This window comes from Hibiscus syriacus, unplaced genomic scaffold (genome assembly GCF_006381635.1).
Source record: "Hibiscus syriacus cultivar Baekdansim isolate YM2019G1 unplaced genomic scaffold, ASM638163v2 tig00110828_pilon, whole genome shotgun sequence".
NCBI classification, from domain to species: Eukaryota; Viridiplantae; Streptophyta; class Magnoliopsida; order Malvales; family Malvaceae; genus Hibiscus; species Hibiscus syriacus.
Window position 1 is genome coordinate 1,274,546 of NW_024062880.1, and position 60,948 is coordinate 1,335,493.

At 33.9% G+C, this 60,948-nt stretch overlaps 7 protein-coding genes, 3 non-coding genes and 4 pseudogenes across 11 annotated transcripts; 5 read left to right on the plus strand and 9 right to left on the minus strand.

The window, feature by feature from the left end:
* Positions 1–11,750: 11,750 nt before the first annotated feature.
* On the minus strand, positions 11,751–12,432 carry LOC120142377 (late embryogenesis abundant protein D-7-like). 2 transcript variants are annotated; one of them, XM_039157082.1, is made up of 2 exons: positions 12,303–12,432; positions 11,751–12,099 (listed from the first exon to the last, which is right to left on the minus strand). In XM_039157082.1, exons 1-2 carry the CDS (start codon positions 12,354–12,356, stop codon positions 11,773–11,775), a joined length of 381 nt encoding a protein of 126 aa, XP_039013013.1. In that variant the 5' UTR covers positions 12,357–12,432; the 3' UTR covers positions 11,751–11,772. The 2 variants fall into 2 exon arrangements, with proteins under 2 accessions (XP_039013013.1, XP_039013014.1); XM_039157083.1 differs by having other exon boundaries at positions 11,751–12,096; positions 12,303–12,422.
* Positions 12,433–16,511: 4,079 nt separating this feature from the next.
* LOC120142326 lies at positions 16,512–17,610 on the plus strand (annotated as a pseudogene).
* A 1,355-nt stretch (positions 17,611–18,965) lies between these two features.
* LOC120142444 lies at positions 18,966–19,058 on the minus strand. Its single transcript, XR_005517853.1, has one exon. It is a non-coding gene; the product is annotated as a small nucleolar RNA snoR27 (small nucleolar RNA).
* Positions 19,059–19,135: 77 nt separating this feature from the next.
* LOC120142440 lies at positions 19,136–19,234 on the minus strand. The gene has a single exon (XR_005517849.1). It is a non-coding gene; the product is annotated as a small nucleolar RNA snoR27 (small nucleolar RNA).
* Positions 19,235–19,282: 48 nt separating this feature from the next.
* Positions 19,283–19,373, minus strand: LOC120142443. Its single transcript, XR_005517852.1, has one exon. It is a non-coding gene; the product is annotated as a small nucleolar RNA snoR26 (small nucleolar RNA).
* Positions 19,374–20,524: 1,151 nt separating this feature from the next.
* Positions 20,525–34,839, plus strand: LOC120142391 (heme-binding-like protein At3g10130, chloroplastic). The gene is made up of 2 exons (XM_039157097.1): positions 20,525–21,333; positions 34,831–34,839. Exon 1 carries the CDS (start codon positions 20,686–20,688, stop codon positions 21,283–21,285), a length of 600 nt encoding a protein of 199 aa, XP_039013028.1. The 5' UTR covers positions 20,525–20,685; the 3' UTR covers positions 21,286–21,333; positions 34,831–34,839.
* On the plus strand, positions 24,901–25,329 carry LOC120142392 (bifunctional riboflavin kinase/FMN phosphatase-like). The gene is made up of 2 exons (XM_039157098.1): positions 24,901–25,017; positions 25,118–25,329. Exons 1-2 carry the CDS (start codon positions 24,925–24,927, stop codon positions 25,265–25,267), a joined length of 243 nt encoding a protein of 80 aa, XP_039013029.1. The 5' UTR covers positions 24,901–24,924; the 3' UTR covers positions 25,268–25,329.
* Positions 25,688–27,258, minus strand: LOC120142390 (reticulon-like protein B12). Its single transcript, XM_039157096.1, has 4 exons — positions 27,049–27,258; positions 26,643–26,823; positions 26,144–26,355; positions 25,688–26,027 (listed from the first exon to the last, which is right to left on the minus strand). Exons 1-4 carry the CDS (start codon positions 27,113–27,115, stop codon positions 25,858–25,860), a joined length of 630 nt encoding a protein of 209 aa, XP_039013027.1. The 5' UTR covers positions 27,116–27,258; the 3' UTR covers positions 25,688–25,857.
* On the minus strand, positions 28,198–31,024 carry LOC120142388 (ataxin-3 homolog). The gene is made up of 2 exons (XM_039157095.1): positions 30,651–31,024; positions 28,198–28,932 (listed from the first exon to the last, which is right to left on the minus strand). Exons 1-2 carry the CDS (start codon positions 30,897–30,899, stop codon positions 28,345–28,347), a joined length of 837 nt encoding a protein of 278 aa, XP_039013026.1. The 5' UTR covers positions 30,900–31,024; the 3' UTR covers positions 28,198–28,344.
* LOC120142387 (acetyl-coenzyme A carboxylase carboxyl transferase subunit alpha, chloroplastic-like) lies at positions 34,670–40,012 on the plus strand. Its single transcript, XM_039157093.1, has 12 exons — positions 34,670–34,768; positions 35,215–35,570; positions 35,658–35,732; positions 36,292–36,399; positions 36,532–36,692; positions 36,779–36,893; positions 36,978–37,132; positions 37,358–37,409; positions 37,495–37,563; positions 37,903–37,980; positions 38,052–39,192; positions 39,515–40,012. Coding segments are annotated over exons 2-12 (2,283 nt in total). The 5' UTR covers positions 34,670–34,768; positions 35,215–35,243; the 3' UTR covers positions 39,517–40,012.
* A 241-nt stretch (positions 40,013–40,253) lies between these two features.
* LOC120142389 lies at positions 40,254–41,188 on the minus strand (annotated as a pseudogene).
* A 1,099-nt stretch (positions 41,189–42,287) lies between these two features.
* Positions 42,288–47,817, plus strand: LOC120142354 (annotated as a pseudogene).
* Positions 47,818–53,680: 5,863 nt separating this feature from the next.
* LOC120142372 (26S proteasome non-ATPase regulatory subunit 7 homolog A-like) lies at positions 53,681–56,298 on the minus strand. The gene is made up of 11 exons (XM_039157077.1): positions 56,243–56,298; positions 56,019–56,211; positions 55,582–55,674; positions 55,371–55,452; positions 55,191–55,287; positions 54,923–54,998; positions 54,738–54,796; positions 54,482–54,604; positions 54,217–54,274; positions 54,022–54,107; positions 53,681–53,938 (listed from the first exon to the last, which is right to left on the minus strand). The coding sequence occupies exons 2-11, from the start codon at positions 56,203–56,205 to the stop codon at positions 53,873–53,875; spliced, it is 927 nt and encodes a 308-aa protein (XP_039013008.1). The 5' UTR covers positions 56,206–56,211; positions 56,243–56,298; the 3' UTR covers positions 53,681–53,872.
* A 1,320-nt stretch (positions 56,299–57,618) lies between these two features.
* Positions 57,619–59,905, minus strand: LOC120142412 (annotated as a pseudogene).
* Between the last annotated feature and the right edge of the window lie 1,043 nt (positions 59,906–60,948).

A 60,948-nucleotide genomic window follows, 5' to 3' on the forward strand; every position in this document is an offset into this window, starting at 1 on the left:
CTAACTCCTAAACCGCCATCATCTTTAGGGTGACAGATATTTCCCTGGCTGACCCTAGTTCCCCTAGGAGAGGCATCCCTCCCTTTCCAAAGAAACCTGGCACACAACTGCTCAATCTCTTTTATCACTCCACAAGTCAACATCAATTGCCTACACCATAAATTCACAACACTATACAGAACAGACCCAATAAGATAAAGTCTGCCAGTATAAGTCAACCATCTATTAGCCCAATTTACAATTCTTCCATTAATTTTCTCAATTAGTCCAGCACAATCCTTTTCAGATAGCCTTCGTGGCACTAAAGGGATCCCCAGGTACCTGACAGGTAATACCCTCTAACTAAACCCAACAACTTCCTGAATAAAAGGCAACTGATCTAAAGTAATGCCCTAGGTAAATAATTCAGTCTTAACAACATTTAGTCTCAAACCAGAAAACTCATAGAAGACTTCTAGCACAACCTTCACCCCTAAAATAGAATCAAGAATCCCTTTGTTGAAGATTAGCAAATCATCTGTAAAACACAGATGAGTAAGCCTAGTACTTGGGGTAGAATTGGAAAATCCCTTGAGTGGTAGCTTCATCCAGCTAGCATGTAAGGACATTTATGGCAAGCACAAACAAGTAGAGGGATAAGGAATCCCCATACCTTACCTCTTTTTGCCCCTTAAAAATCCCACTAAAGTGCTATTAAAAAAATAGAGAACTTGGAGTTAGTTACACATGTCTGAATCCAACTCCTAAATTGAAGAGGTAATCCCATAGCACCAAGAATGCCCAAAACAAATTTCCAATCCAAAATGTTAAATGCCTTTTGCATATCAACTTTAACAGCACTCCTAGGGGAAACATACTTCCTTCCATAGCTCCTAACAATTTCTTAGGCCAACAGAGTATTATGCACAATGCTTCTACCTTTTAAAAATGCAGAATGATTAGTGTAACACCCCAACCCGTATTCGACCCGGATCCGAGTCCAAGGTGTCACATTGACTTTTCAAACGTTTTTTTTTACAAAATGGCTAAAATTTAAATTCACTATTCAATAAAATGATTACTTTACATTAATTAAAATCAATTGGATTTACAAAACATATCAGAGCGTATTCAACTCAATTCTATTAGTACATGCCAACTATATTCAAAAAAAACAAAATACATATTAATCATTTCTTTTTTGATCTGAACTTCGTAAAGGAGAGGTTGACCTGTTTTGCTCTTCTTAGCTTCTCTTCTTGCTTCTAGAACCTACGTGTGAAACATTCACACGCTAAGTCTATGACTTAGTGAGGCACATACAACTTATGATGTAACTCTAACTTCTAACAATGCATGAACGTTAAATACAATAATATCATATCAAATCATATATCAATTCATACATATTCATGTACAATCATTTTCATTATTACAAATTTTGTCATTAGTCCTGATTTCATTGTCATTCATATCTCTTAGTCATTCTTAATCAAATAATACACGAATATCGTTTCACAAAAAAGAACACATAGCATCATATAACTCTTGTAACAAGTTTCATAGCACAAAGCATATAAATCATAGATAATAAATTTATTGTTATCTCTTTATTAGCCTATGTACACAAATGAGAACTAAAGATATGTGAGTACATAGAGGTTGTGCACATATGTTGTCACCACAGCTCATATAAAATCCACTTAGTGACATGTGAAATCTATGTCCCTTAGGACCTCATCTATGTCCCGAAGGACATATCACATGTCCCGAATGACTTATGTAACCCTCGACTATTGGCATGCCAATTATACCTCCAACTCTCATGACACATAACACATGCATTATCATTTATGTTTATCACATATGCACATGTAGTCTCATACTTCTTGTTATATAGATCAAATAACATTCTTGTATGTTTCATAGCTCATTGTCATATATTACATATCTCATATTCTTATACTCACATAGTTCAATATCATTGAACTTAGTTCACTTTCTAATGTTATCACACAACCATATAAGCTTATATATGTATTCATATATATTCTTTCATATAATCCGTATAGTAATGACATATACTCATATCACATAATAATTTCACCTGACTATATCTTATGTTCCTTTCCGTGCTTAAATCATATAACACCTAAGTCTTCCTTATATAGTTTATGCTTCATATTCATATAATCTTATATTATCCTATAAGTAAATACTACTTATCTTGACTCATTTTTCCATTTACTCATATAAATATTTATAGCAATTCACATAGTTTATTATACTATCCTGAATTTATACAGATCATGTAACCTATACCATAACATATAATTTATATCACTTATCTTTTATTATTTATATACCAAGTTAATTTATTTATTTAGTTTAGTTCCACACGACTCCTATAATCTTCTCATTGAGCTTTATAGTTCTTTACTCTATAATTCTTATATCATAGTTTCCGTTAAATATATAAATCTTTCCTATATCACTTATCTTATAGATTCATATCATCATTTATGTTCTTGTCCCCTAACTTATAAACTATTCTTATAGAGTCTCGTAATTCATTATCATATGTTTATAGTTTGTTTTCTTATGTCTTTTCATCGTCATATTTTTACATGGCTCATCACTAATACACAACTTATATTACATTTTCATGTATTACATATATCTTGTCACATGACTTATCTTTTATAATCATATCCTTACATAACTTATTTTATGTTCTCCTATTATCACATCATATTATTTTTACCTAAATCATATATCATATAAAAGAACATATCAACACATATAATCATGCATACATACAAATCATGTCATTCACATACTTATATACATGACTTCATACATACTACTATAGGAAATAGACTCATCGCAAGTCCTATTTCCATTAAATATCATATGCCACTAGTATACACTCACCTAGCCTCACTAGTCAATACCGATCTCTTATCTCTTTCTTGACGACTACTACTTGGTTGAATTGTCCAGACTGTGCTCTCGATCATTATCTACACAAATATATAATCCAATAAATATCTGAATTTGAATTACTTGCAAAGGTTCTTACTATTTCAATCTAATCAAAGCACTAATCTCTAATTTCCAGCTCAAGTAGTATCGGTACTACAAGCATAGTACATATACCTCCATGCTTGTAGTATCGATACCCTTCCACGGTATTGATACCAAATTTCGATTCGATGATCCATATTTTCAAAAAGGTACCGATACTTGCTAGATGGTATCGATACCCCCAGTATCGATACTACTTCTTTGGTATCGATACTCTTTGAACAATTTATAAATTTGTGCCTTATGGTATCGACACTCATTCAACCAATATCAATACCCCTACTTCAAATAACACTTATTTCCTCTTTGAAGTATTGGTATTGGATGAATAATACCGATACCCCTTACCCAGAATACACTTCTTTAACCCAAAAAACTTAACAAACTTACTTAATTCTTCTACCATAACCTCTTTTTAACCCTTTAAGCTTAACTACACTTATTCAAACCATCTTATATCACTTTAAAACATCTAAACGTTCAACATCTCATTAGAATTATTAGAACCAAGAATTTTGCTAAATTTTCTGTATGCTCTTAATTCACTGCTATTGCTTTTAACTTCTTAATTCCACCCTTGACAAGTCAAATTTCACTTCAAAACTTATTTACTAACTTTTTCTCAATAATTCCCTTAAAAACTTCTTATCTTTAATCCTTTCTAACTCCTTCATCTTTTACTTTTAAAATAACTTAAGCTTTCCTTAAGCTTAAGTATCATCTAAATAACATAAATCAATCTTAAAATTAAGAAATTATCAACCATTATAGAACTCACTTTAACAACTGAGGTATACGGCTAAGAAGACTCTGGAAAAACTTAAGTTTTGTTTCCTCAAACTCTATGTGGTTACTATATAACCATAACCGAATAATTATCTTAGTTGTTAAATAACCATTATTCCCTTCAATCTTTTCATCTCTACCAATCAATCTTGTTAAATAAAATTCCTAATTAAATCCTTGAACTTTTCAATTTTATAATTTGATCACCATATTTCAAAAACTTTCATTTTAGTCACTAACCCTATTTTGGGATGTTACAAATCTCCCCTCCTTTAAGAAAATTTGTCCTCAAATTTTCACTGCACAAATCAATAAGTACTCTGCCTACACATATATTCTAATATTCTCATGTTGCTTCCCTTACTTTCTTTTTCTTGTTTACCAATAATAGACTTATCTTTTCACTTACTCAGTTCTTCATCTACATTCGTTCTTATAGATTCATAAAATGGCATTCATCATATAAACAATAATCCCAATCCTTATCAATCATTACCATGATTCACTTGAGTTCTTTTCTAATTGCTTTATCACCTATACCAAACCTTTCTCCTATTATCATTCGATTGTATCTTGAATTTCCTTAATACATATACATATAAATAAATACTTATCTTTCTCTGACCAATTCTACTTGACCAAGAAATACAATCTTAAACCTTTATCCGATATGATTGAGACATACTCTTTACGAAATCAAACAATCTTTATTCAACCTTACGTACTTAATGTATACTTTCATATAATCCTTGTCATACTTAATTCTTTAAACTTTATCTCTTAACTTCATTATTCATCATTACTCCCTAAATTAAAATATCTTTATAACTTAAATTATACATTTTCCTTTATGCTTCCATACTCTTACATATCACTTATACTTATTCCTGATAACCAATATTTATCGCATTTTCATAACTCTAATAGTTAACACTACTTGCATAAATCTTATTCTTTGTAAAATCCTTATTCGAATCACCATACACATATCTCTTTTTATCAACTTAAACTTTATATCAATCCTTAAATTCCTTCAAACATACTAATCCTTATTTCCTTCATTACATCACATTTACATAATCAAAATACATAACCATTTTCAAATTTACACCATACTTTGTTAGCTTAACCTAACATCATCATCTAAATTTATAACTCTAATACATTCATTATCACCTAACTTTGTTAATCAACACCAGTTCTTCCAATCATGTACATTCTTTTCGATCGGAATTAACTTAGCAATAATTTGTTTAACTTATCAAACTCGCATTCTTTCTCGTTCACAATACAATTTCCTTAAATCAAAATTAAACATTCTAACTTTCTTTATTTTACAAACTGATCACTGATGTACCCATTCTTAAACTCTTCTGAACAATATCTATATTACTTGATCCATTTTAGTTACTTTTTCTTCTTCAATTTACATAATTTCTAACAGAACTTTCAATCCATTCCACCACTACTTAAGTGGGTCTGACTTTCATCGGATTTAATCTTTTAACATGAAATACAACTGATTCAAACCAAGTATGTAGTTGAAAACCATAATCTATATCTCTCTTTGATGGTGCTGATTTCTATGAAATACTAGTTCTCTTAATCATTTTGAACTCTCTAAAACTTTAGCACAAATAACCACTTCTTGAAAAGGGAACAATTTCAATAATTCACTCTTTTAATCTAGGAACAAGCCCTCCACAAATCACTTGTATACATCATTTTCATTTAAATTAACTTAACAACAATTCACTCAACTGAATGATTCCTCCGTTTCAAACTCATAAACTCTGGCTTCATATATCTAATAAACTTATCATCGAGATACTTATTATCAAACTTTTCTAAACTAATAACCACATCACTGAATCTTCTATCATTCTCATGATAACATCTGTTCACTATACTTTAACTCATCCGCATAATAACTAAACTACTTTATCTAACTTCTCCACATTAGAACAATAGAGACCCTTTAATGTTATTCTAACATGTTTTCAACTTCTAAAAACAACCTTTGATTTTTCCAAATCACTTCTTAAGGGGTCCGCTCTTCATCCTGCCTGGCCAGGATAGATGAATTGCTACCACCATTAGGTCTATCACCTCTCACTTCATTCAAAACTCTTATTAACATACTTCTATTATAACGTAACAATCTAATTCTATTAGCAAGACAACACACTCCTTACACTATCAGATCAAAAATTTTCACTTTATGTTACCATATACACATTTTAAAACTCGTTTAACTTCGGTTTAAGCCTAAAATCGGCTAAATCTTAGCTCTGATACCATTAAATGTAACACCCCTGACCAGAATCCGAGTCCAAGGTGTCACATTTACTTTTCAAACGTTTTTCTTTAAAAAATGGCTAAAATTTAAATTCACAATTCAAGAAAATGATTACTTTACATTAATTAAAATCAATTGGATTTACAAAACATATCAGAGCATATTCAACTCAATTCTATTAGTACATGCCAACTATATTTAAAATAAAATAATATATATTAATCATTTCTTCTTAGCTTCTCTTATTGCTTCCAGAACCTACGTGTGAAACATTCACACGTTAAGTCTATGACTTAGTAAGGCATATACAACTTATGATGTAACTCTAACTTCTAACAATGCATGAACATTAAATACAATAATATCATATCAAATCATATACCAGTTCAAACATATTCATGTACAATCATTTTCATTATTACAAATCTTGTCATTAGCCCTTATTTCATTATCATTCATATCTCTTAGTCATTCTTAATCAAATAATACACACATATCGCTTCACAAAGAAGTACACATAGCATCATATAATTCTTGTAACATGTTTCATAGCACAAAACATATAAATCATAAATAATTAATTTATTGTTATCTATTTATTAGCCCATGTACACATATGAGAACTAAAGATATGTGAGTACATAGAGGTTGTGCACATATGTTGTCACCACAGCTCGTATAGAATCCACTAAGTGGCATGTGAAATCTATGTCCCGAATGACCTCATCTATGTCCCGAAAGACCTATCATATGTCCCGAAGGACCTATGTAACCCTCGACTCTTGGCATGCCAACTATACCTCAAGCTCTAATGACACATAACACAGACATTATCATTTATGTTTATCACATATGCATATGTAGTCTCATACTTCTTGTCATATATATCAAATAATATTCTTGTATGTTTTTATAGCTCATTGTCATATGTTACATATCTCATATACTTATACTCACATAGTTCAATATCATTGAACTTAGTTCACTTTCTCATGTTATCACACAACCATATAAGCTTACATATGTATTTATATATATTCTTTCATATAATTCGTATAGTAATGACATAAACTCATATCACATAATAATTTCACCTGACTATATCTTATGTTCCTTTCCATGCTTAAATCATATAACACCTAAGTCTTCCTTATATAGTTTATGATTTATATTCATATAATCTTATATTATCCTATAAGTAAATACTACTTATCTTGTATAATTTTTCCATTTACTCACATAAATATTTATAGCAATTCACATGGTTATTATACTATCCTGAATTTATACAGATCATGTAACCTATACCATAACATATAATTTATATCACTTATCTCATATTAGTTATATACTAAGTTAATTTATTTATTTAGTTCAATTCCACCCAACTCCTATAATCTTCTCATTGAGCTTTATAGTTCTTTACTCTATAACTCTTATATCATAGTTTCCGTTAAATATATAAATCTTCCCTATATCGTTTATCTTATAGATTCATATCATCATTTATGTTCTTGTCCCCTAACTTATAAATTATTCTCATAGAGTCTCGTAATTCATTATCATATGGTTTATGGTTTGTTTTCTTATGTCTTTTCATCATCATATTTTTATGTGCCTCATCACTAATACACAGATTATATTATATTTTCATGTATTACATATATCTTGTCACATGACTTATCTTTTATAATAATGTCCTTACATAACTTATTTTATGTTCTCCTATTATCATATCATAGTATTTTTACCTAAATCATATATCACATAAAAGAACATATCAACGCATATAATCATGCATACATACAAATCATGTCATTCACATACTTATATTCATGACTTCATGCATACTACTATAGGAAATAGACCCATCGCAAAGCCTATTTCCATTAAACATCATATGCCACTAGTATGCACTCACATGGCTTCACCAGTCAATACCGATCTCTTATCTCTTTCTCGACGACTACTAGTTGGTTGAATTGTTCAAATTGTGCTCTCGATCGTTATCTATACAACTACATAATCCAATAAATATCGGAATTTGAATTATTTGCAAAGGTTATTACTATTGCAATCTAATCAAAGCATTAATCTCTAATTTCCAGCTCAAGTAGTATCGGTACTACAAGCACAATATCGATACCTCCATGCTTGTAGTATTGATACCCTTCCACGGTATCGATACCCAATTTCGATTCGATGATCCATATTTTCAAAATGGTATTGATACTTGCTAGATGGTATCGATACCCCCAGTATCAATACTGCTCCTTTGGTATCGATACTCTCTGAACAATTTATAAATCTGTGTCTTATGGTATCGATACTCATTCAACCAGTATCGATACCCCTACTTCAAATAAAACTTATTTTCTCTTTGAAGTATCGGTACTGGATGAATAGTATCGATTCCCCTTGCCCAGGATATATTTTTTTAACCCAAAAATCTTACCAAACTTACTTAATTCTTCTACCATAACGTCCTTTTAACCCTTTAAGCTTAACTACACTTATTCAAACCATCTTATATCACTTTAAAACATCTAAACGTTCAACATCTCATTAGAATTCTTAGAACCAAGAATCTTGCTAAATTTTCTATATCCTCTTAGTTCACTACTATTGCTTCTAACTTCTTAATTCCACCCTTTACAAGTCAAATTTCACTTCAAAACTTATCTTTAATCCTTTCTAACTCCTTCATCTTTTAGTTTTAAGACAACTTAAGCTTTCCTTAAGCTTAAGTATCATCTAAAGAACATAAATCAATCTTAAAATTAATAAATTATCAACCATTATAGAACGCACCTTAACAACTGAGGTATACGGCTGAAGGAGGAAGAAGACTCTAGAAAAACTTAAGTTTTGCTTCCTCAAATTCCACGTGGTTACTATATAACCATAATCGAATAAATTATCTTAGTTATCAAATGACCATTATGCCCTTCAATCTTTTCATCTCTACCATTCAATCTTGTTAAATAAAATTCCTAATTAAATCCTTGAACTTTTCAATTTTTATAATTTGATCACCAAATTTTAAAAACTTCCATTTTAGTTACTAACCCTGTTTTGGGATATTACAATTAGGACCAATTAAACTAGGAATAAACTCAGTTAACCTAGCAACGATAGTCCTAGTTAAAGTTTTGTACACAACATAACAACAAGAAATTGGCCTAAATTCCTTGGACATGCTAGGATTCGACACTTTGGGGACAAGAGTAATAACATTGGCATTAAAAACAAGTAAAAGACTAGAAGAATGAAAGAAATGTCTTACTGTAGTAATAAAATCAGCCCCCACAGTCTTCCAAACAACTTTAAAGAAACCAGAAATATAACCATCATGCCTTGGTGCCTTGTACAAAAATGGGAGCCTTGAGCAAATTCTTCAGATCATCCACATTGCATCCTTTGGCAGCCCCATAAGGAGCACCAATTTGCTTTGTAAAAAAGCTCACCATTTTAGAAGACATAGCATCAAAAGTATCCAACCTACTTCCTTCCTCATCATACAACACTCTAATAGTGTTCCTCTTTCTCTTGATAACAACATGGTAGTAGAAGAACCTAGTACATTGATCCCCTCCTTTACCAAGATACTTTAGTCCTCTGTTGATAGAACAACCTCTCAACCCTCTTCAACTTCCTTAGCTCCACCATCAATTGCTTTTCAACCTCAACATTGCACAAGGTATGATTAGTCAAATTCATAACTTGATGCCTCTTCAACTGACTCATTTTAACAGCCACCTTCCTACAGATATCAGCAAAGTGCCTCTAATTAAGAGCCTTAAGCTCAGGCTTAACCCTCTTCAGCTTATAAAAATGATCTACATTGGATCCCTCTGTAGTTTCCTTGAATTCAGGACGCATAGTTTAAAAATTAAAGAACTTAAAAGGCTTGGACCTAGAAGCAACTCCCTTCTCACACCACATAACAGCAAGACAGTGATCAGAGATCTTAGGGGCCTGAAACTCCACATGAGAACCTTGAAAAAAAACACACCAGACTAGGTTGGCATGATAGGTCGTAAGCCTAGATTGGTATCCCAAAGGGTGGCTCATATTCTTCAGGAGTCAAAATCGAAAATCAAAAAAGAGTGAGAAGTGGAAAAGGTTAAAAAGCTTGGGAATGAGTTGTGGGATCAGCTGGAGGTACTCCTTCCTCAATTTTATGTTAATAGTTTTTTGGAATGTTAGGGGATTTAACCACCTCTTAAGCAAGGAAAGGTTATGAAGAGAGCTAAGATCTTCATGTTGAGGTGTTATGTCTCCTTGAAGTTAGAGTGAAGGAGACTTATGTTACTGCTATTATTACAATTCAGATAACTGTTGAAATTACTCCTCTTAAGGGTAATGGTAGAATTTGATTGCTTTGGAGAAATGGTAGAATTTGATTGCTTTGGAGAAAGGGGTTGAGGTTCTCCTTTTTACATTCTGCTAATCAATGTTTGACTATTTTGGGTAGAGTAAAGGAAATGACTTGGTCATCACTGTTGTTTATAGTTATAATAGGGGGGTTGAAAGGAAAGAACTTTGGCAGCAACTTCAAACTACTCTGGTGGGAGATTACCTTGACTGGTGGGTAAAGATTTTAATATTACTGCTCAAACGGCTGAGAGCTCTAATTTTAATCCTTGGCTCTTTGGTTAGGGACATTGGAGGATCTCCAGAACTGTATGACTGGAGTCGGATTGATTGATCAGAACTTATGACTGGATTAAGAGTGGTTGATCATTCATATATTGAACCTGTGTTTACTTGGTTTGGATTGGTTGATCAGAACTGTATGATTTGACTAAGATTGGTTGATCATTCATATATTGAACCTGTGTTTACTTGGTCTAATAAGCAAGATTAAGATTGGTTGATCATTCATATACTGAACTTGTGTTTACTTGGTTTGGATTGGTTGATCAGAACTGTATGATTGGGTTAATATTGGTTTATTATTCATATATTGAACCTGTGTTTACTTGGTCTAATAAGTAAGATGGTTGTTTCTTTGTTAGGAAATAGGAAGTTAAGCAGGATGGATGGTTCCTTGCTAGGAACGTTTCCTTGCTGGGAAGTTTGGACCTAGGAATGTTTCCTTGCTGTTGGACCGTGTGCTAGTGAATGATAGCTGGTGTGTAGGAAGTTGGACCGTGTGCTAGTAAATGATAGCTGGTGTGTTTGTTTACTCGTATCATATTTATATAATTAAATATAATTACAAAAGAATATTTTTCAGAAATAGACTCATATGTGTTACCAACCATTATAACTTTGTGTATACTATTTGAAGGTACATTGACAAAATTCATCGGAGATTAAGATCCTAACTTTGACATCCATTAGAAGAGAACAAAAACTTTAGTATCTGTATTTTTAAATGATCAAAACATAACAAATTTGTTCGAACTCTAAACTTATTTGAAATCTTATAAGAAAAATAAATTTATCTTCTATCACTTATTTTCATCCGTTTACAACCACTGATTAAAGGTTATTCAAAGATTATTATCCGATACGATATTTTATTCATTGAGCAAGAGCAGAAACAACAAAGTAAAATTCATTCAACATCACGTAGATGCTGCAACCATTATTTAATGAGGAAAACGAAAACCCTAGTAATTAGTATCCTTCCTCGTAGGAGGATAAATTTGTTCATCAGCATCAGCATCCGTCATTCCGAAGTTGTGCCTGACAGCATCACTGGCACCCTGAGCAATGTTCTTCACTTTCTCTCCCGTCTGCTGAAGGATCCCACCGCCTCTTTCATTGCCTTCCTCCGCCTTCTCTTTAGCAGTTTCCGACGATTCTTTACTTTTCTGACCGGTCGATTGTGCAGCACCCGTGGTTTTGTCTTTAATAGCTTCCGCCGTCTCGAATGTCTTCTGCTTCGCCGCTTCACCCTTCTCCTTTATGCTCTCCTTCATTTGCTCCCCCTTCTCCTAATGAAGACAAGAATGCATTACAGATACGAAACCATACTAATAAATAATTCATTTATAAGGTACAAACACAAAATTTTATATTAATATGATTTATCCTAAGACCATATTGACTGACATGTTTAACTCTTTTTGGTCACGTTTTGCCAACTTCAGAAAGGGAAATGAAAATGAAAGAAGACAAGTGATAAAGAGTAGATTACTCGAGTTCGGCCTTCGGATTGACCAGCTTTGTAGCTCTGATCATGGGACGCCATTTTCTTTCACTTTCCTTTGTGTTTTGTTTCAATGGATGATGATTATGCAACCGTCTGTGTCGGGAGTTTATTGCTTGTGTTTTATTTATAGGGAAACTTCAGACAATGGGGGGCTCCGACACGTGTATTAATTTACGACACGTCTGTTGGACGTGCTTGGCATGCAATACACTATGGATATACTGTAACTATCCGACGACACGTGTTGGTTTTGCCAAGCTTACACGTGTGTTTTTCAGGATTAGATATTCCCTTTAAATATTATTTTTGGGCCATTTAAGAATGATATATATGGGCCTTTGGAAAAGGCCAATAGGTCGCAGCATCTGAAGATGGGCTACCGCAAGAAGCAAGCGCATCTGGCGTTTTTGGCCCGTTATCGCAAATAAAAAAAAATTAGGGTTCTAGGGCACAATGACTTTTAATTAGGGATATACGGCATTTGTTACATTACGAGTGTAACTCATCATCTCGGATATTATTTTTTATTACGATCTTATTATTTTTTTTAAATCCTTTAAAATATTATTATATTTTTTTGCTTTAATATACTTAAAAATTAGATTTGAAAAAAAAGCATTGGAACTCATCACCTCGAGAAACATCTATTCGTCATCAATCGGCCATCGATCGATCATGATTTCATAAGGATTTTGATAAATGGAGGAGTTGAGATATAGTGGAGCTTCATCGACGGGAAAATGTGGTGGTTGGCGTGAGTTTAGGGGTTGAAATGAAGATTTTTAAAGTTTTGAGTTTATTTCAAAATTTCTGTTTTTTATTTTGTAAAAATATATAATTTTATTTTTAAAATTTTATACAAAAATTTTAACATGGAAAATTAACGTTGTTGACGGCCCGAGCACCTAAATAGGTAACGTTTGTAACGTTAGATACCTGAATTAATCAAAAAATATTGTACACCTATTCATAAAAATATATATAGTTTGAGCATTTATTTTATACTTAAAGATATAAGAGAGAAACATATCCTTCAAATAATCTGCTCGAACCAAGAAAAGATAGTTAAATTTAGCCTCCAGTCCTCGTACTCTTTCACGTCTTGAAATTCAGTCTCCTGCTCTCAGTTCTGGAAAATGCGTTCTTAATTAGTTTGATTTAAAAATTAAATTCTAATTAATACGACTATTAATTTACTTTTGTTAAATATGAATATGTGTTATCAATTAGATTTTAATTTTTGGATTAGACTTACCGATGAGGTCTTAATAAAAACAATTGGATTAAATCCCTACTGTCCTAATTGTATGAATATAGTAGAGTTAACTATTCATATTAACAGGGATTGCAACCTCGCTATGGCAACATGGTCAGAATTGGGCATAAGTTGACCTCCGTTTATGAATTCTTTCGATTTTCAACCTTGGTTAGAGTGGTTATTTACAAATTTACAAACTGATTTGTGGCGTTTTATTCTAGTTTGCATCTGGGCTTTGTGTTATGCACGAAACTTACAGTGTCATGAAGGTAAAAAGAAAGGAAGTTGGGAGCTTGCCACCTTCATTCGTGTCCAATGTCAAGAGTTTACCGTTGCCAATGCAAGGATTCGGCCTTCCGCTCACAACACCGAAACTTCTTTTTGTCCACCTCCTCCCCAGTGGGCCAAGGTAAATTTCGATGCTATTTACAATAAAAACAACTCTTGGTCAGGAGCTCTGGTAAGAAATTGCGAGGGCCAAATCATGAGAGCAAGCAAACGAAGGATTGGTTGTGCTACCTCGACGTTCGCGGTTGAAGGCCAGGCGACAATTCTTGCAATTGATCTGGTGTTTGATTTGGAGTTCCAGTTTGTGATTGTTGATGTTGACTCTCGTTCAGTAATCATGAAGCAGGCCTCTGATAAGCATGATCTTTCTGAAATTAGTGCGTTTATTTGGGATGCAAAGTGTCGTTCAAAGGATTTTCATGCATGCTCTTTCTCATTCTCTCCTCGTTTCAGCAATCACACGACCCATCTTCTAGCCAAAGCTGTTGACCGTTTCACCGATGACATGTTCGAGAGGTGTCTCTACAGGTTGCTGAAGATGCTCGATGTTTGTATCCTCCCTAGATCCTCTTCGTTCTGGAGTTTTCTTTGCTTTCTAGGCTCTACAGATTCGCTCTCTCTTCTACTGCTCGTTTCGTTTCTTCTATCTAGCTTTCTTCTTAGCAGTGGAGTTTGAATGGTCGGCTCCAATCTTTACATTTCAGTTTTCTCTTTTTGCGTTTGTTTTTCTTATGTTGCCTTCTATTTTGTCTAGCTGTATTCCACTTTTATGTCTTGGTTGTCTCACCTTCATGTTTTTCTAGGGGACCTGCTTTTCCTATTTTTAAACAATATGGGTATGGCCGGCGATTCCAGTTTCAAAACGAAATTGAGGGCAGAAATTTTATAGGTTATTGTAATTTTTAGAGTTAATTGTACTATATGTATGACTCTCATTTTAAATTGGTATATAAATTTTTAAATATTTCAATTTTATCCCTAAAGTATGACTATGATTCTAAATTAATCCTTAATTTTTTTAATATTTCAATTTCATTCCTAAATTATAACCCTCATATTCTAAATTGATCCCGAAACTTTTTCAAAATTCCAATTTCATCCCAAACTATACGTATATACTGATTACATCCCTTGCCAGTAAAATTGTTAGGCCAGGTTATATTATTGTATGTTTTGGAAAAAAATTAGGTTAAATTATGATTGAAACTAATTACATATTTGGATGAAATTGGAATGTTTATGAAGTTTTGGGACCAATTTAGAATGAAGGTTATATTTTGGGGGTGAATTTGAAAATGTTCAATAGTTTAAGGATTAATGTAAAATAAGATTCATAGTTTGGGGTGAAATTGAAATGTTCAATAGTTTAAGGAATAATTCAAAATAAGAGTTATAGTTTAGGAACATATGATGAAATTGACTCTAATTTTTAGATATAAATAAAGATTATATTTCTAGAGATCAAAATGGAGCTAAATGTGAAAAGAGTGAAAAACATAGGGATGTTAGAGGAAAATCGGAGGAATCATTTGGGCGGGCGTGAAGATAAGAGGACGCTTATGGTAATTTTGAGGTGAAACTTTGGGCATTAAATAGGGGAGTGGACGCACGTACCCTTCACAAAATTACTCTCTTCAATGCAATTAAATCTCCTTTCTCTTTTCCTTTTTAAGCTTCTGCTCCCCACAACACATCCTTCCCCCTTTCTTATAAAATAAAATTAGGAAGAGATAATAGGGATCACGAGCGGTTTGTTATCACACTAACATCCATTATATAACGGTAAATGTGTAATCTAAAATTGTTATTGTATGATCGTGATGTCTACAATCACCACAACAGCATATGTTATGTCCGTAATAACAATAAACGCAACACAACAGAAAACGTAATGATAACCGTAATTTAAATATTTGATGAGAGGCTACACTCGTATACAAGAATCTAAAAAAGACATTAGTATTTATAAATCATAAAGTTTGATTCGAAAGAATAATAAATTTGATTTAATAATAATAGAATTGAATCTGAACACCGTGATATTTGATTTTAAGGGTTTCAAAAGCGTAGCGCATTGTGTAGCCCGAGAGTAACCATGGCATCTGCCATCCTTTTTTGTTTGATCTTTCCCTTTCCTCTCTCTTTTGAATCTCCTTTTCATTGTGGCCAACCAAGTACGCTCTTGATGGACCTTAGAACATGGATCATATAAAACTTGTATAACTCCAACTAATGGAACAAATCAAGAGAAAGCACTTCATAAAGACAATCAAATCCATTTTTAACTTTTAGGATGGGAATGTAAATAAAGAACAGCATAGAGTACATTTGAGAATTAACAAAAAAGTACAAGTGCAAAACAGAAAGTGCTCCATTACAATATTCCCTCAGTCAGCAGCAACCACCGGGAGAGAAAGAGGAGATTTTGCGACTCATAAAGACTTTACTGAAACGAGAAAAACGTATTTAATTTTCACAACCTTCATATTCTTTACTTCCTCTCCTCTTGTTCTTCACCCACAAGCCAAAGAATAAAAAATTAAGTGAAAAAAGAAGAAGAGGAAACCAGCTTGTTGTAAATGGAATCATAACTTGCCTTATCTTTGTAGACCAACAAAAGAGAAAAGAACCAAACTCAGATATCAAAAATGGCAACTTTCTTCATTTCCAGCTATCTCACAGCCCTGACTTGCCTTGTTTTCTTCTTCAAAATCTTGGCTGCAGAGCAAAGTTCATCTTTTTCTTTCAAAAGTTTTGGTAAAGATCCAAAATTTGAGGCCAATATTGCATTATATGGGGATGCTCATGTTGGTAATGATGGCTCTTGGATTCAACTTACTGACTCGGTGAGTTGGAGTGCTGGGGCAGCCATGTACGAGAAACCCATCAAGCTTGTTGGAGGTAAAGTCAGGAACTTTGCTTCTTTTTCAACTTACTTTTCCTTCTCAATGTCTCGCGGAAATGGTGATGGTTTGGCTTTTATTATGGTTCCTAGTAGTTCTAAAGTTGATGTATTGGGGAACAGTTCGTTTGGGGTTTCTCTTGGATTGGAGAAAAGCAAAAGTAGAATTGTTGCTGTAGAATTTGATACTTTCAGAGATGTCAATCATGGTGATTTGGATGAAAACCATGTGGGTATTGATATGAGTAGCCTTACATCAGTTAAAGCCAGAAATTTATCATCTCTCAATTTGGTGCTAAACAATGGGGAGAGATTACATTGTTGGATTGATTATGAAGCAACTTCAAAGACACTAGAGATTAGATTGAATCAATCTGGTAGTTCCAGGCCAGATGATCCGTTGCTTTCGTATTTGGTCGAAGCTATGGAATGATGAAGTGTTTGTGGGGTTAAGCTCTTCAAATGGCAAGTCTTCACAGACATGCTTTATTCGCTTGTGGAGTTTTAAGCTAAGGCAGGTTCCCAATTGGATGCATTCCCAACCAATTGATCCCCAGGTTATTGCAAAGAACCCCAAACCTTTGACGGCAGCCCCCAAGAACAACAAATGTTTTTGGAAAGTGCTCGCCGTGTTCGTATTCGGCGGTGCTTGCGGAGCCTTGACAGCTTCTCTCGTGCTGTACCTACTGAGCGTCTTCGGTGATAGGAGACCTGTGGGGCCTGAAGAGTGTGTTGCGGATCCTGTGGGGCCTGAAGAGTGTGTTGCGGATCCTGTGGATTTTGAATTCATTAAGAAGGTCAAAGTGGTAGTAGTAGACGATGCTGTCAAAGATGGCAATAACTAGATTTGTGATTGAATGTTATGTTGTAAATTGATGATTTGTAGTTGCAGGTTGTGTTTACATAGTGTTTTTGTGTTGCTTGCCTTAACCATGTTATGACTCTTAAATGCATAATTCATGTGCAAGTTCTTCACTGTATTACCTAATTATTTCTTCATCTCCCCATGTTTTAATGCTTAAAATCTGTGCTTGGCATATACTTTGACCTTATTCGAGCAAAGATGCATTGATTAAATGGGCCTGTGATTTTGCTAGTCCTTAACAATGAATCGATTTGAGCACACTTAATGATAAGAATAGAAAAGGAATTCAGTATATCTAACATTCGTATTGGCACACGCTTTCCAGATTAATTCTTCCTGGAATTTGCAACTTCTTAGCATTGTTTTCTATTCCATGATAAAATCCAAGAAATTTCTTAAATTCTTGTTCGGGGCATTCAAGTATCCACAGATCAGCTATATGCTTCGTTTAGACTATTTAATGTTATCCTACAGTATCTCTATCTCTACGAAGATGAAACAATAATTTATCTCCAACATTATCTCTACATTACCACCAACTCTACTTTATTCACAATATTTAACTATTAATATGTTTATTTTCTCTAATTTCAATGTATTTTTATCTATCTTACAATTTAATCTACTTGACTTTATTATATTATATTTAATTTTTATTTTATTATGTAGAAATTACAATAAAAAAACCTAAAATATATAATAAGAGAAAATAATGTAACAAAAAAAAAGAAAATAATAAAAGAAAGTAAAAAAAATAACAAAAACTAAAAATAAATATTGAAAGTAGAGATGAGCTAGAGTTTAAATTCATCTCCAAAGTGAAGATTTTCTCTACTCTAATGATGCACCAAAGATGGTTAAGAGATACAATTGGAATTAATTGGATACCTCAAAAAGATTTTTCAAAAAAATATTGAAAATGATATTTGATCTTCACATGCGTATCTAAAATTATTTCTATGGTTTACGTAACAAAAAATATAGACGAATTATTATATAATTTTAATATCATCCATTGATCAGCTTCCTATGCCATAAAGTAGGTTGAAATCTCTGATAAAGATAATATCATGAAGCATAAAGTAGATTACATTCTGTTTAATCAACTAGAGTCCACATTCATATTCAAGTTCAATAGAGATAGCTCTCCCATGGCCTTAACTCATAAGGGGTTTCCCGGATGTCTTGAGAAAACTAATCAATCCTAAGCTATCCAAAAAGATAGCATATGTCAAGTTTTGAGGGTTAACCACATTGTTCATGGAACAGCCCCAAATCTTCCAAGACAAATGAAAACTCGACCTTAACAAGCAATGGACATGTTACAAAAACAAGACAGGATCTCAGTACGGAAAATTATCTTCAACCCCTTTCCAAGGAAAGTTCAGATAGATAACGCAGTTTATAAAATACCATCATGGATCCAATGAAAGCATCGATTAACAACCAAGGGGATGAATTTTTTTTAACCAATTAATTCAGCAAGAAACAAAAACAAAAGTTAAACTGGATCTCAGTATGAGATTAGTGTTATCTTCAGTTCCTCGCAAAGAAGGTATGATCAGATAGATAACGCAGTATAAAGTTTCAATCTTTGATCCAAAAACAAAAAACAAAACATAAAAACGGAGTTTGAAAGAGAGTTGAAAACGAAGCATCTCAGATATAAAACGCCCACTTTGTTTCTTCACTGACAATCAAAGTGCAAGGATAACAATTTAATCATCTCATCATTGATGCCTCTTTTTCCAATATATGAAGAAAAAAAAAAGAGCTTCAAAGTTTAAAAACACAAACCAATCATCTGAATATGAATATTCAGATTGCTTTAGAGAGAGAAAAAAAATGGCACCTTCAAACATTGGATGCCCAAGGTACACCGAATCAGGCAGAGGCGGTGTTCGCTGCCGCTTATATAGAACAAACCCTAGAATTTTCAGAAAAGCCCTATAAATTTATGGGTGTTATTCCCTTTGTTTGAAATGTTATGGACCGGAATAAGTCCAAGGTTTTTGGGTCTAAAACTTAATATTGTTGAGCTATTTCACTAAACTGAATGTTAAAGGTATTTAAATTAGACATCATTTATTTAATTTTCTTTATTAAGTTATGGTGATTACAAAATATTAAATGTTTTAAATATTCTCAATCATTTGAAAATGAATACTTAATTATTCATATTGGGGTCGTTGGTGCTTGAACCTAGGACCTTTAGAAATAACAATCATTTCTTTAACTATTGAAATAATTTGATTCGTCTTCATTTATTTAATTTTAAAATTGATAAAAATTTAAGAAAATGATATTTTTTTAATAGTATAAAGTATTATGTGGTGATATTTATTTCAAATTTTTTTAGTTATTGATAAAACACACCTTATAGATATAATTGTTTAAATTTAGATTCTCTAAAAGGAACAATATTATCTATTACCATTAAGAAAATTTAATAAGTTATAAAATCTAACATATTTAATTAATTAATTATAATTTTAATATTTTTATTACTTTAAGACGATTATAATGAAATATCTATTCGATCATTAAATAATGAACCTCAAAGACGATATACTTAAAAATAAAATATCTAAAAAATAATAATTATCTTCCTAACTTTTAGGGATAATTTTAATATTTTTCACCAAAATGTTTAGTATTTTTCAAATTATAGAGATTAATATGTCCCTCATAAAAATAAAGTGATTGAAATGAACTTTTAACATATTTCAAGGACTCTAAGTAAACTTTAACCAACTGGAGAACAAGGGCTGATTCTTCACTGACGCAGAGGTCGTGGATAAATGAAATCCACCAAGTCATCTCCAAATTCGAGCCACAAAACCCTAGTGACATAGGCGTATGGAGTCTTTACTCCTCCCCCAAGCAATGGCATTACGACAAAATAAGCACTCGGTTGAACACTCCAGAAATTAAGACTCAAGGCAAATCCAACACTTCCTTCCCTTGTTTCTGGCTATATAAGTTTCCCCCTTGAATCCTTCAATTCAAGCTCAAATCTTTTTTTTTCCCAAACCCCAACTTGTTTTTCTCCGACATGGGTCTGATTTTCGGCAAGATCACCGTGGAAACCCCAAAATACGAGGTTGTTCAATCCACAGCCGATTACGAAATCCGAAAGTACCCACCTTCAGTGGCGGCACAAGTCACATACGATCCATCACAGTTCAAGGGGAACAAAGACGGCGGCTTTACCTTGTTGGCGAATTACATCGGCGCTTTAGGCAATCCCCAGAATTCGAAACCGGAAAAGATTGCAATGACGGCTCCGGTGATAACTAAATCGTCCGACAGTGAAAAGATTGCCATGACTGCTCCTGTGGTTACGAAGGGCGACGACAATAACACGGTCACCATGCAGTTCCTGTTGCCGGCTACGTACAAGAATGCGGAGGAGGCGCCTAAGCCGTTGGATGAGAGGGTGGTTATAAAGGAGGAAGGTGAGAGGAAATATGCGGTGGTGAAGTTCGCCGGAGTAGCGACGGACAAAGTGGTGGAAGAGAAGGTGGAGAATCTGAAGAAGAGCTTAGAGAGAGATGGATATAAGGTGACTGGTGACCACTTGTTGGCTAGGTATAATCCTCCATGGACCATACCAGCTCTTAGGACTAATGAAGTCATGTTACCAGTCGAGTGAATGTCTGTTTACCTGTTCTTTTTCTTACAATTATAAGCATTTGTCTGTATATCAGACATGAATGGGGAAATCTGATTCCTTAAGCTACAAAAATGGTGTCACCAGAAGATGAGTTTTCTCTTATTCTACCATTTTCCGAGTATTATACATACATGATAAGTGGCTTAATCAGAGAATAACTTGATTACAATAGTGATGCTATTGAACAGTATAAGTGGCAGTATGAGGAATTGTCGAGCATGTAGGACGGGCATGGGACTCGAATTCAATGGATTCTTATCCAACCTGATCGGATTGGATTTTTTTTAAAAATATTTGGGTTCAGGTCAGGTTTGATTCAAGTTTAGAGTAAAAAATACTAGACCTGACCTGAAAAAATAATTTTATCTTATATATTTAGAAATAATTACAATAATACCCCTCTATATATTATTTTTTCAATAATACCCCTCCAAAGATCCTAACTCCATTAGTAGTCAGAATCTGAGAAATGGGGACCTCGGATGTAACGCCAGCAGCTCGAACCGCTCCTTGTAACATTTGAGATTCTCATTTAACATTACTTTAGCAGGTTTGGTTCAGAAACGGTCGCTCCTATAAATGGAGTAGTCAAACCTATACCAGAAGTAAGGAGCAGATCCATCGAGGTCGCAGGAGCAAAATTATTTATCGAAGGCGAGGTATCTATACACATCTCGTCTACGGTCCGCAAACCTAGTCGCTCGACCTCGCCCATGACCAGGTTAACGACCATGCTTAGCACTCATGCTTTGTACTCATTTTGGAAAACCTCAAGTTCACTACAGAAGGATGAGCCTAGGATTAATTTTGACACTTGGAATCACGCACACAACTTAACTCGTAAAAACTTAGTGGCATGACCTTCGTAACTTATTTTATAAAACATTTTAAAACCGTATTTTTAGTTTGGACCCATTCATTGTTTAAAAATCAAAAGCTCTGATATCAAAATGTAAACCCCTAGACTCGGCCTATGCGTTACGACCAGATCTAGTGAATAACAATAAAGTTTTCCAAAACATTTTTCAATAACTTAAAATTATATTTCAAATAAGCATCTTTAAAAATATAGTTGATAATATTAAAATTCAATTCCAAACATTTAAAATGTTAAGGACCGAGTAAAATAAAACATTTCATAATCAGTGTCAAAGCAAATATGACAGTAGTAACAAAAGTAGTATAAATTGTAAAATAAGTACTTTCGAAATATAGGCTAAATGCAACTCAGAAGATAAATACATTACAACAAAAGGTATTGTACGAATGTGTCGATCCTCTAAGTGCCAGGTTTGGGACGCCTATCAAAAGTATATGAAATAGAAAAGTTTAGGGGAGTAGGCTAGGGAACACAGTGTGTTCCAACAATGCAGAAATAAACATATAATTAAGATTTCAAAATCAATTTGACATTAAATTCATGAAACGTCAGTAGAGTTTTCAAAATCAATTCAGTTCCAAATTGTGAAAATGTCAGTAGTGTTTTTTGCTTAAAATACAAAATCTCCCTCCAACCGAACACCATATGCAGTCCCCAGAACTACATCCATAAAGACTTACCCTAGGCCCAAAGGACGTAAGTACCAACCTAAGGGAGCACCAAGATCTATAAGGTCTTACCCTAGTCAAAGCGTAGGTGCCCACCTAAGGGGTGTGCCCTCAGGCCCATAAGGACTTACCCAATGCACATAGCAGAGGTGTCACCCTAAGAGAGTACCTTAGGGTCAATAAGGCCTTACCACTAGGTATATTGGGCCTAGAAGCCCACCCAAGGTTCGTCTTAAATCCATAAAGAATTACCAGCTTGATCGGTATGAACCTATATAAGGAATTATCAGTTTGACCGAAGCTGAACCTATAGAGACTTAATACCAAATCCCATAGTACCTTGAAGAAAAATATTTTTCAGACAATAACCAGTGATAGCAGAAAATCGGAGTTCAAACATATATCAATTCAGTAAAATCAGTAACCAAAGAACAAGAATCAGATAATCATGCTTAAATTTTAGTAAATAAAAAATCAGACTTTGAATCAGATAAATCATACGGAAACAAGTCAAACAAATAGTCACAATACAAATCAGTTAAAACAATTATGTGCACATGGTAGTTCAAACAAATATTTAAAACAGATATATGGCACACAATGAACACACCTCACAAAAAGAAACAATCTGAAATATCTACCGAGCACCAACTTCACTTCGTTTTTAAACTTTACGAGAACCTAATTCATATCAGAACAGGGTTATAATTGGAGGAATAATATGAACTGAATCTTTAACAAGGTTACAAAACTATACGGGTAATCATGGGCTCGCGAAGACGGACCGATCGGGAGAAACCAAGTCGAGCAGACAAACGGTCAGGAGATCCACGAGTACCTTAAATAAACGATAACATAATTCAGTTATTAACCTTAAATTAAATGAACTTAATTAAATTGCTTAAATTATATATGCATATTTGAGTTTGATGGTCAATTTGGAGGCTTTCGAGTTTAAATTTGGTAAAACGAACTTCGAATTCGAACTCAAGATGTCAAAAAACATAAAAAAAATAACTTTTTGGAAAATTTGACTTTTTGTCAAAGTCAACGATCAAAGTCAACGGTCAACAGGAAAGTCAACAATTAGGTCAAAGTCAACGATTAAGTCAAAGTCAACGGGTCAGACCGGTTCGGGTTGAATCAGCTCGGTCCGAGTTGACTAGACAGGTTCAAGTCAGTTCATTTCGATTAGACTATTTCTAGAAGGTTTCCAGGAGCAAAGACGAGCCCCACGCGCACGCGGCGACGCGTGATGACGACGGCGGGTCAGGGGGAGGTTGCTACTACTCCACGATCAACCAAACATCAAATCCAATCAACAACAATGCTCAAAACCAACTAAATCCATCGGAAACAAACGAATAAGGTCGAAATGCTTACCCCATGTCGATGACGGGGAAAAACAACGGCGACAATGTCCTAATGGCTGGGTTTGAGCAGACGACAACGAGGAATTCAGTTGTGGAGGCGGTGAGGCAAGCCGATGAGCGAGGTAACTGGAATCCAAGAATATCCGACGCTTGACCTAGGTTTTCGGCGATTTTCAAACGGCTCCCCATGACTAACGGCAACTGCTAACGACGATTGGCCATGGAGGTTTTGGTCGGGCTAGCAAGACGTGTCGTTTGGGTTGGGCGGTGCACTCTACCGCTGGCCGGAGGTAGATGAAAGGAGACGGTGGACGGAGGTTAAGGGGTTTGGTTCCTCAATCGAGGGGGTTTGAAATAAAACGGATTATCACCCAACCCAAATATAATAAAGAGAAAACATATATTTTATTAAATAAAATGTTAATAGCAGCCTAGCTCAGTGGCTAAGGTATGAGAACCTTTAACTAGGTTCAAGCCCCCTTAGCTACCCAAATCCTTATTTTTTTTTATTTTTCAACTTACTAGAAAAATGAGATAATTCAGGGTTAAGTCTATGAGCTTCCTAGATTTCTGAAACTAGCTCAAAAAGTTTCAGAAACTTGCACTTTAGTTCTTAAAATCAAATAATTTATTTAATAAATTTAAAATTGAGATTGGGGGTGTGACATTGCAACTCTTCATTTACGAAACATAATTTATGCTGCAGGAGCCATGGTTGCTTCATGAATTTAATGAGGATTTTTATGGAGAGGAATTGCGTCTTGTCATAGTTGGCTATATACGACCAGAAGTAATCACTCAAATTAGTTAGCATGCTTTCGCAGTCCCCCCCTTTTTCTTCCCCGGTTGTAATATTGTGCTTTTTGCTAACGAGTTTTGCTTGCTAACAGGTTAATTTCCAATCCCTTGAAAGCCTGATAGCGAAGATTCACGACGACAGAAGAATTGCAGAGAGAGCCCTTGATCTGCCATTGTACTCAAAGCACAAGGATGATCCCTATCTAAATAGTTCTTTGCACAGTGAAAGCAACCATGCATGATCTTTCTGATTTTCAGGTTTCATTCGGACAGAGACTAATTTGTGAAATTAGTATTGCCTTCTTTCATGAAGCATGTCAATCCTTACAAGCACATTGATCATCTGTTAGTCATATGAAAATCTCATTTCCTCACTTGTACTTTTATATATTTCATTTTCATCTAAATCATTTATGTCTTCATGTCGATGAAAAATATAAATATTTTACTCTAAATATTAAACTTAAAAATTAAATTATCCTTTTTACCTATGTGAGCTTATATATGTGTATAAATGTTTAATTTTTAAATGTTATTTATGCACGGGTTAGTTCTCATCTCACCTCTTGGAATGAACTGTTGTTCAGATTATTCTGAATTTATATTGGTTTGGATTTCAGTTTGATTCTTCTCATCTTTCTTGTTTGGAATAACATTTTTACTAAAAACTATATTTCCTATGAACTCGCATGCCGGAAACGAGGGAAACATCATAATACAAAAGGAAATGCATCTCCAATGCTCAAAACAACAAACCTGTGCCTGTCTTTGTCACTCTCAAGCAGAAAGGAAAACAAATCTAAGAGGGAGAAAACCGAAGAAACAGAAGAAATCAGCTTAATTTCTGCCTCTCCAAAATCCATTTCCGAGATCGGTTTACAAACTTGGAATCAATTTTCACATACAACTGCTGCATTTTCCTGCATCCAAGTATGGTATACGGATCGATATAGTCTTCATATCTCTCATAAAGCGTTGGAACTGTGAGAACTACAACAAGGCCTGCTAGAAGCAAAGTGCAGTTACAAAACTAAGACACCAAACCCGTAAATGATGATGATGACGACGACAACGATGAAGATGATAATAACAATAAGAAGCCGGAATTTAGAACTTACTGGTGTAACCCAAAGTAAGGAAATCAGTAAGGGTACCTACAATCGAAATCAACAATAAGTATGCAGCAGCCTTGAAGAACAACCTTGCATCTTTACCCAATGCGATATCTTGAGAAGCTGAGAGAAAATCATTTACATGGGACCGAATGAAAGCTCCAATTTCGTTTACCATTTCTTCTGATAGATACAATTCTGGAAGAGGTGGAGCAGGTCTATTTTATGTCAACAAATAAGTAAAATTCATGTCAACCAGAAGAATTACAAAGCATAATGACATCTTATTCTAATGCTAATCATTATATAAATATCAACATTATGCCTGTGGCTCGTAAAGCCATAATCTGAAGCAATATGCAAACAATTATGTCTATATCAGATATTCCAAGCAGAATATGCTGTTGCTAGATTCTAAACATGGCATTTTTAACAAGGATTTGGTAAAAGGAACTGATGACATGTTATTAATTCCGAGTTTATGTAGCACGGCTGAATCGATTACCGGTGAAGAACGGCGGCGGATTTGGCCCAGAGAAAAAGAGTGACAATGAGAAGGAGGAGAACATTAGAGACAAGTGATAGCAGAGTGTAACCAGATTTCTCAAACACCACCCAAGCTGCTAGAGTCACCAACAGGATCCCCATTGTCATGTTCCCTCGCCTCCACAACATCACATCTGCAACTGTTCAAAGCAAAAAAAAAAAAAAAATAGAACAATCAACAGTTACCCTAATGGCAGTCGATCAAAGAAACACTCTTGATCTTTAAGGAAAGTTAACAGAATTCACAAAAGGGGATCAAAGAAGATCCATTTCACAGTACAAAAAATGGAAATTCAATCAAGTTCAACAGTGGATCAAACTGAATTCTGAAGAAAACCCAGAACTAAGAAAGTGAGGAACTTTACCTAAACCACCGCCAAGGATCTCATGAACAGTTCTCTGCCTGTTAAACAAGCGATCAGATGAACCCATTCACAAGAAAAAGAAAAGAAATAAACCCTTCAATGGAATCAAATATCAGATCGTTTAAACACAAATTTTTGATGACTTGAAGAGGATAAAAAGAATAAATCTACATGTATATCAGAGTAATAGATTTCTTAATGTCCTTTGAAAGGGAAGGTTGGTGGCCACAGGTTCCAGCCTAAAAGTATCATCCTATTCTTGCCTTTTCCAACTTTTCTTCTTTGTTTTTTCCTTTGAAATTCCAAATATTATTTATTAATTAAAGTAGGAGAAATTTTAGAAATTCCCCTCATACCGCTGATTTCATGTGCCTGTTTTCTACTGTTTTACAACCTTAAGATTTAGAGAATTAAGTGGTTAAAATGCTATAGTAATATCTTAAAGACTTACAGTATTCTAGTTCTAATTATAATATCATCTCCCCTAATTTGTAAGATTATCCTCCTCCGTATGACTCTGATTTCAGCTAGTTTATATCATTTTAAAAAGTATTGAAAAATATTTTTTAATTATTTAACATTATTATTAGAAAATAATAATAATAATAATAATAAAGATAAAGATAAAGATAAAGGGATAATTTTACTCAAAAATGGATCTGATAACAGCTAAAAACTATAAATTAAACTTTCAAAAGTTAAAAAAACAAGTATCGTGACAAATTTATTAAAGTAATATTATTTTTTTATTATTTGAATAAATAACACCAAAAATATTAAATATAAGTTATACTTATTTTTGGACACATGATGCCATGCAAAGTAAATGTATATTTTTTTTAATTAAATGAGAAGATACAGACGGTAAGAAACGACTTTCAAAGAAATTATATAAAAGAGAAAAATGTATGTACCACGATATCAATTGAGCACGAACGAAAATATTATATAAACAATGTCTAAATCATTAGTCAACTAATAATTTTCATCCAATAGAGATAATTTTGACAAAAAATTAAAACATCAAAAAGCTAATATGCTCCAAAAATAATAATAAGAGAAAAATAATTATTTGTGCAAATTTTAGGACTAATTTTATTATTATGCCAAAAAAAAAACTAATGTGATCAGCATAACTGAGAGGCCGTATATCTCAGAAACGAAAGTTAAATTCTGACCAGAAAATGTAAAATAAATGTGTATACAGCACAGTGCCAACAACCTCTAGGCAAATATGTTTTGCTCAAATAATCTAAACCTGGCATGAACCATTGTAGATTGCCCGGTAAATATATGTCAAAGAGAGTTTTCTCCATTAGCAGTCTTTTCCTGGCCATCTTTATTTTCATTTTCAGTTTTAGGATTGCCAGCCTCAACACTAGCTGTGGCGGGGAACGAATCCATCAGACTGGCAGCGATTGCAGCCTTCACGTCCTCATCTTCCATATCCGAAAGCATTTGCAAATCGGTATGCTGTTGGGTTGTATTGTTTCTCTGGCGTGGAGACTCTATCGATTTGCATGATTTAGTTATCCTCTCGGCATCCTCATGGTACAGCCACTGCCCGTAACCGTTAAAAGCTTCAGAGGAAGAAATGGGGAATTCTTTCGTGAAGTTTCCCCTCACCGGAAAATTGCTCCACCCAGATCCTTTTAGTGAGTCAAGATAGGCTGAGAGATAAAACCTAGAGAACTGCTCTGGAGCTGTATAAAGGCTGTTGAAATTATACCATTCTCCATTGACTTTTCTGATACAAAACCAATGGTCATTCAGATGACAAATGATTGCATTTTCCAGCTCGGGGTCAATTTGGGCCGACTCAGCAACTGGGCAGTCGAGGGGAATAACTTGCAAATCCCAGACTTCTAAAGCCTTTTGCAGAACCTATGAACAAGAACTTCTCATCAGGACAAAGCTATAAAAGTTACAAGGAAGTCATCTCGAAAATAGATCAGACATTCACATTCGCCTATTTGATCAGCCTGTCCAAATAAACAGGGAAAGAAAAATATTTTCGTTCCTAGTTCTCTGTGTCAAATCACAACCACCCAACATGTAAGAAAATTAAATTGATTAAACTTGTTAGGGGATGCATAAATGGACACAGAAACGTTGCACTTTTACAATGGAAGACACAAGGCTAAATCATTCTAAGTTGCTTCACTTGCTTGTAATACCCTAAACCAAGCAATGTCACCTTCCTAGCCCCTGGTTTGGAAAGGAACCAGCAGAGTTTTTAAATTTTACTAATGATATCCTCAACATATCTATGAACGGCTCCTCCGTCCGGACACTTGATATATTCACATATTAGGAAGCATGTTTACAATTTCACTTTAAAGGTCTATGGAGGTGAATTTTTTGTATCACATCAACTGTATTATTTTTACCTCATTGTTGATATATAAGAAATAACAATGTAAAACCGTAGATTTCAATAACCTACCAAGTAAGATTGAAGAATAACATAAATGGAAATTATCATAAGAGTGATGAATGTCGTATTCTACATTACTTTATTGACAACCACCCAGTCCACTGACCAGATAACAGCAGGATGGTAATAGGCCAGAAATAATTTACATTTTAAGATTCTAGTGTTTCACCATGATGAAACAGAAATGCTTTTCCAATATATTATACTTCTAAGGATGCTTTCTTTTTCCAACGATGAGAATATTGAAGTATTAGATCCTAAATATCTGGCTCCACCTCAGTTGACATGCAAGCACGCAGCCTTCTTTGGGAATTTACAAGTTGCTTTCTGTCATTCTATGTCAAGTGTCAACAACAACACTAAAGGAAAGTGTTTCACGGTCCTAAGCTGGCTTATACTGAAAAGACGGATTCGCGAGGCTAATATTTTGATCAGAAGCTGCACCAATTACACCCACATGATAAATGCAATCTATAATAAGAGAGATGGAAATGCATGAATGTTTTGCCTATACATCAAGATTTTCAAGTGTTCACACATTGCACAACGTGAATTGTACTGACCACATATGTGCGAGTAACGTAAAATTGTCTGATATGGTATGATCGAAAACCTACTGGATCAAAAATATAAATGCAATCAATTAGGCCCGAAATAAATAGATGTAGGTTCAAATGACGGATTCCTAGCTAAACACTTAGTTGTGCAGTGCCATATAATCAGCCACACCTTCCCACTTCATGCTTGTTTATCCAACAGGACCCGAGTAGAAACTTAACATAAAATTAGCTACTTCAGTACGTAAGACACAGAAAGTACCAGTTTCTTAACCTATGGAAATAATAATGAATTTGAATTCAATAAAAGTAAAACCCAATTGCATACCAAGTGTATGTAACTATATCACAATCAAACTGATTGGAGAATTCAAATCATTCATGCATTAATCTAATAACTTCTGTCCTAATTACTGAAACTCCGAATGAACTATTGTTCAACTCTTATTGATTTTATTCGACAAAAAGCTCTTTTTTCAATATTAGGTTAAAAAGGCCCAAAATCGCTAATTATTTTTCTTGTTCGATCTTCCCACGTTATTGAGTGCTGCTAGACCGATTTCGGGAACATAGAGCAACAGAAAAGCATAAAGAGAAAGAAGAAGAACCTGGACGCTAAAATCGCCGCCGAGGGAGACATTGTGAGATTCCTCGGAGAGGAAACCGCCAGATGAGGCGGCGGCGGTTCCTTGGAACATCATCTGGCGCTCCTTGATGTCAAGATCGGAGGCCAACGCCGCTAAATCGAATTCGGAGAAGAAAGGTCCTTGCAACACCTTGTTGATGCAGTGGACGGCGCAAAGATTAGATTCTTGTACCTCATGGTACAAGATCCCTCCGTTGCTCGCTCCCTCCATCCCACCAAAACCAGTCAATTAAACACTGATTCGCTTAATTTATAAAAAAAAAACCTAAAAGCTAATAAAACCCTTTCGACTTCAATGCAAGGGTGAAGAAGATGACGATTAAGACCGAATGTTAGATAACGTTACACTCCTATTATTTAGTTTGCGTCATCGGACTCAAATATAAAATTCTAATATTTGGTCGAGAAAAATATAATTTTTTATTAGTTTATGGTATATGTGTAACGACGAAGCGATTTATGTGATAAAAGAATTATTGTTATTATTTAATGATTAGATTTGAGCATTATAAATATTAGGGATGTGAACCTTTATAATCGAAATATTAAGAGTTTTCTTTGAATGTCTTGTATTTATCCTAAATTAATAAAAGAAAAAAAGATGGTATTATGTTTATAATTCTTTAAGGTAAAAAGATATCAAAGATGTTGTATTTTTTAAAAATAATGTGACATTCATATTATTTTTTTTAATGTGACTATCAAACTTAAAAAATAAATTTAATGTGATTCTTTGACTAATGTTTTTCGTCATTTGACTATTTTGGTACTGACATGACAATTCACGGTGCTGACATGACGATCCATGATACCGATATGACAGTCAATCTGTCATGTTTGAGTTACCAATTTAATATATTTAACATGTTATCTGTCACGTTATCAATCACTATGGACTATCACGTCACACTTCAACACCGTGGATCGCCACGTCAACACCGTGGATCGCTATGTTAACACCGTAACGATCAACGAAGAAATACGTTGGTCAAAGAATCACATTGGACTTATTTTCTGAGTTAGAATATCCTATTTAGGGGGGAAAAGAGAATAATATGATAACCACATTGTTTTTTTAAAGTACAATACAATTACTCGAACTCAATACTTCAATAAAAAATAATATTTCTTTTAATCGTTGAGACGACCCAATAAATACAAAAACAAATATGATTATTGAAATACAAGTTAATTATTTTTGTCATATAATCTAATTCTCAATTAATTTAAATTTATTTAATACATATGCTGATTTTTTAGGATTAGTTAGCTATTTCCTATGATGTTTTGTTGTATCTTTTATACTATAAAAGGAGGTAGCATCTTCTAATCACATAACTTGAATCATTTTCTTTTTAAAATAAATATGTTTTTAGAATATATTTTTTTCAAGTGTTGATACTTGTGTCTTCGATATTATTCTTCAACAAGTTTTCTTCTTAGTTTTCGTGGTGAATTTTCACACTTCATATTACTAAGAATTTATTATTTGAGGGTTGATTAGAGTATTAGATGGAGTTTGTTTGAACAATCACACTCTGATTTTTCACGATTTTAAATATTTTCATAATATTATAAATAAACACTTTAACTAGAATCAACTTACCTCAATGGTTAAAGAAATCGTTGTTGTTCTTAGAAGTCACGGGTTTGAGCACCAGCGGCTGTAACAGGTTAATTGAACATTTATTTTTAAATGGTTGAGAGTATTTAGAACGTATACTACTTGTAATCATCTTATAGCTTAATAAATAAATAAATAAATAAATGTTTTAGAATAATTTAATATAAAATTTATAAATATGTAAAAGTAATTATTTTATTATTTTATTTAGAAATTATTTTTTATTTCCAAATAAAGTAAAAATTATTCTTTAATTTAAGAATGATACAAGTAAGTATTAAGTTTGATATAATAAAATTTCTAAGCTAAATACAAAAATATGTTAAAATTAACATAAATGATTAGCTTAATTTAATGGTTTAGTGTCTTGCATTTTCATGGAAGAAGTTTAGGTTCATTTCATGCTTAGAGCTATAATACTCTCTCTTATTTTATCTCATAGTTGGTGACACATGTTACTATTTAATTGATTAAATAAAATTAATTAAAAATAATGACAGAGAAATAGAAAATTGTTATGGAAAAAAATTTGACATATCACGTCACATCAACATTATCATTAATCATTTTAAAAAATCTAAAAATATTAAAATGAAATAAAAATAATAATATAAATATTAAATATATAATTTATCCTTTTAATATTTAATAAAAATATTTAATTAAAAATATATTTTGTTACGTCATTTTAATAATATATTACGATATACACCTCGTCGTTACACTTAAAAATATTTCTAAACGCATTACTAAACTCGAAACCATAGTTGGTGAGGTTGTGTAAACTAATGAATATAAATTCCAACTGTAAACTACCTACTCTAACCAACACGCTTCCCATTTCCCAACAAATGCCATCCACGTCTCTTCCTTTAATATCGTCTAAACAAATTTAATTCATAAATATTTGTTTTGTTTATCACGATATCTTTTGTCATTTTAAATAAAATATTATATTTGAATTTATTAATTGATTTTAGTAATAAAAATAAGTATTATATTTTTATAAGATTGAATTTAAATAATTATATTTATGGTATGTGTGTTCTAGACTATTTATAAATAAATATAAAAAGAATTTGGCCTGTTTTTTTCTCAATTTCTATAAAATAATATTTGAAAGTATTATGTTTAATAAATTTATCAAAATTTGATTTTGGAAAGTGGAGTCTAATCCTAAAAACATGTTGGCGCAGCGGAGGCGAGCCCGAGGAGGAGGGTCATCGAATCAATCGAGCCCTTGGGCTAGCCCACGTGCGAGTGACAAGACCTAGTCACCCCTTTCCTTGGGTAAAAACGCCTCTCCATCACATAAGAAGTATAGACATATAAGAGAATCAAAATAAGTAAATAAAAACAAAAGTAAATTATAGTTTTCATCGCTTAATTTTATTATCGTTTCTATTTTAGCTACTGAAAATTATTTTTTTTAAATTTAATCATTAATTTTTTTGAATTACTATTGTTTTGACCGCTTCATCATTAAATACTTAACACATTATGACACGACTTACAATACCAAAATGATATCGATTTCTAAAAGTAAGTTTACACCAAAAAAAAGTCATTTTCTTTCCCCTTTCATTTTCTCTTCGTCTATTCAAAATTCAACCAACACTTATCATGATTGGTTACTGCGTCAGTCACCGTCGCTCATAATCAATACAATTAATGAGTTCTGCATTTTTTTTATCAAACTTCTTTACCCTCCAAAATGTAAATCTAGCTTACTTTTAATCGAAAAATACCATAAATTTCACAAATACAAACATTGAATGTTTCAATTTCTTATTCTTTGATCTCCATCCATTGTTAAAGTGAATTCAGACATAAATATATTACTCCCTGACTCAAGAAAGGACTCTCCACCATAAAGAGAAAACGCATATAATATAATAATCCCTTACATATTCAAACTTTTACATACGAGATCTATCAACAGTTTATGAACCAAAGTGGAACATACGAGAGCTTGAAGATAGCTGACACAAATCTCTGGAAAATTAAAACAAGAAACCATACGTATATGCCGAGAAATGTGAACGGTTTAACTTAAGGGCCGATTGGGTAATCAGTGGGAGTATAATTTATAAAAAAAGAGTTAATTAAATATTAATTATCCCAATGTGGTAGCTCAAAAATCTATAAAAGGTTACATATCACCAGCGTTAGAAATATAATGGTGGAGTGTCTTAAAAGAACTCAAAGTTAAATGATTAAATTGCAAACTTTTAAATTTTAGTGATTAAAATAGGAGTGAGAGTAATGTTAATCGATATATTTTGAATTTATCCTAAAAATAATATGCAAATTATTAATAAATCTAACTAGGCGTTTCGATTGACGATCTCCACGAAGCTCCTTCTTTCCTTTCAAATTTAATACTCCCATTTCTCTGCTCCTCAAACTCATTTCTTTCTTTCTCTCTCTCAATATATTCGATTCACTACTCTCTGGTAAATCTCCGACTAAGTTCATCTGTTTTTTTTATCTTAAACTTAATTTGATATTGTCTGATTTGTATATCGTTATTGTTCTTTCTCTCGCTTTTTTTTCCTGAACGATTCTCTGCATGGATGCTGAGAAAATGGAGAGGAAAAATATGAGATTCAAGTTTGTGTTTTTTGATTTTAGAATGTGCTTATTCAGCTGAAACATGTAAGCTAAGTATTCATAAGAATTAATTTGGAGATTTCCTTTTTAGGTAATCAGAGATAGGAAATCAAACTGCTAATTTGTGTAACTTTCTTTCTTAATGATTTATTTTTTCGTTTTTCTTACGTTTCCTAGTTTATCTTACTTAGAAGTAGTGTTCAAATTATTTTAAGAAATCCAGTTTATCTTTTTTTCTTCTAATCATTAGACTGAATTTTGGAGATTTGACTGTTTGGGTTTCGTGTAGAGTTCTGATATATCTAAGCTCGAGGCGTGATGGCGTCTATTACATATTCTCCAGCTGCATTTACTGGAACTTCAGCTTCCGATCTTCTTGGAAGCTCCAGTAATGGCATGAGCGGCATCCCTCTTGAAACCCTAGGGACGCCACGATCTGCCGTGTCAAAAAGGGGTGTAACTGTAGTTGCAAAGCTGAGGAAAGTGAAGAAGCATGAATATCCGTGGCCTGCAGATCCGGATCCAAATGTGAAAGGCGGAGTCCTAAGTCATCTTTCCCATTTCAAGCCTTTGAAAGAAAAGCAAAAGCCTGTTACTTTGGATTTTGAGAAGCCCCTTGTAAATTTCGAGAAGAAGATGATTGATGTAATTCCTTATTTCTAGTGACTTTTGATTTTTCTGATCATAACAATCCCGTGGTTGCTTCAAATTTTATGTTTGTTTCATATGCAGGTGAGGAGGATGGCAAATGAAACTGGATTGGACTTCAGTGATCAGATTATATTATTGGAGAATAAATATCAACAGGTACAATTATTTTGTTTGAGACAATCTGAGAGTACTTTAGTTGTTTCCATGAAGTAATATAATTTCTAGTTATACATTTATATGTTCCTTTGAGTCGATACATATTCAGCCTGTTAATGAGAGTGAAGTTGAGTATGGAATATGTTTTCGCGTGCTCAATTTAATTATGCCAAAACTGAATATTAGGTCAGGAAGTTATATTTAATATTGGCTGATAAAATGTTTCTGATGTTGCAATTTCTATGGCATTTATTTGTTATTTAGAATTTTATTATAGTACTTGATTTTATTTTTGGATTCATTCTCTTATTGCAGACGATTATCAATAGTAGAACATTTATATGCTTGCTTGAAATTCTGTGGTGTTAAACTACAAAATCTATGATTCTTCTTTAAGTCTGCTGTAAGCTTGATACCTTAATAAGGGATGAGCTTAATTCAATGTTTCGGAAAAGGCTTGCACACCATTTAGTGTTGATGTGCTGTCAAAGATATTGATGTTTTGCCATGTTTGTGGTTCCCGGTTAACTCTTATCATCCTTTCTGTTATTTATTTCAGGCCCTGAAGGACTTATACACACATCTAACCCCTATACAACGTGTGAACATTGCCCGGCACCCTAACAGACCTACATTCCTTGATCATGTATTTAGCATCACTGATAAGGTTTGGTGGTTGCATAACCTTTAACTCGGATATTAAATTCTTCATATTCTTGTCAACATTATCTTTAACATCCAGTGTGTGGAGGGTGAAGAATTGTTCTAATAAATGTTTTGTACATTTTCCTATGTCTAGTTTGTGGAGCTTCATGGAGATCGATCGGGGTATGACGATCCAGCTATTGTTACTGGTATAGGAACCATAGATGGTAGGCGATACATGTTTATTGGTCAACAAAAGGGTAGAAACACTAAAGAGAATATTCAGCGTAACTTTGGAATGCCAACTCCCCATGGGTAAGTATATGAAACTTGCATGTTGAATTTTACCTTTCAAAGAGAGAATCTGTCACTCTTAACTGATATTTAGGAAATGCTTACAGTTACAGGAAGGCTCTGCGCATGATGTATTATGCAGATCATCATGGTTTTCCTATAGTTACTTTTATTGACACTCCTGGGGCGTATGCTGACCTTAAATCTGAGGAGCTGGGTCAAGTATGGGGACTATTGTATTATGAAGCATACCAGATCTACTTTTAATGTTAGCACAACTGATTTTTATGCGTTACATTCATGTAGGGTGAAGCTATTGCCCACAATTTGAGGACCATGTTTGGTCTGAAGGTCCCGATTGTTTCTATTGTTATCGGGGAAGGTGGCTCTGGCGGTGCCTTGGCCATTGGCTGTGCTAATAAATTGTTGATGTTGGAAAATGCAGTCTTTTATGTTGCCAGGTATTGAGATGTCCTATATTGTTTTTATTGAATGTCATTTAAGCCTGTACCACCTGCCTTTTTGAACCCACACAATATATGAAATTGCAATTGGTTAAAACCTTATTTTTCCTTGTTGTACCTGGTAAGATTGTATATTATTCCTTGTAAATGTTGATCTTTTTTAGATGACATTTCTAATTGTGCTGAAATTTCATTTCTTTCCTATTTCTTTAAATGGTATAGTCCAGAAGCCTGTGCTGCAATTTTGTGGAAGACTGCCAAAGCTTCTCCAAAGGTTCGAAATAAATTATTGGTTTTAGGCTTAGTTTTTAGTAATTTTTATTTTCTTATTAGTATTTAAGGTTTTCATCTATACGCAGGCAGCTGAGAAGCTGAGGATTACTGCTCCAGAGTTGTGCAGGCTGGAAATTTGTGATGGGATTATTCCGGTGATTAACATTGTTTCTCCAATGTCTTAAGTGAATTAGTTTTTCTACGTGTGCCTTTTTCTTTTCCTTCTTTTTTACTGTTTTTGTTTCTCTGTTTCTAGCTACGAAAATATGATAAACCTACTACAAGCAATTTCTTGTAGCAAAGCTGACTGTTATGGGAACCATTTTGCTACTTTTATTAGCATACCTTCTATCTGATGTTTGACAAAAATGCTGTATTTGGTTTTCAAAGTATATGCATTTCAACAGCATTAATGGTTGAGTTTCTCCCGATTGTTGTTTCCTTTGGAAGTTCATGTTAATTAACATGACATCTGACACTTTTACGTTTGATAGGAGCCACTGGGTGGTGCCCATGCAAATCCAGCTTGGACTTCACAACAAATAAAAGCCACAATTAACGAGTCGATGGATGTAAGTTCCACTAGCAGTAGTTATCTATCGAGAATTGTATTATAATATATTAACAAAATCTTATTCTGCAGGAGCTCACTGCAATGAACACTGAAGAGCTACTACACCATCGCAATCATAAATTCAGGAAACTGGGTGGCTTCCAAGAAAATGCACAGTTAGATCCCAAGAAGAAGGTCAATATGAAAAAGAAGGAAGACACTGTTCGTAGAACCTCAAATGTAGAGTTGGAAGGTGAGGTTGAAAAACTGAAACAGCAAATCTTGAAAGCCAAGGAATCATCCAGCAAGCCTCCTGAGATGGCTCTAAAGGACATGATAGAAAAATTAAAAATTGAGGTTGATCATGAATATTCTGAGGCCATCAAAGCCATGGGCTTGAAGGACAGGCTTGAGATGTTGAAAGAAGAAGTTTCAAAAGTTAATTCCAGGGACCAACTCACCGATCCTGTTATAAGGAATAAGATTGAGAAGCTTAAAGATGAATTCGGCCAGAATCTATCAGCAGCTCCAAATTATTCAATCCTCAAATATAAGCTTGACATGTTGAAGGAGTTTTCGAAAGCCAAGAGTCTCTCGGATGCAGCTACACTGAAGCAGGAAGTTAATAAGAAATTTAATGAAGTCATGAGTCGGCCTGATATAAATGAGAAGCTTGAAGCAATAAAGGCTGAGGTTCAAAATTCCGGTTCAGCCAGCTTTGCGGATTTAGATCAAGGGCTGAAGGACAAAGTTATTAATATGAAGAAAGAGATAGAATCGGAAATGATAAGTGCTCTCAAGTCCTTTGGTTTGGATGTTGTTGTTGTAAAGTCTAATGCAAAACTCCTTAGTGAGAGAGCTTCACTTTCAATCTTCAAAAGTAAGGTGGATAATTTGAATGAAGAAATTAGCAAGAAAATTGAAAATGTTGCCAGTTCATTTGAGTTGAAGAATATGATTGAGTTGTTGAAGCTGGAAATAGCAAGGGCAGGAAGGAAACCTGATACTGAGTCGAAAAGTAAGATTGAGGCTCTACAAAAACATATTAAGCAAAACCTTTCTGAAGCTATCATCTCTTCAGAATTGAAAGAGAAGCATGAAGAGTTGAAGGCAAAGATTTCAGAAATGGTACAGTCTTCTGCTGGAACTGATGGAAATTTGCCAAAGGAAACTAAGCATGAGGAACCTGGAGTAGAAATCAATTTGGATTCAAACCACAGCTTTGCTCAGTGTGTGTAGCTCCTTGCATTATACGTTATCTGGTTCTTTTATTTTTGCTTTTAGTTTCTGATGAATAATTGAGATTCCTGACATTATTTATTTAGATGCTTAAGGATATATACGATCTAGAACAAGGTTTAGAATAGTTATAGTTTATGCTCAAATGGAATTTATTTATTTATTGTTTGTCCATAATGCGTTTTAGTATTATAGTATATATTAAAAAGGTCTAAATTCACAAATGAACTACTTTTTATGAAAGAGTGGCTAGTTTAAACTCTTAATAGCTTTGCTAATTTATTTGATCAGTACTATTGACTTGTATTCAACAGGATCTTCTTTCGGTCAGAATGTTACTGAGGGAGATGGTATAGAAAGAGATGGTGTTTGAAGTCTGCTTGAAGAACTAAAATTGTATCGGAGGAATTATTCAAACTCAAGCCTTCAAAGAGCTACCAAATCCTCCGTTGCACCTGCCAGAGGACACAAGGTTTTGCATCTATGAGAACACTGACTGGTTATCGCATATTGCTCAATCTTTCACTTTTTTTCTCCTAAGCTGAATTTCACCATTTTGAATTAGGGATGCTAAAAGAATTTCCCTTTGGATGTTGCTTTTATCTGATTTATTGGTAGACTGTGTTTTCTCTTTACTCATGGACAAAGAACACTGTATAGGTTGTGTGATCTCTAGGGGAGACCAAATAACCAGTGGCATGCAGGAATAACCCCCAATTTTCTTTACAAAAGACTTTTCTGCCAAGTTTGTGGCCGAATCATGTTTATGTGTTAGTCTACGGCAATGCAAACGGTGTTTTAATTTTTGGTTCCCCTTTGTCTGAAATGTATCGTGTAGTTCGTAAATTGTTGTCTTGTTGAATCATCTGCACTACCTTTGGCATACATTATCTAGTTTAATGCAGATAGCATGTTGACACTCTTTCAAGCGGTTAAAGCATATTTCTTCGTGTGGTGAGAACGAGTAAACGACCTACATTTTACTTGTAAATTTTGCATTCAATTACAACCCAGAACATAGCTTTTGTTTATGGTTTGAGCCAAGAACAGATTAAAACATAAAAGGAAGTCAATTTTCATTAATCAAACCATTCAAAAGCTACAATTTGATCACTGAATCAATCGAAAGACACTCTTATTCTTCTTCTCTATCTTGTGATTACAACAAATCTCTCAATACATAAACGGAATCACAGCTTTTCTCTTCTTGGGAAACTCATCCTTAAACTTCTCTAAATACCAATGGCGGGTAGCACGAGCTCTAGGCATCAAGTTAGCACAGGTATAGAGAAAGAACCCAAAAACCCACCCAAGACCAAGTCATAACCGCCCACCCAAACCACTCCAAAATCTCCCCAAAATAGTTCGGGCAACTCACCAACTCAAACAACCCTCCACTCGGAACCTTATATCCACCGCCGCCCTGCTTTTTCAGCCCCACCAGCACTTCATCAGCCCAAATATTCACCTTCATCCCAACCCCAAATATCAGCAACCCACCGAGAAACTTCCACCAAAAAAAGCCCATCACTCTCGTAGTCGTCCTTGTAATGAGAAACCCACCTGGCTTGCAGATAAGCATCCAACAGATTGAACCCAAAAGCCGTGAGAGCTATACTCACCGGAAAAACCTTACCGTTTCCGTTCCTCGAGAGCCGAAGAGGGTAGAGCACGGTGCGATTGAAGTAGTGAAGGAGAAACGGGGAGATGAGAACGAATGATTTGGGGTTGGAAAAATGTTGGCCGAAGGGGAAGAGCAAGAGAGTGAGCCAGAGGGTGGGGCTTTCCATGAAGAACCAAGCCAAAGGAGGAGAAATGGTGGGACCCCAACCGGGGCGATTGTGCTTGCCGTAAGGGGCCTGGAGGAAGTAAAGGCTGATCCATGTGGGTGGGACGATCAGGTAGAGGCTGAGGAGGCTGTAGTTAAAAAGAGTCCGATCGGATTCCATTTTTTTTTTTGGTTTTTGTTTGACGAGAGAGAAGGATCTGGATCCAAGGTGAAGTTGGCAAAGAGAACATCTAATTGAATTTCTAGTTTAAAAGTGGTGGTACCACTTCAATTACCTCAGCTGCCTTCCTAATCCTACACACCTATTGGTCTGCTACGATTAAATATTCTTTCGGATTTAACCTTAATTAATTATTAGGTTTGATTGCTAAACTAACATGACATATTTCATGTGACTAAATACAAAAATAAATTTATTATTAAATAAAAAATTAAAATTTATTCTATTTTAGCTCCTCCTCTCTAATTATCCAACTCTCTTACCTTTTTTACATTTAAACGTTAGAATTCATTTATAACCTAAATGGTAAAAAAAAATAGGGCAAGTAAACAAATGATCTCGATTAGATAGTGTTGTTTTGTTGAGTGCTTCGAGTATTAGAAGTTACAAATAGTCCATGATCATACGATGTTGTTTTGTCGAGTCCCTCAACTGTTAAAAGTTATAAAATGGTCACCCTGACTATTTATTATGATTCAAACTCGTCCCTTTTCAGTTAAAAATAACAACAATCTGAGCTGGATGTTAATATAATATATGAGATATAATAGTCGTTGTGAGATTATTGGATCAAACTTTATCATATCTCAAAGAATAGATTAACATCTAGCTTAGACTGTCATCAAATGTTTAACGAAAAAGGACTATTTTGAAGCATAATAAATAGTCAGATGATTATTTTGTAACTTTTAATAGTTAGGGGACTCAACAAAACACTATCATATAGATAGATGATCATTTTATAACTTTTAATAATTGAAAACTTAATAAAGAAACATTATATATCAGGACTTGCTCTTCATGGATTCTTCCAAAATGGAATCTTGACATTTTGCTCTTCTCCTGCGTGCATCTTTCTCTCTCGCCTCTCATGAGATCCATTTTTTAAATTTGCTGTTAAAGTTAGTCTTCGCTGTTATGAAGTTAGTTAGAAGTGGTTAGGATGGTTGTTTGCTAGGAGAGAGTAGCCATTGTGTTTGTGTTTAGTATGATGTGATTAGAGAACTTGTTTGCTCAAGAATATGTATCTTGTATATGTTTTCATTTTATTTACCTTTTGGTATAGGTTATAAGTTTATGGTGCTTGGTAGATACTGAATGTTTGCTAGTATGGACTTGAATGATTCCCCATTACCTGAAGATGATGAAGACGCATATGATAGACATGTAGAACATTACTCCGCACCGGAAGAACATGTAGAATCTGCAGTTGAAATTTTGCGGAGGGTACGTCTTGAATTTTCTCTTTTTTGATGTCTACCAAAGTTTGGTAATGATTCATGCATTTTTTTAAATATTTTTTCACTCTTGGTTATAATGATTTAGGCAATTCCTGAATATTTTTTTCTGGGCATTGATGGATAGGTGATATTGTGTTGTAGATAAGAGAAATGGTTGTCTTCATGTGCATATGATATGTTGAAGTTTTTTGTGCTAATGTAGTTGACGTTCTGAGTAATGGAGACTTATCGGCATGATGGATGACTGATAAGAGGCATTGTGGCTTCTTGTGCAAGGAAATTGTTTAGATCTTTTATTTAGCATAGTTACAAACAATTGTTTCTTTTATTTATGAAAAATCAATGTGTTCATATTATTTAACATGCACATATGTTCCTTTTTATTTTTTTGTATCTCACTCTTCTCCCATATGTTTCCTGAGTTGAGCACATCGCTGCATTGAATTTTTCACTCTGTAATAATTATTTTTGTGCACCGTTGTTCATTGTGCATGGTAATGGAATTTGCTTCTACTAGGAACGCGAGGAAAGACGGAAGAAGTTGAAAAAAGACCAACCAAGTGACCAGCCAGTACATGTCTCTCAGCCTCAAATACTTGATCACTTCTATCAGAATAGGAATCCAAAGTTTTATGATAAAAGTGGGATCCCTCCTGGTAAGATCCTTGACATTGCACAATAATTTCTCTATTTTTTTTGGTCATTCTCAATGTCGATAACATTGCTTTTCCATAACTTCCATTGCCCAAATACTGTGGTGTTTTTTTACGTAGTGTTTATTCATCTGTATCTTTTTTAATTAAAATAAAAATAATTGCTGTTAATAATGGTTTTATGTGTCAACAAATTAATGAAATGGTATCTACAACGTCAACGGTCAATATAACTGTATGAATGATTGTTTCAGTCTTTCAGATACAATAAAAACTAAAAACACAGATTTCAATTTTTACTTGTTTCATTTGCTCAAGATGACCATCTGAACTTATTTGAAATTTCAAATTCATGTTGTTGCTCAAGTTATTGGCTTGTTTTTCCAAACGATTTGCAGGTTGGTTGGGTTGCCCTTCGGTTGGTCAGGAAATAGGCTGCATCATTCCTTCTAAAACTCCACTTGGTGAATCCTATAATGACTGTGTTCCGCCTGGCAAAAGATACTCTTTTAAACAAGTGATTCATCAGCAAAGAGTTTTCGGAAGAAAGGTTGCATTTCTTTTCTCATTTCAGTGTTAATACCTTGTTGGTTTTCCCATTTAATGCAATGCAGATCTCCTCTATCATTGTCTCGACATGTAAACAGCATGTCAAAATCCTTATGGAATATTCTAGAAACCCTCAAATTAGGGGTGTAAACGAGCCGAGTCGAGCTCGAGTATTGCTGAGCTCGACTCGACTTGAAAACTTTGAAATGGAGCTCGACTCGACTCGAAAACTCGCGAGCTTAAAAATTTTCAAGCTCGACTCGAACTCGAAATCCTGAACTGAAGCTCGTGAGCAGCTCGAAAAGGCTCGAAATGAAAAAAAAAATTCTAAAACTTAACTCGATTGAAGCCTCAAACTCAAACTCGAATATGAACCTTAAATACATGAAATCTTACTGTATTTTTTTTTTAAAAAAATTCAATACATAAATATTAATATTATTATTAATTTATTTTTTTAAATAAAATCTTAATATATTATATTTTCGAGCTGCTCACGAGCTTTTCGAGTCGAATATCGAGTAGCTCGTTTCAGCTCGTTAAGAACTCGAGTCGAGTCCATTCGATCCGAGTATTTATCGAGCCTTGATCGAGTCGATCTCGAATAGCTCAAATATGCTCGGTCATGTTAAGTGTTAACGATATATAGAATTAAAAAATGCATTTAGGGACTAATTATACATTAATGGCAATGGACATGGTTATAGCATTCGAGATTTTGTGAAAGTATTTGTTCTAAGGGCTTGAACCAGTGCATTTTTGCTTGCAGAAAAACATGTTAGATATCAGTTTTTGATATATTAGACTTGTGGAGTAAGATTTTAAATTGGATAATAAGTTTGACGTTACATGTGATGTTCTGGTTTCAGCTTGGTTTGGTCGTTGATTTGACGAACACATCTCGTTACCATCAAACTACAGACCTGAAGAAAGAAGGCATTAAGCATGTAAAAGTGAGTAGATTGTTATTATAGTTTAATGCTATTCTTGTTGTTTGCAGTTTTGGTTTTAATATTTTCGGTATTTGTTGTAGGTTCAATGCAGGGGCAGAGACGCTGTACCTGATAACTTGTCTGTAAAAACTTTTGTTTATGAGGTAGATTTCCATTATAATTGTCTACCGTTTCCAGAATCTACTAGAATATCTGCCTATATATCTTCTTGAAATGTGATTCCTTTAATAGATTCAGTCTCAACTCCCATGCCGCTTTTATCACATAATGACCAAAGTTTTGGCTGGTCTTATATGTTCCCTTATCATCATGGCAATGCAAACATAGTACTATCTTGTACTCTCCAACATAAATTCGACCTTATGTCGTAATGGATACTGTCTCCATACTTTGTTTCGTTCATCTAATTCTGATACATTTGCTGATCTACAGAAGCATGCTAATTACTGAACTCGTGACTTTATTGTTCTTAATTTATTGCAATCATTTATGTAATTCGTTTATCAGGTGTCACAATTCCTACTACGTCAGAAATCAAAGAAATATATTCTTGTCCATTGCACACACTGGCATAATCGGACCGGATACATGATTGTTCACTAGTCACAATCAATGTCTGTTTCTCAGATCAGATACTGTTATATTTTATCTTCTTCAATATCATTTTGATATTCTTATTGGAGTAATATTTTCATTTTGCTTTTTGTTCAGCCAAAAAAAATATTTTCTGAGGCACGTCCTCCTGGAATTTACAAACCTGTATATTGATGTGTGTATGCATTTTATCATGAAAAGAGGCCTGAAATGGTTGTCTGCCCTCCAACTCCGGAGTGGAAGAGGTCTTCTGATCTTGATCTCAATGGTGAAGCAGTTCCAGATGATGATGGTGATGACGATGATGGTGAAAGTCCAACTGCATTACCTGTACGGAGTACCTTGCAGTATTATTAATTTCTCATCTTTATTGTGTGTTATTAATTGTAATACTGGGAATAAAAATGGAATATGGTATTAACAAAAGCTTTTTAAATTTTAATGACCATTACTTCTCTTGCATATTGATAAGGTAAGATTTTAACTTTTTAGCAGACAACCTCAGCCTGCCTTTCCATCTTCATCGTGTAAATCGTATAAGTTATCCTGTTGTGTTATAAAAATCTTACTCATTGTATCAAGTTAAGCTTTAGTGTTAAGGTAGTGTAATTGGTACCAAGACAAACTTGACTACGCTAGTTTCATAGTGATGTTTCAGTTTTGCTCAAACTTCTGAAATTTCTGTATAGATTTCACCCTCGATAAGCAATTTTTAATGCGGGAGAATCATGAAACAGATGTAGCGTTGACAAATGATGACATTTTGGGAGATGAAATACCTCAAGACCAGTTGATATCACTTCGACTATTCTGCTGCCATACACTGAAGTTAAATGTTGGGGTATGAATTTGAAAGTCATTTTTTTTCCTTCGATGTTTTAACTACTTATTTCCGTCGTCTAGACTATGGGACTTGGAGAAAGTTCTCATCAAATTTGTGACATTATGGCATAGTTTTCTTTATCCATATTTTATTTCTTAAGTGCTTCTTTCCTTTATCTGTGATAATTCTGTAGAGGACAATCAAGTGACCAGAGGGCTTTAAACATGTGGGAGTGACACTTAACCATGTGGTAACCACATGTTAACTAATGATTTCTATCAATGAAGAGGTCTTTTTGCCAAAAAAAATGTAACGTTAGAATCGAAATACTCCAAAAAAGAATACGAGGTAAAATGATCGTTTTGATAAATGTTGGGATTATTTTTTCCAGTAGGAAATTCAAAGCTTTCACTCACATATTCAGTATTCATTTCATATAGATTACCTCTTTCTTTTCAGTACGTATAAAATATGTTTTCAAGAAACTGGACCAACCCTGTTTCCGGAACAGATTCAGGATGATCAAATGGCCAACAAAAGCAAAAAAGAAAAAGGGTTAAGCCGTGACAGCACCTCAAAAGCAACGCTGATATCGAAGTGCTTGTCTCCTTTGCGTTTTCCTTGTTACTTACTGCTATTCTTTTCTTTATTTTTTGACCAAACCCTGCAAAAATGAAAACTCCTTTCATATTAGTTGCGTTCAAATTCTTCTACGCACCTAACGTTCTTTTTTTTTTAACACTAATTAAAAACAAACACCGGCGTATGCTTTTGTATTTGATGGTGAGTTTTGGGTTCAATAGTGTGAAGAATTGAAGATACACAACAAATCTTAGTTTATGCATTCAAACATGACAAGTGCATGGTTCATGCACGTATTACTAACCTCTGTTGAAAAGTGGACTTAGGTGAGCCAAAGACATAATGCTAAGTTTATCCCCTAATATTTACTTAAATGATCAATTTAACCCTTATTCCATTTTTAAGCATTTTAAGCTACAACATTTTAATTTTTGGTTAAAATGTCTATCGCTGGATGAAATCCATTAATTGACTACTGGTTAAGACATGTTATTGACATGTTAACGTGTCATGTAACACCCCGGATCCTGGATTAGTAGTTTCTGGTAGCCCGATTGGGCCTTAAGAGTAAGCTATGAGACCTATTTAAAATGTTTGGGGTTAGATTGGGCTTCCCATGAGTTGGGCTAGATTGGGCTTCCCATGAGTTGGGCTTGAGCCCAACTAGACTTAAGAAGGGTATTCTTAGACTTTGACCAAGACTGGAGGGACAAAAATAGTAGTTTACCCCTAAAGTTTTCTAAAGGCTAATTGGTTTTAACCAGAGTGATGTAATTTGCTTACCCACTCTCTCTTTTCCCTTTATTTCCAGCTCTTCTTATCCCCTACTCCATATTCTCCATTCTCATAGCTCATTCTCTTCCAACATTTGTGTAAAGTTGGAGACTTTTAGATTTCCAATCACATTTTTAGAATTTCTAAGGTAAGAAATGAAATCTCAACCTTCCAAGCTTTCATCCCAGCTTCCTATTATGAGTTTTTGCCATGAGAATGCCTAAGTGGTGATTTAAGGTGGGTTTTGGGTTTCCTTAGTGATCACAATCCATTTTTAGAGGTTTGAAATCATATTCTTAATATTTTTTAGTCTCTAGATGAGTTAATAACTCATCTACCTTGACCTTGATTAGTGAAAGAAGTGAGAAAAAGCTCTAAGGTTAAAGGAAATGAGAAATTGCACCTAGCTAGAGAGTCTTGTGTTGAAAAGCATAAATGAGCTTTCATGGTAGATTCAAGTAATTGGTGTTTTTAGCACGTTTAAAGACCTATTATGATCCTTTATTTCATACATAAAACTTTAAGAATGATTTGGAACCTCAATAGGGTCTTAGTGTGATTTTAGGAGTCAAATTCGTGCCTAAGTACGGTATTTATGGATTCGAGTATCGGTACTAGAAGAACATTAGCGATACTATTTGTCAGATAGCTTCAAATATAGAGAGTTTAGGAAGAGGAGTATTGATACTCAAACCAATCAGTATCAATACTATTGTGTTGGTTTTGATACTTGCATGATAGTATCGATATCGATTGAACTTAGAAAATTCCAATAAGCCATTTTGGTATCGATACTCAAGGATACTTAGGGGTAGAGTATCAATCTTCCAAATAGGGGGTATCAATACTATGTTATTTTTCAAAACATCAAAGCAAAATTTGGTATCGATACCCTAGAAAGTATCGATACCCTAGTTCGGGAGTATTGCTATTGGTCTAATAGTATTGATACTACCCACCCTTCTCAGCTTATAATAACCGTATAGTATCGATAGCCAAGGGTGATTATCGATACAATTCTATATTATTGGGTAAGAAAGCCAAGGAACTTAGAGATAATATTGAGGAACCCAATAACATCAAAACACCATCGAATAAAACTACAAGTGAGAACAATTTATAATATACAATTACAACTAGAAATAATATCAACTAGGACGACATAAAACTAACCTTGATTGATGCTTGGGCAATGGTCAGGACACCTGAGTTACTCTAGCAGATGACGGTAGTTCGAGGTATAGAATGCATGGATATCATTATGGAATTGTGCAGAGCACTTTGAGACTAACCAGGGCACGAGGCCCGAACACTCGCGGGGTGGGTTAGTCGGGTGTTATGTCCGATGTAGAGAATCTGGACATCACCCTAGGTAGACTAGAGGAGTGTGTGTCCCGAGATGTGTAATCCTCCAACCACACCATGATGTCTACCTTAGAGCAGTGTACAATATACGAGTATACTCACTTTCTTTATCGCACTTGATAGCATGAGCATTTGTGGAACACTTTTAGTATGGTTTAGTTGTTAGTGTGACACTGGGCTAGTGAGCTATCAAGCAATTGACATTCCAGGCAGTTCGAGCAGCAATAAAGTATGTCTTGAGTCTTTTTTTCTATAGGGCATGTATTATTCATAGACCTTCTTGTACTTGAGTCGTAACTTCGTAACTTTATTTTAAATACTCGGTTGTATTATTTTGATATACTTATTTTGGGAGTTCTGTAATATCCTCAATATCGGGTTAGTGATTAGATTGAAAATTTTCAGAAATTGGTGATTAAAGTAGGATAATTGAATAGTTCAATAATTTATTAGAAATATATGATGAAGGTTATTTAGTAATTATGGAATGAATTAAAGGGTAAAATGGTCAATTGACAAGTAAGATTTTTATTTTCCCTTATAAGATAAGGAAACCACGTGGGAAGAGAGAAAAGGTTCCAGAGTTCTCTTCTCTTCTCTTCTTCCTTCTTCATACGTGAAGGCTTGAACAAAAGGTGAGTCTTCTATTTAGATAATTTCTGGTTAAATTTAAGGTTGGGTTATGATCATTAGATGATAACTAAGCTTAAGGAAAGCTTAAGTTATCTTAAAATCAAAAGATAAAGGAGTTAAGGAAGATTAAAGATTTGGAGTTCTTTGAGTGAAATATTGAAATAGAGTTTATAATAAGAATTGAAAGTTGAATTTGACTTGCCATCAATAAGAATAAGAGATTTATGAAGTTAGAAAGAATTAATAACAAAGTTTAAAGTTTAGTAAGATTCTTAAATTTTAAGAATCATGATTAAATATGGAAGATAAAGATGGTTTATATGGATATAAGTTGGTTTAAGTAATGGTAGTTGAGTTTAATGACATGATAGGGGATTAAAATAGAAGAATTGAGTGAAAAAGTTGATGGTTTTCGGGCTTAAAATGCAAATTTTGGGCAAGGTGTATCGATGCACATTCAATGTGTATCGATGCACTCTTTAAAGAAGAAACATCGAATGCAATTAGTGCATCGATGCATAAGGAATGCATCGATGCATATGGAGTGCATCGATGCACCCCCTTAAAATGAAAACATCAAATGTGATTGGTGTATCGATGCATGCGTAGTGCATCGATGCACATGTTAAAGGATGCATCGATACACTGTAGAATGTATCGATGCACTTCAATGGGAAATGGAATAAATCTTTCTTTCATTCTAAGAAATGATAGATTAAAGTATATCAATTGGATACTGCTATGTATCAATGTATGATTATATAGATATCGAGCACGAACAAGTTCCGGAACGATTATCAAGTTAAGATTCGATCGAAAGAAAGGAAATCATAAAAGTGGATTGGAACTTAATGAGACCCAGGTGAGTGCATATTAGTTAGTCTATGGTGCTAAATGGAAACAAGACTTGCGACAAGTCTATTTCCTATATTAGAATGCATGAATATATGATTATACGTATATTAATGACATGAATTGTATGTATTCATAATTATATGTATTAACATACTTTTGAATGTAATGATATGAGAAGTATGTGCTATGTGACTGCATGAGAAAGATATGAGCCATATGACATGATATATGTGAACATGAGAAAACAAGGTATAAGATATGAGCTATGTGATCCTATGAGAATATGAAAAGAAGCAATGAGCTTATATGACATGTAATATGAAAGTGTATATGTGAAATGATATAAGTGAAAATCCCATGTTATATGATACGAGAGCTATAGGTATAGTTGGCATGCCAAGAGTCGAGGGTCTACGCGGTCCTTCGGGACATACAGTGATCCTTCGGGACATTTCATAATGGTCCTTCGGGACAAATTAATAGCCCCTAGTGGGACCCCATACGAGCTGTGGTTGACAGTATAATGCACAACCTTAATAGACTCACATATCTACAGTTCTCACATGTATGCGTGTGCTAAAATAAAGGATATAATATGAGAAAAAAGTTATGTGATATTATATGTTTGTTTGGTAAAATGATGTGTATGTATGTGAAAGTATAATAATAAGATGATAAAGTTATGAAGTGAGGGATGATATGTGCGCATATGGATAATTATTTTATAGATGAATATATGAAATGTGCATAGTAAGAATTAATATATGTATATGTGGGTGTGATGCTTGTATGTGATATGTTAGTAGAAATTGTTCAAGCATGATTACGAGTTAGAGTTTTATTATATGTTTTATGCCTCACTAAGTCAACGACTTAGCGTGTGATTGTTTCACACGTAGGTATGAGAAACGAGAGTGGAGTAGCGAGAAGCAAGACAGGTCAGTGTTTTCCTTACGATGATTAGATCATAAACATATTGAACATATGTATTTTGTTTATAGAGTTAGTTGACATGTATTTACAAGATTTTAAATTGAATATGCTCTGATAGTTTTAAAGAAACAATTTGATTGTAATTATTAATGTAAAATACTCATTTTCTTAAATGATGAAATTAAGATTTTAGTGGATTTGCAAAGAACAAAGTTTTGAAAAGTTAATGTGACACCTCGGACTCGAATACGGGTTGAGAGTATTACAAGTTCCTCGATGTAAACTCTATTTATTTATGTTTGATTTATTTTATTTTTAATAGTTTAAAATTGATGATTTATATGGTAACATAAAGAAATTATTGAGTTAGTCACTCTGGTGGTAATGTGTGACATTCTAATCGGTCGACTTTATGTCGTATTAGATTAGGATGTTACATATTACATTATCATCTTGGGTGACATGACATGTGATATATCATCATCTTAGATGATAGGACAAGGTTCTTAACCTTGAGGTCGTGGGATCGAGTTGGTAGAGCACAAGGTTCTTAACCTTGAGGTTGTGGGATCGAGTCCCATGGAGGGCATTTCATAATTTGGAGGTCTCCTACGGAAACTGCTCTCAACCTAGTGTTGGGGGCAACCTACTATCTTACCTCCCCCTTACCCCATTACATATGGGAACAACGGACAACTATTTTTTTAGATGATAGGACACATATCACATATCGTTTTAGTTAACCTAACACATGTCACATGAATAATTTAAAACATGTTAAAATGTCATATCAATAACATGCGTTGATTATTAGTCAACTAACTGTTTTCATATTATACGACCATTTTAATATAAAAAAATAAAACTTTGACACTAAAATAATTTTAAAAAAATATAGAAATAAAAATCATCATTTTAACAAATTATTAATTCTGCCGATTACTGATTTCAATGCCAAATCGTTATCGTACCCTATCCTTTTGTATCCGAATTTTCTTTTACCTTTTCAGTTTTTTTGACTGTTCGCAATATTCATCAATAAATATCCTAATAAAACCTCACCAACTGCCCCTTCTTCCTTGTTCATATACCAGAGCTCTTCTCTAATTCTTCCAAATTTCTTCTGTTTCTTTCCCGATCTTCTGAATGCCGAGAAGAACGAACAAGAAGAGCTTCAATATCCACGAAAGGCCAACAATGTTACTGAAACAAGGGGACAGTGGCAGTGACAGAACAAGATCAGGTCCAAGAAAAAGGGTTGTTGTGAATTTTATGCTTAGGCTCGTCAAAAGCTCGAGATTTTTACCGGCAAAAGGATTGTTGAGGCGTGTTGGAGCTAAAGTTGCTTGTGCGCTGCGTTTCGAGTCCATCACCCGAAGGAGATCTTCGTAAAAGGTTTCTTGTTCGAATCTACATAGGTCACGATCACTGGCGGAATCTATTGAATCCCATCGTGCTGAAGCTATAGAAGATTGCATTGAGTTCTTGAATTCTTCTTCATCTTTGTTGCGATCAAAGTCGTTTTCTGCTTCTTCTTGCTAGAATTGTTGTCCATATATGTAAATGTACGGAAAACAAAAGGAAAAATGCATGCACATAATAAACAAAAGCCCAATTCCACAACATATATCTATTTTAAATTTTAGGGAGTGGATCTTGAAAATGAAAAAAAACTGGATTTCTTTCGTACAACATTGAAGGACAAACATCTATAAGAATCTACAAATCTAACCCTCTGCTGATAATAAATTAAAGAATAAAATTTGATTTTAAAAAATTAATTTTATATTTGTTCAGTAATCACTTTTTTGTACGGTTGCAAATGTACTAGGCAAAATAAGGGGTATACTTTGCAAGTTCTATAATTTTTTACCAATATAACAAATTAAGAAAAAATAAGAAAGATAAATGTAGAACGACATACTTAAAACTGTAAATGAGACGAGACAGATTGTGAGTTACTCGAGATCTACTCGATAAAGCTCGATAAATACTTGACTCAAATGAACTTGAGCTCAACTCGAGTTCTTAACGAGCCAAAACGAACTACTTGATTTTGACCCAAAAAATTCAAGAGCAACTCAAAAATATAATATATTAAGCTTTTTTTAAAATAAAATAAAATATTAATAATATTAGCATTTATGAGTTGATTTTAAAAAAATGCATAATAAAATTTTCATGTATTTAAGATTAAGATTTAAGTTTGAGACTTCAGTCAAGTTAAATTTAATTTTTTTTTTCATTTTTAATTTTTTCGAGCTTCAATTTATAATTTCAAATTCAAGTCGAGTTTGAAAAATTTAGACTCGCAAGTTTTAGAATGGAGCTTCATTTTAAAGTTTTCGAGTCAAATCGAACTCAACAATACTCAAACTCGACTCAGCTCGTTAACATCCCTAGCCAGGCTAATTTAGAAGCTTTCAGTTTTTACCAATATAACAAAGAAAAATGCAAACAACGACGTTTTAAATCAAGTAGGGGAAAACCTCAGTATCTAAAACTCAAATGATTGATTCAACACAATGTATAACGCTAATGAAGGTGCGCTTCTTTACTTCAGTCTGTAGTGTTATGAAAAAACAAAAGATTTAAAATCATGTCTGGAGCCTGGTGATACAAAATCACAGAAACATGGAATCTATGAAATGCACTAGCACCATATGCTCGGTCTTTGGTCATGTCTGGACCTGAGATGACATCCGACTTCAACTGGCGGCTTGGACGGTTGCTGGTTTTGCATCCTCGGCTTTCTCATGTTCTTTGTTTAGCATCTGAAAAACAAAATTTGTCAGTCAAAAACACCATCCACATGCTCGATCATGGTATAACGAGGAATTAGGAATTGGTTTCTCACCTTGTTGTTGATTAAGTTATGGAGTGCAATTACACTTCGAATGAGAGATGACAGATATATAACCAACATCATATCATTTGTTTTTACTGCATAATAAACACAAAATGTGGATCAGGACTTCAAAACTTAATAAATATCCACATCTAATCTGCAAAGGAGAGCATTTTCAGCGGGATGTTAATTTTGAATTTTTACCTGCAAAAGCCTTGATTAATTCATTTACGTTTAGGTTTGGCAGCAAGTTAAACACATCCTGCAGGATTAACATGGTAGACCACAAGTAAGATGGACATTAACCAGAACACATTCACAATTATATACTCTACCGCGTAGTCAGAATATGCTATAATCATGTAAGTAATGTCAAAGGGACATTTAGCATATCCAGGGTATTAAAACTTAAAGTTCACAATTGCAAAATGTCTTTAGCTTCATTGTTAACTTACTCAACTAAGTTTACCTGTAAATGGTAAAGTATTTCATGATTCAAAGGAAGCTTCTCATCAATAACAAGATCAAGGTATGCACGTATCTCTCGTAACCTTGCATCCAAACCCTTCAAAGCTGTGAGTTTTCCGGTGACCTGTAGAAAAGACCAAAGTCTATTAGGTACACCCTCTTTCTCAGAGTTCAAATAAAGCTTCAATTATAAGAGTTTTTATTATGAATGTAATTAGATTTGACAGTAACATCAAACTAAGAAGAAAGAAAGAAACCTCATTTGCAAGTGTACTAATGGTTGTATCCTTTACATCCCTAAGCAAGTGTTCCACTCCTGTTTATGGGTGAAAAAGGAGTAATAAGTAATCAAATTAATGGTTAACTAATCCAATCAATCAGTGTCTTAACCACAAGGGTAATATCCTGAAAAGATAACACGAAATTTCATCAAATGGCATACCAATCTCCTCAACTTCGTGAGCAGCAATTTCAGAAGGAACGTGAACAAAAACCTTTTGGCTCTTTTGAGTAGCATTCTGCAACAATACTAGCATATTAGTTAAAATGCTCACCAAGTATGACCAAAAGGTGTCTGCTTCTTTGAAAAGATTATTGTTAGTCGCAGTTCTTCTCAACATCCAAAGGGGTGCATGCATGTCTGCCTCAACAGTTAAGCCCCTTGGTTCAACAAGATAAAAATAAAAAAGATGCATTCAAATTGTTCGTACCTCCTTAACCTCCTCAACATCATAATATGCCTTAGTGGGTATCCCCAACTCCTTAGGTTGGACATCAATAATCACCAAGACAGGATTTGGGACATAGCTGAAAACACCAAAAGAACTTGATTAATCGAATGAAGTAAAAAAAAGAACTGAATAATAAGAAGCGAAAACTAATAGTCTTACTTGTGGAATAATCTGTGAATGTCTAGATCATTCTCCCGTAATTTTGGCCCTGTACTATACCAACCAATGACATGCTCCTTCGCTGCAACAAATATCAGAGATTCACATATCCTGTGATGAAGGATGACACTTCCCACTCCCCTACTTCCCCCCAAACAAAAGAAGAAAGGGGACAGCACCATTATTCACTCTAAGTTGAGAAAAAAGTTACCATTAATCCTTTTAAACATCGAAAACATGGATTCATGGTAGTTGTGGTCAAGGAACCATATGCTCGGGTCCTTCTCATCTTCCTCAAAAGGCACTGAGAACAATAATAATAATAATAATGGTGAAAAAGCCTTAATACAAGCTCAATATTAAGAAACTAAAGGATCAATGCATGAGGTTGGTACAGAACTAAATCAAATGCTTCTCTAATCGAAACATCTTCAATTACATACATTTCCGCATCCGTTTAAGAAAATGAAGCTATAAATGGAAATTTAGGTCAAGTAACCTAACAAACTGCCTTCAATTCAAACTAAACATTTTAAAGGTAAAAACCCTAAAACCCAAAATTTACTCTCAGCAACCAGTGATCAAAACAAATCAGATCTAGAACGAAATTCCTAGGAACAAACGTAAAGAAAAGAAGGTGGAGAGAACCTGCGAAGCTGTTGGTGACGTCAACGGTGCCTTTGAAGGAGGTGCCAAGAAGGACTCCGACGACGCGCTTGCGGGTGTCTTTAGCGACGCGATTGTAGTTGTCGACGATGCTAAGAAGAACCAGAGGATGGACTATCACCTTCTCGATCGGACGAGATGATATTTGCTGAGTTTTTATCACATCCATTTCTATTTACCTTTTTTTTTTATTCTTTGTTTTCCCTCTTTGATTTATCTCTGCGAAAGTGTAAGCTTTTTCGGCTTGCTTTGCTTTGGCTTCCTCGCCTCTCTACCGAGTATTTCTTGCCGAGCAGGAAACCAAACAAGCATTTAATCTTTACGGTTAAAATACTTTACAGGTCCCACTATTATAAGAACTTATTCAAATTAGTCCTTTTATGATTAATTAGACCCTTTTCAATAATTTATATAAATCTAAGCAGAACCAAATAACATCGGTGCTAAAAAATTATTATTATTTCTTGGAGTGTCTGTTTGAGCACAGGTAATCAAGGCTATTAGCTTTTAGTGTCAAATGATTGTTCTTTTTAATTTCACATCTTTAAAAAAAATTATTTTACTATCGAGGATAGTAGAATAAAACAATCGTAACTACGTACCCATTGACTATTCTACTATCCTCGATAGTAAAATAAATTATTATTATTATATTTTTTAAAAAAATATCTAGAAAACGTTTTATGATGTTTTGAAGATGTTATTTAAATTTTTTTCCACTAGTTGATGAATTTTTTAAAAATTATTTATTATAAATATTAAATACAATAAATAATATTATTTATCATAAAACTTAATATTATTATTTTAAAATATTAAAATAATTTATTTATTATTAAATATTATTTTTATAATTTTATTAATAAAAATAAAAATATTGGTATATTTTAGTGAAATAAAAATATTATAAATTATATTAATTATTTATTAAAGTAATAGTGTTATATTATATTTTAAAAATATTAATTAGTATATTTTAAATATCTTTATTAAAATATTATTAGATTATTAGATTAATATTAAATATATAAATAATATTATTCATTATTAAATATATAAAAAATTTATTATATATTTATTAAAATAAAAATATAATATCTTATATTATTATAATATAATTGATTATTTTATTATAATATTAAAAATATATTATTATATTATTATAAATATTAATAAATATATTTTAAATATTTAATAATTAATATTTTGAAGAAATGATATTAAAATATTTTATTAATATTAAATTCATAAAATAAAATTATTTTGAGTATTTATTCTTTGAAGTGAAAAGTTTGGAAAATCAGACCGTAAGTCATTTTCTAGAAAACACAAAAGAAATTTTGTTGGCCAGAAAAATGAATTCCGTTGATCAACTAGTTTTCCTCCAACCAAACACTGGAAAACATTTTCCGAAAAACGAATTACGTGAAACAAACACGAGAAAACATTTTTTAAAAAACGAATTACGTGAAACAAACACGAGATTTCGGAGAAAACCAATTCCGTGATTCATTTTACGGCAAACAAACATACCCTAATTTGGCTTCGACTTCCGATCCTTGTATTTTTTTTTTTTTGCTAACCCTTTTGCTTGTTCTTTTTCCTTCTTCAATGTAACACGACCATCAGCTCCCGCAAGCGTAACATACTTGTCCTTCCGAGTCAAGTTAGTGCACTCGAACCCCAATGTCCCGGCCAGCACCCTTTGTATGTAGTTCGCAACTTCAATTGCAGGCTTTTTCCACCTTTGCAGGTCAGCTCTGCAGGCAGCTGGTTCAAGAATGTGATCTTGAAAGTCGGCATCGGATTTATGAAAACGAAGTAAAGATCCAACAATTTGTGTCCCCGGACCGTCGTTCCGTGAAAAACCGTTTGTTTCGCATTGATTGCGACTGACACCATTCGGTCGGTGAGTTCGGCGAATAATGAGCGGAATCTCAGCAGAAATGGTTCTTGGCAGGTAGTCCCTTTGGGACATATTACCAAGTCGCCTTCCTGTAGAAGGCGCTTGATGTTAGTGGCATCTTTCTCTCGTTCCCTAGAAAAGTGACAGCTTGAATCGGAGAAATAATCTCGGTGAACTTGCTGATACCATAAGTAACGCAATTGATTTTTTGGCCTAAGACGACCGCCGTCACGACCGGGTCTAGGTCAGTTCCGTGGTTACAAACAAAGAGGACACCACTTTGGCCTTTCTTAGGTGCAGGTGGAGGGTTACCCTTAACAATCAATTTGATTCCTAGGATCGTGTAATTGTATCTAGCGATTCTCTCGGGCAAAGGGATGTTAAGATAGACCCTTAGTAAGGACAGAATAAAGCAAGGGGTTGGTCTTTGGACCAACCGCCCTTCATGAAATATAACAGGGTTTAGAAATTTAAGAAGGCACGAGCAAGGGAACCATGTGTGGACCATAGAAATTTAAATTTCGTATACTAAAAAAAGCCAGCAGCTCTATAAAGGTGGGGTCTGTGGGGAAATACATAAGTGGGCATATCAAACGAAACATTATGGATCATAAATACTCTCACCAACCCTTTTGCAAGGACAAAGTTAATCTTATATTCCAATTATGACAGTAAAAGAATGAGCTAGGGTTTAGTTAATGAGACCGAACCTTGCATAGTGACATGAATCCATGGTCAGTTTCTCTTTCTCCCAATCCTAAATCTGGCCCTTTTGTGTTCACCACCGATAACTCCTGGTTTAATGGTGAAACCAGTCGCCCTGCCTGATTTCGACACTCTCAGCTCCGTGCCAATAACCCTGTCTGCGCCTAAATATGTTTTAACAAATGATCCCACCATGATTCTAGGAGTCGACGAAATACTGTATCTTTTCCCAAAAGAGCTAAAAATTCTCCACGTCTCGGGATGGACATCGTTGACGTAAAACTTCGGCAACACCGACTTTGACACGAGCTCGATGTTGCGTATTGTTAACCCGGCAATGGAGATGAAAATGAAGGTGTTAATGGCAATAGATTCGGATACGAACTAGTATGTAAAATACACGAACGAGACGGATGCTAAGAGAACAAGTGCTCTAATGAGGCTATCGGCTTCAAGAGCAATAAGCATGAAATAAGAGAAAGGACTAGGGATGGCAAACGGGCTAGGGATGGCAAACGGGCGGGTCGGGTGTGAATATCCCCTCCCCATTCTCATACCCACCTAATATTTTCAAATCCACCACCTGTCCACCACCCATGATGATGAGAGATAAATTTTAAATTCATATCCGTCCACGCGGATATATTCTCAAATCCATCCCCACACCCACTACCCAGCTGGAGACGGACCCAGCTAGACCCACCTGACAGCAACCTTAAGTTATACATAAAATAAACACGACCATTAAGAAACATAATAAAATAAACCAATGATTATAAGAGTTAAGTGTTAATATAGATCTTAAAGTACATAAAACACCATAATAAAATACATAATTAAAGCCTAGAAACATAAATGACAAACACAAAATTTTTTTGTTCTTTGGCACATATAAACGACAAACCCTAAAATTATACCAAAATTTATAATGGTCCAAAATTTAATAGGTATTTAATGGGCGGGCGGATGTGGGACGGACGGATGCGGGGCGGGTAAGGTCTCAAACCCATCACCCGCCCACTACTCGCGACGGGTATCATTTTCCCACACCCGCCCACTACCCACTAAAGTTATACCCATCATCGCCCCAATTAGAGCGGATAAGATACGAAATCCACGAAATTGTACTCGTTTGCCATCCCTAGAAAGGACTTTGTGACACGAGGAGGGTTCCGTCTAAATCAGCAGCCACCGTCTGATTCGATCTTCCGTCACTCCTACATTCCGATATAGGCGGAAAACAACGGTGAGCCACCATCACTATAGGAAAGTCAATAGTTTTTTGAGACCAAGAAAACATATTTTTGACATAAATTATAACATTTCAAATTTTTTGAGTCAAACACATTTTAATTGACCTGAGAGATACAGGATAGATACGTCTCTTACGTGTGTAATGTCTGTACAGTTCGTTGCTAGTTATAATACATATTTTTCACATAAATTATATATATATATATATATATCATTTCAAAATTTTTGAGTCAACACATTTGAATTTACCTAGAGGTCTAGGGGTGTTCACTGTTTGCTTAAAACCGAATTAACCGACCAAACTGAAATTTTAGTTGGTTAATTTTGAGTTCGGTCAGTTAATGGTTAATGGTTTTTTTTTAATTTCGGTTTTGGTTAAATTGGTTCGAAATTGATTAATTAACCGAATTAATCAAATTAATCGAAATTATTAAATATTTAATATATATATATATATATATATATATATATATATAGCTTTAGGGGTGTTTGAACTCGGTTTTTACATAATTAACCGACCAAATTAATCGAATAAACCAAAAATATTAAATATTAAATATATAATATATATTATTTATAAATTTCGGTTAATTCGATTAACCGAATTTAGTTCGGTTCAATTAATATTTTTAGAAAAAATATCGGTTCGATTAACGATTAATGAGAAAAAAATTCAATTATTAAAATTTGGATAATTTAGTTCGATCAGTTAACTGAATTATCCATTTGATCACCTCTAAGCCCAAGACCGATGTGATTATGTGGTTGAAATGATTAAACCAAATATGAGCTTAATCTATTGAGAACTGGACTCAAATAACTGTAAAAAGGAAATCTTTTAGTTGAAGACAAATGAGTAATTAAACCGTCCAATGAAATTAAAGCTGAATTTCATTCAATTTGATTTATGTCATTGGACAAATAAATAGGGGGCCAGCTTGCTCTTTTGTTCATCTTCTTCGTCAAGAGATAGTAATATAATTCAAAACTGACAGATTTTGATTTGATTCAAATTTGAAAGGGTCAAATTTTTTTTAAAAGAAATTC

What these genes read in the sequence shown, in the direction of transcription:
- LOC120142390 (XM_039157096.1), bottom strand. Translation starts at nt 27,115, where the DNA reads ATGGGTTCATCTGATCGCTTGTTTAACAGGCAGAGAACTGTTCATGAG. An exon ending in GATCCTTGGCGGTGGTTTAG is followed by an intron (nt 26,824 to 27,048) that starts GTAAAGTTCCTC and finishes TGCTTTGAACAG; the next exon opens with TTGCAGATGTGATGTTGTGG. An exon ending in TCCGCCGCCGTTCTTCACCG is followed by an intron (nt 26,356 to 26,642) that starts GTAATCGATTCA and finishes GACATAAAATAG; the next exon opens with ACCTGCTCCACCTCTTCCAG.
- LOC120142392 (XM_039157098.1), top strand. Translation starts at nt 24,925, where the DNA reads ATGCTGCAGGAGCCATGGTTGCTTCATGAATTTAATGAGGATTTTTAT. An exon ending in TTGGCTATATACGACCAGAA is followed by an intron (nt 25,018 to 25,117) that starts GTAATCACTCAA and finishes GCTTGCTAACAG; the next exon opens with GTTAATTTCCAATCCCTTGA.
- LOC120142391 (XM_039157097.1), top strand. Translation starts at nt 20,686, where the DNA reads ATGGGTCTGATTTTCGGCAAGATCACCGTGGAAACCCCAAAATACGAG.
- LOC120142372 (XM_039157077.1), bottom strand. Translation starts at nt 56,205, where the DNA reads ATGGATGTGATAAAAACTCAGCAAATATCATCTCGTCCGATCGAGAAG. An exon ending in GATGTTTAAAAGGATTAATG is followed by an intron (nt 55,453 to 55,581) that starts GTAACTTTTTTC and finishes TATTTGTTGCAG; the next exon opens with CGAAGGAGCATGTCATTGGT. An exon ending in ATTCACAGATTATTCCACAA is followed by an intron (nt 55,288 to 55,370) that starts GTAAGACTATTA and finishes TGGTGTTTTCAG; the next exon opens with CTATGTCCCAAATCCTGTCT.
- LOC120142387 (XM_039157093.1), top strand. Translation starts at nt 35,244, where the DNA reads ATGGCGTCTATTACATATTCTCCAGCTGCATTTACTGGAACTTCAGCT. An exon ending in GGAATGCCAACTCCCCATGG is followed by an intron (nt 36,693 to 36,778) that starts GTAAGTATATGA and finishes AAATGCTTACAG; the next exon opens with TTACAGGAAGGCTCTGCGCA. An exon ending in GCAGTCTTTTATGTTGCCAG is followed by an intron (nt 37,133 to 37,357) that starts GTATTGAGATGT and finishes TAAATGGTATAG; the next exon opens with TCCAGAAGCCTGTGCTGCAA.
- LOC120142388 (XM_039157095.1), bottom strand. Translation starts at nt 30,899, where the DNA reads ATGGAGGGAGCGAGCAACGGAGGGATCTTGTACCATGAGGTACAAGAA. An exon ending in GCGGCGATTTTAGCGTCCAG is followed by an intron (nt 28,933 to 30,650) that starts GTTCTTCTTCTT and finishes TCTTGTTCATAG; the next exon opens with GTTCTGCAAAAGGCTTTAGA.
- LOC120142377 (XM_039157082.1), bottom strand. Translation starts at nt 12,356, where the DNA reads ATGGCGTCCCATGATCAGAGCTACAAAGCTGGTCAATCCGAAGGCCGA. An exon ending in AATCCGAAGGCCGAACTCGA is followed by an intron (nt 12,100 to 12,302) that starts GTAATCTACTCT and finishes TGTCTTCATTAG; the next exon opens with GAGAAGGGGGAGCAAATGAA.